Here is a 72,089-nt window from a genome sequence, read left to right on the forward strand (position 1 = left end):
TTTGGCCAGCTTGTTTTCTATGCATCACGCATGGCTGTAGCTGAATTCCTAGCAGCAGTCATGATTCATTTATCCTGCACCGTATGTGTCATCTTTGTTCCAACCTGCTTATTGGGTTATGGACTAGGTACTAGGCAATAAGGGTTATCACCATCATACTTGGCTCATGGCACCTGTCAAGAACTGGGAAGAGATGGCCTACAATGACAGCCATGCTATCATCAGAAGTACCACCACCTGGCAGCAAGAAGATGAGGAGGAAGAACAGGAAGCGGTGTCAACCACCAGTCCCTGTATCTGCCAGGGACCAGCTCATCCAAAACCACATGACGTGAACTATTCCTCCCATCCCCCAGTACGCCAACAATCCTGCAGCCCTTATCATCGCCATTTGTTTGCCCTTCTTCAGCCCAACCTAAGTGATCTTGCCCCCTCTTCACTACCAGTTTAATATTATAGAACACCAAATCCTGAAGAAGAAGCAAATTTAGCAAACAACTCAAAACAGCGAAGAGAAACCCCCTAATGCCAACCCTTAATGCCTATCTTGCTGTCTTGTTTACTTGCTTTATTACTCCTATGAAGTGTTTTCCAAGTCATTACAGCTTTGAAATTGGAGGCTACTGGACTGCTATTGAGTACACTTCACATGGCTGTGATGAATCACCTCGAGCAGCTTTGGGCCTTGAGGTCATGGCTACAGATTCCAGCATCTTGGCTTCAGTGTGGACAACCCATCTCAGCTTGCTGCATAGCACTAACGAGGGCTCTGTGGAGTGGGTGGTGGGGGAGCTAGTCCCTCTCGCTTGGAACCAAGCCTCCTCTCCTAGGACAATGCCACAGCACTCGTATGGCTGTGTATGTGAACAAAGTGAAGAGGCCTTGTGATGCTGTTGACATCCATGCCAAAACTGACTTCCAGGGCCAAGATGTCAGATCCATGAACTACTTCCATGGAATTTCACAACAAGGCACTCCATCATTGCTCGTGTTGGATAGAATAATTTTCATGGAGTGCACAAGTGTGAACTGAATTCCTCTGTTATAAGCAGCTCACTGGCTAGCTTTCCACTAGCATTTCCATATTTATGCCCATCAACAGAAGCCGGTAGTGAGAAGTGACTGAAGCATTCTGGGAGAAGTCAACGCAGTCACCGCCACTCAGAAGGGGATTGAGGATGACCCACTATCAAAGAATGGAATAGCCCCAAACAATAAATTGCTGTAGTGTTTCCATCCCTCCTCCTCAAGCCAAAAAAAAGAGAGAGAGGGAGAGGCAGTACCTTTAGGAGTTCACCAGACCTGCTAGGGACACACTCTTCTGAAAGTGGATTTTTTTTAAAAAAGCAGCTGATTGAGTAAATCCTGGTGAGTTTTTCAATCTATTAATGTAATTCATTGCTTAATACTGAGGTAGGAGCTTAAAAAGTATAATTAGTCAAGAAACAAGGTTCCTAGCTAACATAAATAAGGCTCCAAGCTAGCGTATTTTTTAAGGGAGTAACTAGCTTGATCGAGAGGGACATCATGGCAGGAGAACTCAGACCCGTGATATGCTCCCCCTGCAGGATGTGGGAAATGAGGGACCCTTCCAGCATCCCTGGTGACCATGTGTGTGGAAAGTGTATCCAAATGCTGCTTCTAGCTAACCGGATATCAGAGCTGGAGCTACCGGTGGACTCATTGTGGAGCATCTGCAATGCTGAGCAAGTTGTGGATAGCACGTTAAGTGAGCTGGTCACACCACAAGTGACGATTACACAGGCAGAAAGGGAATGGGTGACCATCAGAAACAGTAAAAGACTCAGGAAGGTAGTGCAGGAGTCACCTGTGGTCATCCCCCTCTCTAACAGATATACCGCTTTGGATACTGCTGGGGGGGGATGGCCTCTTAGGAAAGCAACAACAGCCAAGTTCATGGCATCGTGGGTAGGTCTGCTACTCAGATGGGCGGGAGGAAAACAAACGGCAGGGCGATAGTGATAGGGGATTCAACAGATAGGGGCACAGACAGATGCTTCTGCGGCTGCAAACATGAATCAAGGATGGTATGTTGCTTCCCCAGTGCCAGGGTCCAGGATGTCATGGAGTGGCTGCAGGACATTCTGGGGAGGGAAGGTGAATGGCCAGTGGTCGTGGTACACATTGGTACCAATGACATAGGTAAACTAAGGGATGAGGACTTGCAAGCTCAGTACAGGAAGTTGGAAGATAAATTAAAATGCAGGATCTCAAATGTAGTAATCTCAGGATTACTCCCAGTTCCATGTGCTAGTGAGAGCAGGAATAAGAGGATAGACCAAATGAACATGTGGCTAGAGAGATGGTGTAGCCGGGAGGGTTTCAGATTGAGGCACTGGGACTGGTTCTGGGGGAGGCGGGACCTGTACAAACTGGACGGGCTGCACCCAGGCAGAGCTGGGACCAGTGTCCTTGCGGGAGCTTTTGCTACTTCTGTTGGGGTATTTAAGCTAGTGTGGCAGGGGGATGGGATCCCAGGAGTAGGATCAGATAGGTCAGATTCAGATCAGAAAAATGGAGGTAGAACATTAGCTAGGGACGTCGTGATAGACATGGAGTTACAGGAGAAGCAAAGTTTAAAAAGTGTCCAGCAAGGGAAATTGATGGGGTTGAACTGTTTATACTTTAATGCAATAAGTGGGAATCACTAAAAAATGAGATCCTAATTTGTACAAAGTAGACATGTCCTCTACAAAAATAAGAGTGGGACCACCAAATCTAGACCTCCTTGTTTGTCTAGAGGAATACAGGGGGAGATCAAACGGAAAAAGAAAGCATACAATAGGCACAAAGAACTAAGCACTGCAGATAGCTTGGATGAATATAGGAAGTGCAGGGACGAAGTAAAAAAGGAAATAAGGAAATCAAAGAGAGGGCATGAAAAAAAAATTAGCAAGTAAAGTTAAAGATAACCCAAAGATGTTTTACCAATACATTAACACTAAAAGGTTAGTTAAGGAAAAAGTGGGACCTATCAGTGATGAAGATGGAAACTTGTGAGTAGATGCAGAGGCTGTGGGAAGGGTTTTGAATGAATATTTTGTCTCTGTATTTACAAAGGAAAGGGAGGATGTAGATACAGTAGTCCAGGAGGAACACTGCGAGATATTGAATGCGATAGTCATAAAGAGAGAGGAAGTACTCGGAGGGTTGAAATCCTTAAGTTAATAAATCACCAGGGCCAGATGGATTGTTTCTGAGGCTGCTGAAGGAAGTCAGGGAGGAGATAGCAGATGCTTTGAGGATGATTTTTCAATCCTCACCTAGATAGAGGGGAGGTACCGGAGGGCTGGAGAAATGCAAACGTAGCTCCATTGTTTAAAAAGGGATCAAAGGAAATGCCAAACAATTAAAGGCCAGTTAGTCTTACATCAGTGGTGAGCAAATTAGTAGCATCAATCCTGAGAGATAGGATTAACTGTCATGTGGAAAGGCATGGACTAGTCAGGGATGGTCAGCATGGATTTGTTAAAGCAAGGTCTTGCCACACAAATTTGATTGAATTCTTTGAAGAAGTGACAAGGGTTGATGAAGGTAGTGCAGTGGATGTTGTGTACATGGATTTTAGAAGGCATTTGACAAGGTCCCACACATGGCAGACTGGTCAGGAAAGTAAAAGCCCGTGGGATTTAGGGCAATGTGGCAAACTGGATAAGAGGTTGGCTTTGTGACAGGAAACAAAAGGTAATGGTCGATGGATGCCCTTGCAAATGGAAAGTTGTCTCAAGTGTTGTTCCACAGGGCTTGGTGTTGGGATCCTTGCTGTTTGTGTTATATATTAATGATTTGGATGTGAACGTGGGAGGCATGATTGGGAAATTTGCAGATGACACAAAGATTGGGTTGGAGCAGGTGGTAAAGCGGCAGATGGATTTTAACATAGAGAAGTGTGAGGTCGTACATTTAGGGAGGTCAAACAGTTACAGGGATTACACAATAAATGAGAATATACTAAGAGGGGTAGATGAATTGAGAGATCTTGGCGTACTAGTACATAGGTCCCTGAAGGCAGCAGTTCAAGTAGACAAGGTTGTAAAGAAGGCATAAGGAATGCTCTCCTTCATTGGCAGAGGTATAGAATATAAAAGTAAGCATATAATGTTGGAATTATATAAAACACTGGTGAGGCCACAACTGGAGTATTGTGTGCAGTTCTGATTACCACATTACAGGAAGGATGTAATAGCTCTGGAGAGAGTGCAGAGGAGGTTTACAAGGATGTTGCCAGGGTTAGAAAAGTGTTGCTATGAGGAAAGATTGGATAGGCTGGGGTTATTTTCCTTAGAACAAAGAAGGCTGAGAGGAGACTTGACTGAGGTGTACAAAATTGAGGGGAATAGATAGAATGGACAGGATAAAATTGTTTCCCTTGGTGGAGAATTCTAGAACCAGGGGACATAGATTCAAGATAAGTGGCAGACGGTGTAGGGGGGACATGAGGAAGAACTTTTTTACCAGAGGGTAGTGGGTGTCTGGAATTCGCTGCCCAAGTTGGTGGTAGAGGCAGAAACTCTAAATCTGCACCTTAAGTGCTGTAAGCTGCAGGGCTATCGGCCGGGTGCAGGAAGGTGGGATTAGAAAGAACACCTGGGTGTCCTCGGGCTGGCATGGACAAGCTGGGCTGAATGGCCTCCTTCTGTGCTGTAACTTTTCTATGGTTCTTTGGTAGTCTCGGGCCTTGATGAGCATCTGAGTCCTCTGCACAAGAGCTAAAATATGATCTCACCTCCTGATGAGCTGGCATTTGTCATCCCCCTGCCCTAGCACCAGCATACTTGAGGTTGGTAATTCACAATGTTAAGACCCCTCCCCTATCTCAGCCTTCAAATTATGTTTGAAACCACTTTCTGAAGTGGTACTTGCTAGGCTCAGAAAGAGTGATGATACATCTTCAGGAAGGCTGACCTTCTCTTCCTGAGGTGTCACAAGTATCTCAACATCATCAGTGTCCAAAATGAGAGAGAGAGGCAAGGGTTAGCATTTGGTCTCAAGGCAATGAAAAGGAAGAAGTGGCTGTTATGCAGTGTGTGTAGGGTTAGATAGCAGTCAGAAGGGAAAAAGAAAATAAAGTGTGAAGCAACCCTGCAAGATATCATCTCCAGCTATTAACTATGACCATGAATCTTCTCCATCAATGGTCAGTTTGTTCTCTTCCACAGGGGGAAGGTGAGCAGTCAGGCTCAACACCAGTGGAAACCTTTTGATACAGGGTGTGTGTGACATTCTCCTGCAAGAAAGAAGGTTGTTAGTGACAGTTCTGTAATATGTTTAGTGAATGTGCTTGTCATGTTGTTTGGTTGGTATGCAGTGTTCAAGCTGTAATTGGTGGGTGGTGAAGGAAATCAAGGGAAGGAAATATTTTCTTGTAAGGCTAGGGGCATGACCAAATAATAGGGGAGCAGCATTCTTACTTTGGCAACTCTGACGTCATTGAAATTCTATGCTCATTGTCCTTGGAGCTAAACTTCTGGCAGTCACTTCATCGACAACCTCTTTTCATTGTTGCTGTGCCTGGAAGGCTTTCTGCTCCCTCCTGAGGGTAACAGGATCTCTATCTCTGCCTACCACTTGGATTAAGACCTCTAACATGGTATTGGAGAACCTGTGTATAGCCACAGCGCATCCTCACTTTAAGAGAGATTGCCTACCTTAAGTGACATCAAAGAATCCTAATTTTTTTATTCCTGAACCTTGTACAGCTGGTGAATGGCACTGGTTGCACATCTGAATCATTTTGAGGCCCCAGCAGTCTTTACTTGTGCCTTTGGTATCCAGGGCACTGAACTTCATTTAAATGCTTAAACTTTTTTTTTCAAAAAAAGCTAGATTATTCTCTTATTAAAAATCTTCAATTGTAACAGCCAAGTTCTGGCTCTGTTTTGTCAAAGATATGAAGAAGGATAACGTTACCTGAAATGAATCATTCTTTATGTACCTCAGGGGCATATTGGGTAGCTGAGAGCTTAAATGGATGAATAATGGATTCTCAAACCAGTGCCCCAATTTAACAACTCAGCATGTGAATCTTGACTATGTTTTTATTGGATATGTGTTAATAGAATTAGCTCCAATTCTACATGAAGTGTTGTGTAAAACAAAGCATTTCCATGGCACCATTGTGTTCTTGATGTTCTGTTCCAAAGCACTTTGTAGTTGATGAGGTACTTTTGAAACTCTTGTAATATAGGGAAATTCAAAGCCAATTTACATACAAAAAAATTCCACAAACATGGTATTGAAGTTGAGAGATGAATGTTGGCCAAGACATATTCCCCTGCTCTACTTAAATGGCACCAAGGAATCTTTTGCATCCACCCATATTTACATCTCATTTTACTGAACTTGTAATCAATAGAGTGTCACTCTATTTAAAAAAAAAAATTTGATAAGATTTATGGGCAACTCCAGTTAAAATCTGTCACTTGGATGAAATAGGCAAATGTGGCACCTCTTTTCTAACCGTTGTGAAATTGGAAATTAAACCCAAGTCAATAACTGTCGTGGTTATTTCTGAGTAATGGTTTCCCTTATACATGCAAACTGGTTAAAATCATTTTAGGACTGCAGCTACAAAATATGATCCAATTATAATATTTTAATTTAAACTCAAAATACTCCTTATGGAAATGTTCTCTATGGTTGAATATATTTGATAAGAAGTAGACTATTTTAACTTTCATAACTGCACATCTAGAAAAGTGCCTTTCATGATTATATAACACGCTGTATATACTGAAATGGGTGTTTTAATATTCAAAGGTTTTTTATAATTAGCCAGTTAAAAGTAACTGTTACTTATCTGCGCCCCTTGAAGTAAGGTCTCTTGTGCATCCTCAATTTTAATTGTTCCACCATTGCAGCCTTGCTTTCTGTTGCCTAGGTCCCATGCTCTGGAGTTCCCTCCCTACTCCTTTCCAACTCTGCTTCTTCGCTTTCCTCCTTTAAGATGCTCCTTAAAATCTACCTCTTTGACCAAGATTTTTGTTATCTGACCCAAGATCTTCCTATGTGGCTCATGCCATAGTTGTTTTAAAATGCCCCCGTGAAGCACCTTGAAGTTTCATTACTTTTAAAGGTATTATATAAATATAAGTTATTTTAAAAGTACCCAGATGTTTAATACATGGATGTTTCTCTTTGTTCCATAGGTTGAATAATTGTATAGGATGAGATTGTGATTTTTTTTTGTAAAAAAAATCTGAATTTTTCAACTGACAATAGTCAATACTTAGAGTCATGAACATTACACACAGGATACTATTCAGCCCACTGTGCCTGCACTAGTACCTGCTCTTAAACAAAAGCTGTCTAACCTTAAACTTATTCCCTGTCTTTGTGCTGTATTTAAGTTTGTACTGTCCAGCTAAAATGTATATGATTTTTGATTACTTTTTCACATTTCCATATGCTTGAAAAATAATGAAATTTCAGCTACTGAGGCACTTGAAATGTTAGTGATATATGCAGGAAATTTATTGCATGTAAGCTACATCACTTCTGTTATACAATTGAATTTTCTGATCATTTATGAAGTGTAGGTGCAACACATGGAAGGCACAAGGGCAAATTAGTTAAGCATTTGGGGAAATAAACGGTGCACAACTGCATGTGCTACATGGATGTTACCAACTCTAGAACTTATTGAACCTTTTATCTAAGCTATTGAGTGCATTGAAAAATATCCTAAAGAAGAAAAACAATGTATATATATTGCAACTTTATCATAGCTAAATACCCCAAGTGGTTCACAGAAACATTATCAAACAAAATTTGAATCAACCAAAATTTGAATCAACCTGTTTACAACATTGGTGTCATTTTTGACCTCAAAGTGAGCCTCAATCTCCTACTGACTCCACCATCAAGACTGCCTACTTCCACCTCCGTAACATCACTTGACACTGCCCGTGCCTCAGCTCATCTGCTTCTGAGACCTCATCCATGCCTTTGCTACCTTTAGACATATTCCAGTGCATTCCTGACACTGAGCCACAGAAGGAGGTATCAGGTCAAATGACCAAAATCTTGGTCAAAGAGTTAAGTTTTAAGGAATGTCTTAAAGAAGCAAACTGGGAGAGAGGTATAGGGAGGGAGTTCCAAAGCTTACAGCCCAGGCAACTGAAGACATAGCCACCAATAGTGGAGCGATTAAAATTGGGAATGTTCATGAGGCCAGAATTGGATGGGTGCAGATATCTTGGAGGGTTGTGGGGCTAAAAGAGATGATAGGGAGGGGAAAGGCCATGGAGGAATTTGAAAGCAAAGATGATCATTTTAAATCAAGATGTTGCTTGCCTGGGAGCCAGTGTAGGCTTGCGAGCACAGGGGTGAGAGGTGAATGGGACTTAGTGTGATATGTGTGAGTTATGATATGGGCAGAAGAGTTTTGGATGACCTAAAGTCTATAGAGAGTAGAACATAGCCAGGAGGCCAGCCAGGTGTGCATCGGAATAATCAAGTCCAAGGTAACAAAGGCATGAATAAGGGCTTTAGCAATAGTTGAGCTGAGACAGGAACAAAGTCAGGCATTGTTAAGGATATAGAAATAGGTGGTCTTGGTGATGGTGCAAATATGTGCCACATGTGACACCAAGGTCACAAACAGCCTGGTTTAGTCTCAGATAGTTGCCAGGAAGAAGGATGGAGTCAGTATAGGGAACTAAGTTTGAAGTGAGGATCAAAAACAATGGCTTCAATCTTCCGAATATTTAATTGGAGGAAATTTATCCTCATCCAGTACTTAATGTCAGATGACCAGACCCATAATGTAGTCACAGTGGAGGAGTTGAGAGAGGTGGTGGTGGTGAGGTAGAGCTGGGTCATCAGCATACACTTGATGACTGATGCTGCATTCGGATGATGTCACTGAGGTACAGCATGTAGATGAGAAATAGGAGGGGGTCAAGGATAGATCTTTGGGAGCACCAGATGTAATGCTGCAAAGTGATATTGTTCAGGCTAGAACTAGTCGTATTGTTATACTAAAATTTATGATTAACGTAAGTAAAAGAAATTCAGCAATACAAATATATAGCTTATACATTTCTTAAACATTCTTAAAGTGTCTAAAATCTGTTGGCTAAGTCTCAGTTGGTAACACTTGTGCCTCAGGGTCAGAAGGCTGTGAATTCAGTTCCCACTCTAAAAATCTGAGCACAGATTCTAGGATTACACCCAGTGTAGGACTGAGGCAGTGCTGCAATGTCGGAGATGCCATCTTTTGGACAAGCTGTTAAATTGAGAGCGTGTCTGCATCTCTGCTGGATGTAAGAGATCGCATGGCACTATTTGAAGATGAACAGGGGAGACCAGTCTCAACCAACATTATTAAAACAGATTATCGTGTCATGATCACACTGCTGTTTGCTAAATTGGCTGCTGTGTTTCTTACGTTGCAACAGTGACTACAGTTAAAGTGTTTCATTTGATGTAAAGCCTGCAAAGGGATACGCTGAGGTTATGAAATCTGCATGTTCTTAGATTCAGAAATTGGCTTTATGGAACATCTAAGATGCATTTCAGCTGCACAGACTTTGATCTTGCTTCTGTGATATGGAACACATGCAGCTGGCCACAAGAAAACTGGGAATTAATGTATTGGCGCATAAGGGTAAATCCCCATTTGACTAGAGTAAATGTTTAATTTCACTGCCTGGGCTAATCTGAGGGAATAGATCAACTAGCTGCTCTGAAACCTGCCTGATTTTCATTCCACAAAAGGGTGAGTTTTATGCTGTGTGGGAAATCTCCCCCACCTGATTAAAGCCCAAACAGACAGTGGAAATGAAATTTTATCCCACCATTTCTGTGTGTCTCAAGCCAGAATACACTAAACTCCAGATTAAAGGAGTTCTTTCCCACTGGGCAGGCAATTAGTGCTAATCAATTTTCCTTTTCAGCCCTAAGTGACATTTGCAGCCTTTTAACTTTTGCTTGGGTTTAATGTTTGCTTTCAAGAAGTGACTTGCATATTTCTGTCCTATCTTGAGAAGAGGCCAAAGTGATTACTATGTCTTTTTCAAGTGTTGTGCATAACCAGCATCTCAAATCCAGGAGAGAATCCTTGATGCAATTAGCATGTATCCTCGGGTGAACAGATCAATCCCATGGATGTGCATGTCTCCCAAGACAGTATTTGTGTATTGCTTTAATTCGCCTTTCCTACACAAAGACACCAGCATTGCTTTCAAAAAGCAGCTAACAGTTTCAATTTAATTCCCAATATATTGGCCAGAAGTAGTGTAATATGAAGTAAGATTTGATTCTGCCCCATCAGTGGAGTTCAGTTTAAAAAAAAAGTTTTGTCCAGGTTTTTAATTCTCAAAATTAATAATGAAAACTGAATAGAAGAGAAATATTTTATTGGCAGTACAACAATCGAGGTATTTATTTTCACAGTGCTTGCCCTCTGATAACAGGATTTGTGACTCCTTTGGGCAGATCTCCTCTTGGAGCTTTCAAGACTGAGATCAATGGAGGTTTTTGTTAGTTAAGAACGATATGGAGCAAAGACGGGCAAATAGAGTTAAAGTGCAGATCGGAAAGTGGGAAGTGGTGGCAAAGTGGTATTGTCACTGGACTAGTATTCCAGAGATTTAGGGTAATGTTCTGGGGACTCAGGTTCGAATGGTGAAATCTAGAATTAAAAGTCTGATGACCATGAAACCATTGCTGATTGTTGTAAAATCCCATCTGGTTCACTAAGGTCCGTTTAGTGAAGGAAATCTGCTGTCCTTATATGTGACTCCAGATGCACAGCAATACTCTTAAATGCCCTCTGAAGAAGGGCAATTAGGAATGGGCAATAAATGCTGGCCTAGCCAGTGACACCAAAATCCCATGAACGAATAAAGAAAAATTGAATGGCGCTGCAGGCCCGGTGAGCTAAATGTCCTCCTTTCCTATGTTCTAAGCATAGAGAGAGAGGTGAGCGGTACTTCAGTATCCTGACTTCTGACATCAGCTTTGTCCAGATCCCAGGCTCCACCCACTGTGGGGAACTGGGACCCTGCCAGCAGAGGTCGCTGCTTCCAGAAGACACCAAGAAGGAGAAATTGGTCAGCCCTGAGAGCTGCCCCCTCCCCACCCCCCTCAAGAGGTGAAGTCCTCCAGCAGGCTGGGGGTGGAGTCTGAGTGCAGAGTGTGGGAAGAAGGAGGATGGGGCGGAAATTGGAACCTCAGGGAGAGAGAGGGAGCGCAAAACAACAGCAAGGAGCTGGAGCAGAAGTCTAGGACCAGTGAGCTGCAACATTGAGGAGCTTAGGCCATGAACAGGGCAGACCAAAGCCTCTCATGGTGGCGAGAAGAGAGGGGAGTGGAATTGGAGCTGATAGAGACTTAGGCAGACTACCTGGGCTGCACCCTTGAGTTCAAGAGGCCACGAGGAGTGGAAGATTCCCTTAATTTGGGGGAGGCAAGATAATCTGGGTCAAGTGGTAATGGGAAATTTGCGCTAGGAGTTCCACCAAATGAATACTGTTTCTGGGCAGATTAAAGATCAGAAGTTCAGCTCTCGGTGACATCCTGGGGGACCTGGAGCAGTAGCGCTGAATGTCATATGAATATACAATCTAGGAGCAGGGGTAGACCATTTGGCCTGTCGAGCCTGCTCTGCTATTCAATAGTATCATGGCTGATGTGATTGTGGCCTCAACTCCACATTCTGTCTAGCCCTGATAACCTTTGTTAATCAAGAATCTAACTACCTCTGCCTTAACATTATTCATTGACCCTGCCTCCACCGCTCTCTGGGGAAGTGTTCCACCTATCAAACCCCCTCAGGATCTTATATGTTTCAATAAGATCACCTCTCAATCTTCAAAACTCCAATGGATACAGACATAGCCCGTCCAAACTTTCCTTATAAGATAATCCAACCCCCCCCAGCCCAGGTATCATGTCGAGTGAATGTCCATTGTGAATTTTTCGATTCTGAGTTAAGCTTTTCCATTAATGTTTATATGGATTTGATGCCAGTGAAATAAAGAATCCGTGTTTTATAATTTATGAGTAGACTGTGTGTTTAAATCTCAGATAACATTAAACCCAAAAATAAGGAATCAAAACGGGTTTTTTTATTCTTTCATGGGATGTGGGCGTCACGGGCTAGGCCAGCATTTATTGCCCATCCCTAATTGCCCCTGAGAAGGTGGTGGTGAGCTGCCTTCTTGAACCGCTGCAATCCATGTTGTGTAAATACACCCACAGTGCTGTTAGGGAGGGAGTTCCAGGATTTTGACCCAGTGACAGTGAAGGAATAGTGATATATTTCCAAGTCAGAATGGTGAGTGGCTTGGAGGGGAACTTGCAGATGGTGGTGTTCCCATTCATCTGCTGCCCTTGTCCCTCTAGATAGCAGATGTCGCGAGTTTGGAAGATTCTGTCAAAGGAGGCTTGGTGAGTTGCTGCAGTGCATCTTGTCGATGGTACACACTGCTGCCATTGTGTGTCAGTAGTGGAGGGGATGAATGTTTAAGGTGGTGGATTGGGTGCCAATCAAGCGGGCTGCTTTGTCATGGATGGTGTGAAGGTTCTTGAGTGTTTTTGGATCTGCACTCATCCAGGCAAGTGGGAAGTATTCCATCACACTGCTGGCTTGTATCTTGGAAATGGTGGACAGGCTTTGGGGAGTTGGGAAGTGAGTTCCCAGCCTCTGACTTGTTCTTGTAGCTGTAATATTTATTTGGCTGGTGTTCAGTTTCTGGTCAGTGATAACCCCCAAGAAGTTGATGGTGGGGAATTCACCAATGGTAATGCCATTGAATATCAAGGGGCATTGGTTAGATTCTCTTGTTGGAGATGGTCATTGCCTGGCACTTGTGTGCCATGAATGTTACTTGCCAATTATCAGCCCAAACCTGAATGTTGTCCAGGTTTTGCTGCATATAGATACTGACTGCTTCTGCATCTGAGGGGTCACAAATGCAGCCAAACATGCTGCAATCATCAACAAACATCCCCACTTCTGACCTTATGATAGCGAGAAAGTCATTGATTAAGCAGTTGAAGATGCTTGGGCCTAGGACACCTCCCTAAGGAACCCCTACAATGATGTCTCAGGACTGAGATTATTGACTTCCAGCAACCGCCACCATCTTACTTTGTGCTAGGTATGACTCCAACTAGTGGAGAGTTTTCCCCCGATTACCACTGACTGCAGTTTTTGCTGGGGCTCTTTGATGCCACACTTGGTCAAATGCTGCCTTGATGTCAAGGGCTGTCGCTCTCACCTCCCATCTTGAATTCAGCTCTTTTGTCCATGTTTGGACTTAGGCTGTAATGAGGCCAGGAGCTGAATGTCAATGAGCAAGTTATTGCTGAGTAAGTGCCACTTGATCGCACTGTCGACAACTCTTTTCGTCACTTTCTTAATGATTGAGAGTAGACTGATGGGGTGGCGATTGGCCAGGTTGGACTTGTCCTGCTTTTTGTGTACAGGACGTACCTGGGCAATTTTCCACATTGCCAGGTAGATGTCAGTGTTGTAGCTATACTGGAACAGCTTGGCTAGGGACACAGCTAGTTCTGGAGCATAAGACTTCAGTACTATTGTTGCTATATTGTCAGGGCCCATACCGTGTGCAAGTTCCAGTGCTTTCAGCTGTTTCTTAATATCACATGGAGTTGAATCGAGTTGGCTGAAGACTAGCATCTGTGATGCTGGGATCTCAGGAGGAGGCTGAGATGGATCATCTACTTGGCACTTTTGGCTGAAGATTGTTGCAAATGCCTTTTCTTTTTGCGCTGTTGTGCTGGGCTCCCCGATCAATGAGGCTGGGGACATTTGTGGAGCCTCCTTTACCAGTTAGTTGCTTAATTATCCACCACCTTTCACGACTGGCTGTGGCAGGACTTTAGAGCTTAAATTTGATCCTTTGGTTGTGGGATCACTTAGCTCTGTCTATCGCATGCTGCTTATGCTGTTTGGCATGCAAGTAGTCCTGTGTTGTAGCTTCACCGGGTTGACATCTCATAGTTAGGTACGCTTGGTGCTGCTCCTGGCATACCCTCCTGCACTCTTCATTGAATCAGGGTTAATCCCCTGTCCTGATGGTAATGGTAGAATGGGGTATATGCCTGGACATGAGGTTACAGATTGTGGTTGAATACAACTCTGCTGCTGTTGAAGTTGCACAGCACCTCATGGGTGTCTAGTCTTGAGTTGCTAGATCTATTCAAAATCTACCCCATTTCGCATGGTGGTAGTGCCTTACCAGGATGCCTCAATGTGAAGATGGGACTTTGTTTCCCCAAGGACTGTGCGGTGGTCATTCCTACTAATACTGTCATTGACAGATGTATCTATGACAAGTAGATGGATGAGGATGATGTCAAGCCAGTTTTGCCCTCTTGGTGGTTCCCTCATCACATGCCACGGACCCAGTCGAGCAGCCGTGTCCTTTAGGAGTCAGCCAGTTTGGTCAGTAGTGGTGCTGCTCAGCCACTCTTGGTGATGGACATTGTAGTTCCCGCACCCAGAATTCATCCCTGTGTCCTGGCCCCCCTCAGTGCTTCTTCCAAGTGGTGTTCAACATGGAGGAGCATTGATTCATTAACTAAGGGGGTAGCCGGCGGGTGGGGGGATTGGGTGGGTGAGGGGGTTGGCAGTGGTGGCAGCAGTCAGTTGTAATCAGCAGGAGGCTTCCTTGCCCATGTTTGACCTGATGCCTTGAGATGTCATGGAGTTCGGAGTCAATGTTGAGCACTCCCACGGCAACTCCCTCCTGACTGTGTACCATTGTTCCACCACCTCTGCTGGGTCTGTCCTGCTAGTGGGACAGGACAGTGGTAATGATAGTGTATGAGACATTGTGTCATGAAGCTATTTAATGTATATAATATTGTTGGAAATCATTTTTATAAAAATAGAGGTTTTGTCTGTGGGCGTGTCTTAATTTGATTAAAACCAGCTAGCCTGGGTGCTTTGATGTATACTAGTTTTGAGATGTAAGAGAGGTAGAGTGCATTTGCATTTTGTAGAATAGAGCATTCAAGAAGGGAATGAAATCAGGCACCTAGCTAGCAGAGACCATCAATGTTTATATTACTAATAAAATTGGTACTACAATAGGGGTTTTATTGTTAAGAGGTGGAGTTCAAAGGGGCTGATGATACAATGAGAATTTACATTCAAAGAGATGTGCTGGGTATAACAGACAGCAGTTTTGTGTGTGCAGAGCATAGGCATGTGACATCAAAGCAGCTTTAAGCCTACTACTCTCTGCGCAGGAACCAAAGTGAAAGGAACTTCATTTTGAATTTGTAAGGTGAAAATGCTTTGCCTGGTGTCTGCTTAAAATCTATGGGCTGCTGTTGCTTTAGTGGAGATTAGTTTGGGAACTTGTTAAAAGTTATGATAGTCGTAATTTGTAGCCATGTGTATAACTTGTGTAAATTAATAAATGTCTCATGTAATTTGATATAAAAACCTCTTGAGAACTGGTGGTTTTATGCCTGAATTCAGAGTTGCATCTCAAACATACCAAATATAGGTTATGACAGCTGTTTAAAGTTTCCCTCTGGGATTTTTAAATAACTCAGCTTTACCAACTGCTGTGTCATAACGATTGTAAGACAAGATGGTGACCAGGTGAGGACAGCAGGTTTGCTTCTCTAAAGGGCATATTGTGAGCCAGATTGATTTTTAATGACAATGGTTTCATGCTCAGCATTACTGAGGGTGGAATCATCTGTGCCCGCTGGCGTCGGGCGTGGTCGGTGGCCTGAGCGGACAATATGTCAGAAGGCCAAAAATCAGTTTCACGACATCGTGAAACCAGTTTGTGATTGTCCACTCTGCCCACCAATAGCTGGCCGCGTTCCCCATCATCAGATGTCGGGAACCTCATTGTAATGCATCTGCATATCATTATAAGCCCAGCCCGCTGGTATTGACCCCCACCCCCAACTGGATCGTCCGCCCAAACACGCCGACATCTTTTACGACAGCATATAAAGGGCATGCGCTTGGCGGGTTGCACTTTGAGGGGAACTCGGAGATGAGTGCACAGTAACGTTGCGGAGTGCTCACCTGGGTCACCTGTTGGAATTCAAGGTTGAGGTGCTTTGTAGGGTGGGGCAGGGGGGTAAGTGCTGCCCTGCATTTGAGGTGTGTTTGGGGGGGTGTCAGCAGCTGTCCTGCAATTGAGGTATGTTGAGGGGGGTAGTTCAAGGGCTGCCCTGTGGCTGAAGGTAGCACACAAGCACGTGCGAGTGGGGGAGTGTGGGTGAGGGAAGTGGCCACGCATTAGGGGCACCTTGTATAAAGTGACCATTCCTCTGCAGCTGATACGGTTTAGGTGCAGCCACATTGATGAGATTGGAGTTGGACCTCTAGCTTATCTGCCCACTCAAGCAACGCAGAGGCATCAAAGTGCCACCAAGTGCTCCAGAGCTTGTTACCCCTCGGCACAGACTGCAAAGTAATGAGTGTTTTCGTGGGCTGCAGAACAGTTGGATGACTGGGCATGTTGTACAATCTCCATGCTAAAACTGGCCATGGAGCAGTCACTGGTGGAGGCGCTCACAGCCCCTTGCAATGTCATCATCCCGGTTTGGACCAGTCTCCCCCATGGTTCAAGCTAACAGTGCGGCTTTACAGTGTGGGTTAGGAGAATGCCCGTGCCTGAGCTGAGAGCACAGCATGCAGCCCAATGGGCAAAGCTGCCACCAATCAGTCAGGTGGAGTGGGGCAGAGGTGGGTAGGGTTTCGGGCAGCCATGCAGTGCACTAATCTCTGGCCATCCAAGTGGTGGCCAGCACTCTCTGGGATGCGTTAAGGGGCCTTCAGACTTGACCAATACAGGTTCTTAGTATATGTATGCTAACCCACACGTCTCTCTCTTTCATCCTGCAGGAGGAATACATCAGGATCATGGAGCCTAGGTGTATGCCTCATGACGTACAAGGAGCAAAGAGAGCGACTGAGGTGTCTGGCTGTGCAGAGGGAGGAGCAGCACCCTCTGGAAGAAGGGGTGGCTGGGGCTCATGCACACGCTGCCGAAGAGTCATAATGAGCCATCGCCATTCGGTGCCTAGCTAGATCCAGGGTCTATAGACCCCGCCTTTCATTCCTACAGATGACCGAGAACCAGTATCGCCGGTAACTGCGAATGTCTAGGGAACTGGTCGGTCACATCTGCCAGCTACTGCAGGATTTGGCGACATGGAGGGCATCCAGTGGCGTTGAAAGTGACTGTGGTGCTCAATTTCTACACCAGTGGCCTCTTTTCAGGTCTCCACAGTGACCTCTGTGGGATATCACCATCCTCCACCCACAAATGTGTCTATGAGGCCACGGATGCCATCTTTGCGAGGGCACACAACTTAGTGCATTTCGCCCAGGACCAGGAGAGCCAGGATGCAAAAGTGATTGGATTTGCCCAGATCTCGGGTTTCCCACAGGTGTAGGGTGCCATCAACTGCACTCACATGGCGCTCCGATCTCTGTCGCAACTCGTGATCAACTGTGTCATTCCTTTCACTGAAAGTGCAGCTGGTGTGTGACTACCACAATTGCATCCTTCAGGTCTGCGCATGGTTTCCAGCGAGTGTCCACAACTCCTACATTCTCAGTCGGTCACAGATCCCTGACGTCTTCCAGGCTCCACAAGTGCTTCAGGGTTCGCTCCTCAGGGACAAGGGCTACCCACAGAGGACGTGGCTGATGATACCCTTGCGGTGGCCTCAGACTGTAGCAGAGAGAGGATATAATGAGACTTATGCTGCAACTCACAGCTTGGTGGAGCAGACCATCGGGATGCTGAACATGAGGTTCCAGTGCCTGGACTGGTCTGTTGGAACGCTTCAATGTAGTCCACAGAGTATGTCATGCATCGTCGTCGCCTGCTGCACCCTTTACAACCTGGTGCTGCAACTGGGAAGGAGCTGGCTGAGGAGGAGATGGAGGAGCTGGAGGTCTCCGTCAATGAAGAGCGCGCCAACAGGAATGAGAATGGGGAGGTCCTCGAAGGTGACGATATTGGGGATGAAGCCTTGCACTGGCCAGACGAGGCAGGCACGCTCAAGAGGCCTTCATAGCTTCTAGATTTGTGGAGGATGATGATGAAATGCTGTGAGGAAACACCATAGATTCTCACATTGCATCTATAAACATTTGACTCCAGCCTGGCTTATGGCAGCATGCATACCCTCTGTGATAATGCTCCTGTCAGTGGAGGCCCTAATAGTTGCTCAATTGCAGCAGAATGATGATGACATGAAGTGAGTACACTCCATGGATCTTCACAGCCTCTGACAATGTCTGACTCCAGTCTGGCTGAGGGCAGTTCGTCTGCTATGTGTGATCAGGGTCATATCACGGAGATGCAGCCCTGAAACTTTAGAACCACCTGATCCTTTGCCTTCAGCTCCCTTCAGGAGCATAACGTCAGTGTTCACAGATGCTGAAGAAATGGGGGCGAGACCCACCTTAAAACTGCTGAGGGCACACAGAGAATGATGGAACTCTGACACCTGCCCATGACATTTTATCAGTAATGACCAGCACCACCGAGGTGCAAACATTAGTAATGTATCCAGGGAGTGTGAGGCTGGACCACTGCTTTGGTCTGAAGGCTGCACAAAGCACAGGGAAGAGGCCCTGAACTGAGCCACCTGTCTTTATCTTGTGCAGAAAGGTTTCACATCTGAGTAACAATCTGAATAACACTGCTGATCAGAACAAGGAGCCATAGGCAGGGAGACATTCTTGGGAGTTTATTGACAATAGTGAACAGTATGTACAGATGATTAACACCCGTGCCCAGGCTGTGCAACTACAACTTAAACGGCGGAGGTATCCTCCCCCTTTCTATCGGGGACCTGGGTTGGAGGGTGCTGCATGCGGCAGTCCCTTATAATCGGAGAATGCATTGGTTCACGGACTCCCAGGACACGTGCCCTTTTTGCGGTCTTGTGGAGTCCGTGGACCATGCTTACACAGGGTGTGGTAGGTTGCACTCCCTTTTTAGTTATCTGAAAAACCTTTTATTAATGTTTTGTTTGCACTTCAGTCCCACGCTCCTGATCTATGGGCACCCAGTGCGGAAGGGGGTCGGGAAGGAGGAGGACCTCCTCGTGAACCTGCTCCTGGCCAAGTTGGCCATTAACAGGTCCAGGCAGCGGGCGATCGACGGGGGAGTCCCGCCCGATTGTTTGTCCCTCTTCCGCGGCTATGTTCGCGGCCGGATGTCCTTGGAGAGGGAGCACGCGGTGTCTGCTGGCACTCTCGAGGCCTTCCGTGCTCGGTGGGCACCGCGGGGACTGGGGTGCTTTATCGACCCCTTTTATCACATTTTGGTTTAAAGTTTGTAAGGTTCCTTTAAACTTTGTTCTTGGTTTTACAGCTGACCTGAATTAGGGGCTGTGCCTGATTTATCCTAATTTTGTTAATTTAGTTTGATTGTTTTAACTCAGAAAGAGTTACAACTTAAACGGGCATAGGTTCACTAACTCTCAGGACACATGCCCTTTTTGTGGTCTTGTGGAGTCCGTGGACCATGCTTATATAGGGTGTGGTAGGTTGCACTCCCTTTTTAGTTATCTGAAAAACCTATTATTAATGTTTTGTTTGCACTTCAGTCCCACGCTCCTGATCTCTGGGCACCCGGTGCGGAAGGGGGTCGGGAAGGAGGAGGACCTTCTCGTGAACCTGCTCCTGGGCCTGGCCAAGTTGGCCATTAACAGGTCCAGGCAGTGGGCGATCGACGGGGGAGTCCTGCCCGATTGTTTGTCCCTCTTCTGCGGCTATGTTTGCAACCGGGTGTCCTTGGAGAGGGAGCACGCGGTGTCTGCTGGCACTCTCGAGGCCTTCTGTGCTCGGTGGGCACCGTGGGGACTGGGGTGTTATATTGACCCCCCTTAATCACATTTTGGTTTAAAGTTTGTAAGGTTCCTTTAAACTTTGTCCTTAGTTTTACAGCTGACCTGACTTAGGGACTGTGCTAGATTTATCCTAATTTTGTTAATTTAGTTTGATTGTTTAACTCAAGAAAGAGTTACAACTTAAACGGACACCCGGTGCAGAAGGGGGTCGGGAAGGAGGAGGACCTCCTCGTGAACCTGCTCTTGGGCCTGGACAAGTTGGCCATTAACAGGTCCAAGCAGTGGGTACTTGATGGGGGAGTCCCGCCTGATTGTTTGTCCCTCTTCCGCGGCTACGTTTGCGACTGGGTGTCCCTGGAGAGGGAGCACGCGGTGTCTGCTGGTACACTCGAGGCCTTCCATGCTCGGTGGGCACCGCGGGGACTGGGGTGCTTTATTGACCCCCTTAAACACATTTTGGTTTAAAGTTTGTAAGTTTCCTTTAAACTTTGTCTTTAGTTTTACATCTGACCTGAATTAGGGGCTGTGCTTGATTTGTCCTTCATTTTGTTAATTTAGTTTAATTGTTTTAACTCCAAATGAGTTACAACTTAAACGGACACCCAGTGCAGAGGGGAGCTGGGAAGGAGGAGGACCTCCTCGTGAACCTGCTCCTGGGCTTGGCAAAGTTGGCCATTAACAGGTCCAGGCAGTGGGCGATCGAAGGGGTCGTCCCACCTGTTTATCCCTCTTCCGCGGCTACATTCGCGGCCGGGTGTACCTGGAGAGGCCTTCAGTGCCCGGTGGGCATCGCGGGGGCTGGCGTGCTCTATCCGACCCCCTTAATCACATTTTGATTTGATGTTTGTAAGTTTCCTTTAAACTTAGTGTTTGGTTTTACATCTGACCTGACTTAGGGGCTGTGTTTATTTTACCGCTCCTTTTGTTGATTTAGTTTATTAGGTTGGCTTTAAAAGAGCTACATCTTAACTTTCCTAATCCTGCCACTGCGTCTTGGGGCTCTCTGGACATCCACAGAGGAGATGAAGGCAGCCTGCTGACTGCAATGCCTTGTCTGTGATGACCTTGGCGGGTGTCCTCGGGGTCCTGCTATGTGGCAGTGGCAACATCCTCGGTCTGTGGAGCTGAAGCTGCTGAGGTCACAGGAAGAGGGGATTCAGATGGGCTAGGCACTCCCAGAGTCACCTGGATGGATGACCCCGGGTGGGGTGTACACCTGCTGACCCTCCTCCCTGTGGATGCCCAAGGCCCCCTGGCTGACTCCTTGAGGAGAAGGGGTAGCTGGAGTGAGATTGGGCTGCATGCATCCCTCTCGCGTACACATTGTTGTAGGCCAACTATGGCATCAGAGATGGAGTTGAGCCCACGCAGCAGTGCAGGAGCGAAGTCCTGGACCAAGCTCTCCATGGAGGCCACCATCCTACCAGTGTTGACCTCAGTGATTGGCATGCTAGCGTTATCATCTCAGCCTGAAGGCAGACAGACTCCTCCGTTGTGCCTTGCAATCTGAGGAGTACAGCAGACATCCCTTCCTGATATTCCCGAGCTTGCCTTTGCAACTTCAGGAACTGTGATATGATCGAGTCCAGAGGCTCGTCATCTGACTCAGACTCAGCAAATTTCTGGCCTCCAGCAGTCCTCCGAGTGACGGGGACTTGGGAAGTCCCTGCCACCGCCTGCTGTAGAACGGAAAGTGCAATGTGCTCACCAGATTGTGATCCCAAGGCTATTCTAAAGCTAGGTCCCACCGAGGTGTGTGTCTCTGCGCTGGTGGGGGGAGTGGGCGAGTGCTGTGATGGGACTTCAGGGAGGGTACCTCCAGATTCCTCTTCAGAGGTTTCTTCAGGGTTTGACTGGAGGCCCTGGATCATGAACTCTGTCGGCTGTTCCTCTGATGTTCCTGCGGAAGCAAAGAGGGATAATTAGTATATAGCAGTGGCCTTTGAAACAGGATGCATCAGTCACAGAATAGTTGTCTGATCAACGTTACAATGCTGGGTCCTCACTTGATAGAGCACCGCTGACCTCACCGTCAGCACAGGACTGGTCCCCGTCATCACCGACCAGTTGAATGGCTCTGTTTGCACAGTCCGTGAGGACCATGATTTCAGGCATTCCTCCACCCGTCAGTGACCTCTGTCTCTTGTTGTGTGCCAGCTTGTCCGGCTTGAATAGAGATGGAGAAAGTGTAACCAGGCCAGCTGCCAGGTCAGATGATAAGTATGCCTGGCATGTGTGGGTGGTGAGTGGTCCCAATGGTTGGGATGAAGACACTGAAGCTGTGTGAGAGACTGAATGATGATGCCCCTTGAACCGTCAGCGAGTAAGGACCCTGTGGCTGCGTGATGGGTTTGTGAGTGAGTGAGTTGAGCGTGATGAGAAGAGTGACTTATCCTGGCGGAACGGAAGGGATCATTCATCCTCTTGGGCCACTGAGTGGCCGTCCTCTTTTGAAAGGCGTTGGCGCTGACCACCGCTGCCACTGCCTCCCAAGCTGGATTAGTGAGGTTGCTGCCCAATCCTGGGGCCAGAACGGGGGTAGAAGTCATCACAATGAGCTATTTGTGTCCAAAAGGCGCTTGAGGGACGTGTCATTGAACCTGGGGGCGGCAGTCTTTTTGCCTTTCAGGGACATGTCATCTTCGTAGCAGTCGAGGTCTGGAAGCGCGGAGAGGTGGCACGTGGCAGAATTTAAATATGGCTCCCGGGGTGCTGAAGTGGCGAGATGATGGCGTGGCCGGTGAATGAGAGCCTCCCTGCCATGACAAAGGGGTGTTTCCTGGGAATGCATAATTAATGCAGTGGGTTTGGGACGATGCGGCGTGAAAAGCTGCCATTGTGGCCGGCAGGTAAAATTTCTTTTTACCTGCCTGCTACCGCACTTAGTGCAAAATCTGGGACGATTCCACCTGAGCTTTTAATTCCCAAGTTTTATTAATTGAATTTAATATTCTATTAGCTGCCATGGTGGGATTTGAAGCCTTGTCCCCAGAGCACTGGCCTGTGTCTCTGGATTGCTCATCCAGTGACATTGCCATTCTGCCACCATCTTGCCCTTGCAAGGACAGGGACTGATTTCTAGAATTTTAAATCTAGCTAATTTATTTTTTCAGTATCCACAGGGATGTTAATAGGTAGTGGTAAATTCACTCGAGAGTGCAGTCTGTTGAATGGATACAGGTAAGGAGGGTAATTTGGAATTTAATACTTCTGTTTCTCACCACTAGTCTCAGGTTATACAGTAAAGATGACAACAAACTCTTACTTGGACTCAAGTTTCATATGGTGTTAAAAGCTACTTGGTGACTTGGTTAAACTCTTCTATTGAAAGCACAAAGGGGTAAAATTGGCCCTCATTGCACCCAAAGAGATCTCATGTCCCTGAACAGTGACTGAAATGCATCTAATGCCATTTTGGTTAGGGAGAGGTAGAGCTGTCCCTGGAAGTCATCCAGAACATGCATTAGACCTTCTGCATATGTTAAAAAGGGCCTAATGTCTCATTTGGGACCAAAACCAAAAATTGGTTCATTCTGAACTCTTTCGGATTGCCTGCTCTACATGCAGCCTGACCAATAGTCATAGAGGACTACCATCAAAAAGGTATTTTGAAGAGGTTTATAATCTTAACCCCTTATGGGGCTATTCCAGATCGGGAGGACTTACTCTCACTCAAGTTTAAGTTAGCCGGATCTCAAATACACTTGTTTGGGTCTGAAGAACTGATCTACCTCTCCCTTAAGGAAATAAATCAGCAAAGAATATTACCTTCTTCCAGAAAACCGTCTTTATAAGCTTCAGCTAGGTTATAAATATCCTGGAAATTATAAGGGCCTAGAGGGGTCTCTTCAATAATATATCTCCCAATTAGGAGCATACAGATAGGGGTTCTTAGTTTTATATAGAACTTATTTTAAAAGTTTACTAAAGAACCGGGCATGAAGTGGCTAAGTATATCATAACATTAAAGATTATTAAAAAGATGAAAAACATAATTTTACTTCTAATATGAATCCAAAAGTACAGCCTCTACAATATTACAGAAGAATATCTTAGAATATTCATCAAAACCTAAAGTGTTACCTTAAATTCCCCGAATAGCACACTGCCTGTTCAGCAAGAGATATCTCCTCAATTAAGAGTAAAAATATCTGCTGCACTTGGCACCTTTTAACCATGAGAAGCATTGGTGAGAATGAGATTACTTTTTATTGGTAAAGTTTCAAATTTTATACTCTTTCTAACCTGATTAGCTCATCTGCAAATGTGGATGTTACCTCTCTATAGATTCATCCCTTTTTCATTATCCTTATAAGGCTATATCATTCACAATTATTAGTAAAATTCTAAATTACTTAATTGTTGAGAATTCTCGTATGAAGTTGTAAGCTTTATCCTGTTAGTAATTGTTAGTAATTGTTATGTAAGACATTACAATAACTTGTATTTATTTGTTTCTTAAAATTAGAATTGTATCTTATGCTTAAAGCTTTAAACTTTACAAAGAAGGTCAGTTTTCTTTTTCTCTTGATTCAACCAGAGGCTATATTCCCATTGCACCTTTTTTTCCCCCTTAAAGATTGTGTGTAATGTTCCATTTCTGTGATTGATCATTTTTAGTGAATTGACAATGGTTCACAAGACATCTGCCACATATGCTTCTACCTTGAACCAGTTTCTTAACTAATTTCTTTCTCAACCTACACCATTAGAGTCTCCAGGTCACAGATGAACTGGACATGGTTTATATCACAAAGAGATGTTAATGACTTTTAACGTTCCTTTTGCTAAAAGCTATATTATCAGGATAGACAGGATGTGTAGTCTCATAATAGTGTGTATCATGTAACTTGTGTTCAAAGAGCTTTAAAAAAACATTCCAATGTCATAAATTCTAGGTAATGGACATATGTTTTAAGGCAGTATTGTGTGTAGCAGAGATAAAAACAAAAAAACTGCGGATGCTGGAAATCCAAAACAAAAACAGAATTACCTGGAAAAACTCAGCAGGTCTGGCAGCATCGGCGGAGAAGAAAAGAGTTGACGAAACGTCAACTCTTTTCTTCTCCGCCGATGCTGCCAGACCTGCTGAGTTTTTCCAGGTAATTCTGTTTTTGTTTTGTGTGTAGCAGAGATATCTTGATGAAAACTTTAACCTTTCTCTGCTCTTATAAAAAGAGTGACAATTCATTTGTATTAAGGGATTCATTATTTCTAAAATGTAATGACCTAATTATCCAAATTCCACCAAATGATATCCATATTCCTTCACAATTTTGTTTTAAAAGCAAATTACCTGAATGTGAAGCCATGGGAAGCAGAAGTGGTCCTCCAGGCTCCACATAAAAATAATGGGCTGCTACGAGAGCTGTTTGCCATGTTCAAAAATTGCATCTTCCCTCTGGGGCCTGCAGCTAACAGGTACTATCGTATTGAAGCTGATGGGCCAGTTTCCTATGGCTCTACCACTGGTCTCATTAGGCACATTTATTTGCCTAATTTGGTCACAGTCTACATTCCAAGCACATCCAGCTGGTTTGGCTGTAAAATACTATGGGGCAGCCTGAGGTCCTGAAAGGTGTATTTTTTTATAAATGTGTGTCTTTCTCTTTTTGACAGTGGAGGACCATCAGCTCTGTGTGAATATGCTTTGATAGAATATTGTTGCCACTTGAGCAAGAATCTGAAAATATTTTTCATATTAAATGTTAAAAAAATTAAGTAGTGCAGACCCCTTTTAATGGAGAAATGAGAATACAATACACAGAATCTTTTAACCAGAATTCACTGCAAACTTGTGTAGAAATGTTTTCCACTGGAGTATTGCCAAATATTGAATTTTAAAAATCTTTTGTTCCATTTGTCAGTAAATAGTAAGAATTACTCCATATTAAAACAGTTTAAATCAGTTGCTTCTCTAAGCTGTCTATCTGAAACTTCCTTTGTTTCATGGCAGAGTTACTAAATGACTGGCCAATCAATGTGCCAGGTTACTGTGCAAATAGCTGTCACCGCTATTTGATTTAAGGATACTTTGTGTTAAATATTTATAGGAGTCATCTGTTAAGTGAAGGCGAAACCGTTACATCTCCAAATTTATTCACCGAGGAAGTTGGACCAAAAGTGCCTTGTTTGTTGTTTTATATTCATGTATATCGATCAAAGACCAAGCTTATTATTTTTTTTTCCATGGGAGCCCTCCCACAGGCCTTCCTGACATGGATCCAGGTAATGGCAGTATAAATGTGTGGGACACATTACCCCACCCGAGAAAATTGGGTAATCTAGATCTGAGGAAAATAGGCAATAAGGGTGGGGAATGATGGAAGGGTGATGAGGAGGCACATGAGCTTAACAAAGTCCTGCATTCATCAATGTACATGTTGCAAAATTGGGCAGGAGTGTGATCCTGTCAGCCCAATCTTTCTGTACTCAAAAGACCCAATATCCCCAGGGACATTTGTCCCTCTTTGTTTAAACATATTGTTGTGAAACCATGCTTTATATTTAAGAAAGTGATTTTTGAATTTACTGACTGCAAACCCCTCATTGTTTTCTTTTTAAAAACGAGACCAAAGCCACATTCCAATGACTATCTCCATCAGGACTCGTGCCTAACATTCCTTTGCTACACTGCACCCTCCCATACGTAGCACTGCTCCGAACCTCACGGCCGCATTTCGCTTGCATATACTACTCAACCATGACAGTCCCGTCAGCCAAATAGGGTCCACTCACTGACTCACTTCACTCTGTCTTGCAGGACAAGATGGCACACAACCAGGGCAGGAGCTAAACGGAGGGGGAAGAGGTGTGCCTGCATATCCTGACCCCGATGGGGGTGATGGTGTTGACAATTATTGGGTCTGAGGTTGTAGCCCACAGCGGTGCTGAAACCATAGATGATGTTGCCCCTCATACCTAATCCACATCCTAACATCGCACCTGCACCTCCTCATCCCACACACCCTTCTGATTTGCAAGCTGCAAATGGCACAAGCATGCAGCTCTTACTATTGTCTGCTTCACTCACCACAATATTAGCCTTGTGCCTTTCTCCTTTCAGATTTCCAAGTAGTGCAACCTGGCCAGGCAGTGCAGGAACAGCAAGAAGGGAGGGAAGATGAAGACACCACACTGTCACTTGTTTTCACACCTGCAACAACCAGCTTGAATATTGACACTGTGTGTAATTCAGAGGATAGCATAGGGACAGGAACTGCACATGGTGAGACACTGGTTTGTTGCCAGGGCAGAGTCAAGGATAGTGCAGATGCCAACCCAACAGATGACAGGGTCCCACATGAGTTCTGCTACAGAGGATTCAAATGAGGACTTCAATGGGTTGGCGTACAGACAAATATTCGGTGCGCTGGGAAGCCTGTCAGAAAGCCTGCAGTCACTATCGAGGAGCATGGAGGAGTCCAGCACCAATGTGCTACAGAGCTATGCACAAAGCATGGAGCCCATTCTCTCTAGTCACTGGGGTAATATTGCACAGAAACTCAAGGACAGGTAAAGACACGTGGCAAACAATACACAGGTAATTATTTGACTTTTGTATGCAATATGCAATGATTTAATTTATAAATTTGATTTGGGATATATGTTTTGTGCTGGCTTTTATTTTTGCTTCCTGGCCTAACAGGTGTTATGATAATCAGTAACAGAGGAAAAGTAAGGAGTGGTACTGTTGGTGAATGGGGAATTGGGGTTGCAGTCACTGGCACAGCAAAAAAACCTATTAGCACCTGCCACACCATCTCCCTGTAGACTTTAGTAACTTTAAACAGCCTGTAGAAAGCATCCAACAGTTGTAGAATTGCAGCAGCAGCCAGAACAAATCAGCCAGCAGCTAGCATGTAAGTAGTTGATGATCCTGGGAGAGTTCTTGCTGCTGCAGAATGTGTGTTCAGCTGTGCAAGTTTCAGCTGTGCAAGGTTAATCGAGGACTTTGGCTAGAGCATTGAGCTCCAAATCAGCAGCACTGGTGTCAAATCATCATTGCACGCCAATTGATTTCATGATCTGCCTGTTCTGCTACTTCTGATGACCATTGAATTGCATGCATTAATGCCCTCACCAATATGGCAACCAGTGCAATTCATCCCAAAAGTGTGTACGTGCATAACGGATGCTATTCTGAACACTCAAATGGCACTTGTAGTGCCCAAAGAATGGGGCATTATTGATCCAAATTTTATATCATTGATAGTCATGGTGGCATAGTATCACTGGACTAGTATTCCAGAAACCCAGGGTAATGTTCTGGGAACCTGGGTTCGAATCCCACCAATTCAGATGGTGAAATTTGAATTCAATAAAAATCTAAAATTAAGAGTCTGATGATGACCATGAAACCATTGCTGATTTTTCATAAAAACCCATCTGGTTCACTAATGTCCTTTAGGGAAGGAAGTTTGGCATCCTCACCTGGTCTGGCCTACATGTGACTCCAGACCCATAGCAATGTGGTTGACTCTTAAATGCCCTCTGAACAAGGGCAGTTAGGGATGGGCAATAAATGCTGGCCTAGCCAGCAATGCCCACAACCCATGAACGAATAAAAAAAAATTCTTAAACGTGTTAGGACAAGGAGAGGTGGTGAATAAAAACATGTGGGTGACATGGGTTCATAAATAGTCATAGAATATAAAAGCAGAGATCATGCTAGAACTTTATAAACCAACGATTAAGACCTCAACACACTTTAGGAAAGATGTAAAGGCCTTAGAAAGGGTACAGAGGAGATTTATCAGGATGTTATCAGAGATGAGGGACTTAATTAGTGAGGAGAATCAGAAAAGTTAGGATTGCTCTCCTTGGAACAGAGAAGGTGAAAAGGTGACCCAGTAGAGAGCTTCAAGATGATGGCCTAGACTTTGGAGTTGAAATGATGGTGACACTGTTTACCTTTTGAAAGAGTTTTTGGAAGAAAGATTCCAAAAAGGGCTGTCTGCCCAGGTGAAGTTGTTAAACTTTATCTGTAGAGTTCCACAGATAACTCTGAAGCAAATACAACTGAACCCACCAGATTAATTGCTGAGCTGAATGAAAGATCCATAAGCTTAAAAAAGGAGTGAAAACTAAGAGAGTAAACAAACGTTTGGCTGAAATTGTGAAATAAGTGGAAATAAAGGTTCCATTTTTGAAATGTCAACTTCCAGGAAGAACAAGGCGGACCCCACGGAAAAAGAGAACCTGAGTCCACTCTAGGAATGAATCATTACAACTGTGAAATTGATGCCAACTGCTGATGCCTGCACATGTGCCGTTAAATGCAGAAAATTGGAAGTTGTTCTCCGTGATTTCCCGCTCCTTCACAAGGTGCACTGGGGACAACCCACAGACGACAATCTTTAGAAATCAGTTGATCTGGCGTGAACTTTCTCTTTTATGCTGTAAAAAAAAAGCCAGTAAAGATCAGACCTTGTTAATGAAGTATATCGGGGTTTTTAATGCCATACTATGTCATTACTGCTGATGTACAACCTCTCTGGACCTAAAAAAACGACTTTTATGTTTGCAGAATGTCAGATTTCTATAGATTTCTGTAGGTTTTTAATATAATATTTTATTTCATGATATTTCAGCTTCTATCTACATTATTCACGTGTATTTTCCAATCTTTATTTCACACTATATAAAGTTAAAAAGCGACTGATAATCGGTACATTTTATTTCCTAGTTTGTTTTCTGAGAATTCCTCAACATGATTGGCTATTTAGGGTGACTTGACTAATCTGACTTGAGCTGTTGGAGGGAGTGACCAGAATAGTGCATGGAGATAGGCATGTTACTGTTGTATACCTTGGTTTCCAGACCATATTTCAAAAAGTTAATGGGCATTAGAAAAGATATATAAGGTGTTATAGGATAGCTTCTGCTTTGAACATGTAACCCGCTGAAATAAAATACGCAAAAGGTTATTATTCATAGGATAAGTTTGAATGACACCTGGTCATGAATAGAATCCTATGTCATTCACAATTTTTATTGATGATGTGGAGGAAGTGAAATCATCCTTAAATTCAATAATGATACAAAGTTATATGTAGTGGCTAGTAATTTAGGATAGTTTCAAACAAATTAGATGAATGGAATGCTTTGTGGCAGATTTATGAAAAGGAGAACAAGTCAAGAATGAGATCTGGACTAATAGCTGCTCAGTTTTTTTAAAGATGCACAGCATGTGCAAAGTAGCCATTGGACTAGATAAGGCTCCGGTTTCCTTACATTGTGACCAGTTTGGTCCTTGCACATGGAGGTGAATAGGAAGTCTTTGGAGTTAAGGGTTAACGTTATAAGGTTCTTTGGTGTCTCACTAAGAGGTCTGGAGGCTTGTATGGTTGAACATAAACCCTTTATTGGTAACATGTAACAATATACATCTCCAAGGATACAGCCCTACATGAGTGCTGTCTCCATGCTGACTCTTTCCAGACTCTACTACATACAGTCCACCATCATGTGACTCTTGACATTGTACTGTGGGCAGTCTTGTTTTCCCGATCCCATATTAACACTGCTCTGGCTGAACACCCTTTTATACTACACCCAAGTCTGTACCCAAATATATTGACAATACAATCTTTACTTTATTGCTACACTTCTCTGTCCTCCCCCTCAAATCTCTGACTTTATAAATTCAGATGTTCTGGAGGCTTGACAATTCTTCCAGATCTCATTCCCATCACATTTGGAAGGATGGTATTCTAAATTGTTTTGGGTTGACTTTGTCAGTTTGGCATTGAAATTGTAGTACTCTGTGTTTCTGGCACTTGGTTGTCTCCACTTGATTCGCTTTTTGCACCCCTTCGAGTTGCGTTTCTCTTTATTGACAACCCATCGGCTTTGTTCGGACACCATGGGTTTGACCCGTTCCTTCCGAAAGGAATGTTCACTCCATTCATTCTTAGAGTGGACTCGGATTCTCTTTTTCCGTGGGGTCCGCCTTGTTCTTCCCGGGAGTTGACATTTCAAAAATAGAACCTTCATTTCCGCTTATTTCACAATTTCAGCCAAATATTTATTTACTCTTATTTTTCAATCTCTTTTCAAGCTTATGAATCTTGCATTCAGATTAGCAACTAAGCTGGTGAGTTCAGTCGTCTTTGTTTCAGAGTTATCTGTGGAACTCTCACAGAAACTTTAACAACCTCACCTGGCATATAGTTCTTTTTGGAATCTTTCTTCCATGGTCACTGACTGCTCCTTAGACTCTTAATATTTACTCATTAGATTCGCAGTCTGTTTCTTAGAATTTTCCTTTTCTTCTTTTGAAGTCTGGATTTGCTCTTCCATACTGCACATCTCATCCTTCATGTTCTTCAGGTTGGACTGAAGTTCAAAAATTTAATCAGTTTTGGCTGTTAATTCCATATTCAACCAACTGTTCTGATTCATCAGCAATTCCTTTTCCTTTTCCAGGCATTTTTCATGATCCTTAATCAATACTTTGATACTTGAAGTTCATCAAGTTGTAATTTTTCATTAGCATTTTCATTGAAAGTTGGTTCTCCACACAAACAGTTTTTCCTTAGAGCCCAATTCCTCTGTGCTGTCCTTCAAGCTCACATTTTCAAATTTTCCTTCTCTTAGTTTCTGAGACACTTCACGATCCTTTGTGAGAGCTTCTATTTTCTCCTGTAACAGGCATTCTCTTGGCTTCTAGGCTCCTGATTTTCAATTCAACCATGTCATTTTTTAAACCACTCAATGGTTCTCAGTAGGTTTGAAGCATCCAGTGCTTTTTCTTGTAGTTCCTTGAGCTTCAACGTCAGATTTGCATTTTCCGATCTTATTTCTGTCTTTTCTTTCTCTGTCTGCAGCAGAGCTTTGTCATTGTCCTTCACTTTGGTTTCATTGTTAGCCAGGCCTGTCTCTGGTGAAGTTGTAACTTGTCTCAGTTTTGTAACAGTGCCATTCTTGGCTTCATTATCCGCTCATAGCTTGGAAAGTTCTACGGTTTTTTCTTCAATGCCTTCTCTTTTCCATTCAGCTGGTTCTTCAGCTCTTCAGTCTCTTTCGTGTACCTCGTGGCTATCCTGGATTATTGAACATAGTTCAGTTTTCTCTTCCAACTGGTTCTTCACTTCATTCAGTGACATTAAATTAATTTTGCTTCTCTCCGTAAATTTTCAGAGGAACATAATTTAACCTGAGGGATCTTTGTAGTGTGTGCATTTCCTTCAATGGGTTTTCCTCTTCTTTGTGAAGCTCAATTGCTTTGAATTGAGCTTTTCAAAAATTCAACAGAGTCTCTTCAACTTTGTTTTACTGTTCTTCCTTTCTGCTGTTCAAGACCGTCTTCATTTCTCCATGCTGTTGAAGGGTTATGTACCCCTTTTGCATTTGACCTTGAAGGACAACACTGTTCTTTCAACTGTTTATTTTCTTGTTGATCTCTTGCCAACTCACATTGCACTTCAGTGCATTGCTCTGACGCACAGTTTCAACTCAGCTTTTTCTGAAGTAGTATACAGCAACTTCTTTAATGTCTCATGTTTTTATAGGGCTATGCATTGATTCTACAAAGAATCTTTCGAAACAGCAAATTCTTTGAGTACCTTTTCTGCCTGCTGCTGTGCCTTGTTGTACTTCTGCTTGAATTCTTCCAACTCAGCTTTGATATGAACATTTTCCTGTGGAGTAGCTTCATTTTCTTTTTACAGGTTTTGTTTCTTTGGGGTTACCTCAAATAGTTTTCCTTCATTCCCAGCTAGCTGCTCGCTCTGCACTCCCACCTGCTGTTGCAATCCGGGTAATGTGATGGCATTTTCAAAAAGCTCTATTTTCAAGCCATTTGGCTGCTTCTTAGCCTCTTCTTTCTTCCGCACTAAACTCTTCGGTTCGTGCACTTCATTTCACTGACATGGACTGTGACCATCTTTTGGTTTGCTTGGGTATTGTCTCCCTTGGCCTGGGGTATTCCTGTCTCCCTCACCCTGGAGTCTCCTTGCCCTTTAAGTGCTTTACTGGGGCATTAGAGACCTTTTTATAAGGTCTGTGCACTTCACACCTTGAAGTTTAAAATATTTGTCAAAGGCTTTTAATATATCCTCAAATGTGGTTGAAGATTAACCTACACCTTGTTTTAGGATTACTTCATCTGCAAATATACCAAACAAGTATAAAAAAGTATTAACTTGTACTTTTGATTTCTTGCTTAATCCTGCTGTACTCCTGTAATCTAAAAATTTTCTTCTCGAAGACACCCAATTTTGGGTCTGATTTGGTCCTTGCCTCAGCCTAAATTGGTCTGGTAGTTTAAATTTACCTCATTGTTTTTTTTCTTCATGGCGGCTCTGCAGCTGCCTATTTTTTTCTTCTTTGTTCTTCCCGCACTTGTCATGTTTCGACAGGCCCCCTTAATGCTGATGGAGTGTTTTTTTTCAACTTATTCTCTCTGCAGGAAACCTTTAAACCAAGTCGTTTGGACCAGCTACTTGGTTTTTTTAAACCTGAGTATCGATGGAAGGCGATTTTTCAGCTCTGCCTGCCATTTTAAAAATGTTGTTTTTCGTTCAGTTGAGCTCGGCCACCACGTGTAATGGTGCAGGCTGTGGACCCGTTGCTGCAGCTTTCTTGCAGCTGCAATCTGGAATGCTAGCACTGATTGTGATTGCTGCCGATCTTTAAAGAGGTAATCTCCGCCTTTTTACTGTATTTTTCTCAGCCTTGTTGGGATTTGGCTAGGTCTCTTGACTCTGCATTCTCTCAGGTTCTTCTTTTTATATACACAGTGAATTATTCTTCTGCCTTTCGGCCTTTTTACCTTTATTGAATTTTGCTCAGCCTTTTTGTGATCTAGCTAGGTCCCTTGACTCTGCATTTGATCAGGTCCAGCAACATGCCCTGGTGGAATCCTTCAGCCTCCACAGTTGCAACAGTGCTTCCTTTTAGGCGATCTCTAACCGTGTCTTCAATTTAAGCACACTTCTTCATTCAGGTCAGGCTTCAGTTTCTTTAGCTTTTCATGCTTTGAGATTCTGGGTTCCTTCTCCAGCTTCTCTGAGATTTTAGAGTCCATCCTTCACTGCCATCGTGTTGTAAGGTTGTTTGGTGCCTCACTAAGAGGTCTGGAGGCTTGTGTGGTTGAACATAAATCGTTTATTGATAACACATAACTATATACATCTCCAAGGTACAGCCCTACATGAGTGCTGGCTCTACTGCACACTACCCTACCCCAGACTCTACTATACACAAGCTACCATCATATGACTCTCTACAGCATACTATGGGTGGTACACACATTAACCCTTGCTCTGGCCAGCACCCTTTACTACATTACTAACATATCTATACTTACAGAACTTAATTATAAGCTTACGCTTCAAGAGATTGGATTGTTTACTTTGGAGAATTGTATATCTGGAGTGAATTGAAGGTTTTTTAAAATGATGATTCGATTGCGCTTACGTTATCTGATCATTTGAATGTTAAATACATCACTTGAGAAAAAAAGCGATGTTAAAACTTGAGGCCTGTATATAAAACCTTTGGCAAGAAATGAGGTTAGATGATGGGAAATATTATTTTCACAGCGTTACTGGGAGAGGCTTCTCAGCTAGCAGAAATGGGGCAGTGACATGCTGAAAATGGTAGTGTATTGCTGCTACAGTGTGACTGATGCTATTTTCCCAGGGGGCTACTGTGGATCTGGAAAGGATAGCTCATGCCCAATGAACCTGATTGAATTTTTTGAAGAGGTGTCTAAAGTAGTGGATAAGGGAATGTCTATGGATGTTATTTGTTTGAGCTTTCAGAAGGTTATTTGATAAAGTCCCTTGTCACGATAATAGCTGCTTGTGTATGGACTCAAGTACTAGATACTATACGGTACTTGGATAAGATACTGTAAGGAACACTCTGTACCACATACTTGACCTGGGAATGGAAGGTCAGATAGCACATATTGTAGGGTTGCATTGGGAGAACAATGATAGCTGAATTGTGGGAGAGACTGGAACTAGTGGACATAATTTAAAATAAGGGGCCTCCCATTTAAGACAGAGACGAGGAGAATTTTTTTCTTGTGTTGTGAGTCTTTGGAACTCTCTTCTCCCAAAAGTGGTGGAGGCAGGGTCATTGAGTATTTTAAAGCAGAGGTAGATAGATTCTTGACTAACAAGGGAGTCAAAGGATATCAAGAGTAGGCAGGAAAGTGGCGTTGAGGCCTCAATCAGATCTTGTCGAATGGTGGAGCAGGCTCGAGGGCTGAATGGTCTACTCCTCCTGCTCCTAATTTGTATATTCATATGTATAAAGTCTCTGAAGCAAGTTAAATGCAGTCTCGTTAAGAGTCACTATTGGAGGATCCAACCACATTGGTGATGAGAATTAAAATATTGGATTAGGTTGCTGTGATGTTTGTGTTTAATGTTTATGCTTTTTTTGTAAAAGGACATTTTAGTTAAAAAGAATTGTTATATAAAACCTGCCAGTAGGGTGTGCTAAGTCCTGGATGTATTGCCCTCTGGTGGAGAATAAGGAATAAAGGAATCTTCTGTTTTTCATACAGGAAGTTGGAGTTCAGAAGCAGATAGCTGTGTGTGTATTTTTAATTGTTAAGAAGTGTCAAAACACTTAAGTTGCTGAATGTTTTGAATTTGATATGGCTTTTGGTGGATCAGTATTTGCTGGGATTAGAGGTGTAAATCCCAATGATCCCAATGGTGAAGTCAGCATAGTGAGTGCATGATGGTTTGCATAGCTGGAGGAGTTTGGTGCAGACAGCCAAGGCCTGTTTCTTAAAGGGGTGATGTCAGTGCAGTGGAGGGCTTTGTTGCTTTACAATGCTGAGACATTGGAGAGAGAGACATTCAGAACACTCGATGGAACTGGAGAACAGGATGATCTTGACAAGGTCAGAGATGCGTTAGACAATCATCATGTGGTGAAGACAAGTGTTACATTCTAGTGCCATGTTCGTCACCAGATGAAGCAGATGGATGGGGAAATGGATGCATATTTGTCTCTAGGTCATGCCTTGCATCTAAGGCATAGGAGTATGGAAATGATCTGAATAAGCAGTTCAGGGATCAAGTCAAACAAAGTTGCCAATCAAACTAGTTGAGGCGCAAGTTGCTTGAAAAAGATGTATTAATCTAGACAGAAACATTGAAGGTAAACGGCTTCGTCTGAAGCAGTGGAGGCTGCATTCCAGTCGGTGAGATTGAATGCAGACAGTTCAGTTTCAGGGCATTCTGGATCAAACTTGAGCCAAGTTTTCAAGCTTAGATCCTCCAAAGGGCAAGGCTGGAATAGCCCAAGTAATATTGCGAAAGAGGGCTTAAAATGTGGTACTTTGGGAAGGATTCTTGCTGTCCTACTAAAAGCAAGACCTGCAGAAAATGTGGGGAAAAGGAGCAATTTGCTAGGAAATATAGAAGAACTGAGAAGAGAAGAAAGCCTGGATAGGGAATTACAGGACAGAGGAATGAACAAGGCAGAAATATATGCCGAGTAAAGGATGATGAGAATGGTGGTGAATGTGATGGGGCATATGTGTTTGCAGTCACTGATGAGAAACATGGGAAAGTTCCTGTTCTGATTGGTGAGGTAAAGGTGGCGATCATTGTGGATACCGGAAGTAATAGCAATGTGATTGATAGAGCATTGTGAGAAGAACTGAAGAAGAGAATCGAGTGCATGTCACGGAAACGTGTGAAGAACTTGGCCCTATACATACACACTTCAAACTGAAGTCTTTCTGAAGCAAGTAGGTGCAAAGTTTCAAAGAGAAAAGGGAACCACTCATAAGCAGAGGAACAACTCAAGCCTTAGGGGTTTTACATATTGGATTGAGGGCGAAGTCGATCAACTCATATGCTGAACGAAAAAGAGTCCAAACCTGTTTTCCAAGAATAGGAAAGCTTTATGATCATCAGGTGAAGCTGACCATTGACGATAACATCAACTCAGTTGCTCAGCCTGGATGAAGGATACCCATTGGATTGATTAGCAAGGCTAAAGCCAATGATCCAGAAGCTTATCGATCAAGATATCATGGATCTGTCCTGGTTGAAGAACCAACATTTTGGGTGAATCCTGTGGTGGTAGTGTCTAAGCCAAATGGAGACATAGGGTGGAATTTTGCAGGCCCATCGTGGTGGAGTCCGGGCTGTAAAATGTGGCGAGCCATTCAAAAGTCCATTGACTTTGACAGGACCATAAAATTCCATCCATCATTTCCATCCATCAACAGGAAAATGAGGCAGCAGTTAGAGAACAAAAACTGTATATACTAACCATAGCTGAAGTACTCCAGGAGCTGTCAACAAACAGGGTGTTTTCCAAGTTGGACTTAAAGTGGGGCTAGATTTGCACCCAGACTCTAGGGAATGTGACAATTTTTGTCACAAACTGTAGACTTTACCAATACAAAAGGCTGCTATTTGGCATAAATGCTGAAGTTTACCAGCAAGAGATCCATAAGGTAATTCAAGGTATCCCAGAACAGTCAATGGCTGGGATTTTCCATTCCGGGCCTAAGTCCTGTGGCGGGGGCAAGAAGTCAGAGCTGCAGAGCCAGCTGGGAAAACCCGCCAAATCGCACAATGATAGGCTGATTTATTTTGCAGCTGAGGTGGGCAGGAAGTCGTACGCCCCACCATCATATTTGGGTGCCATGTTTTAAAAGTGCCCGGACAGCTACACATTCAACACGTTGGAGTTTGGAGCAGGACATGGCAAGCAGGAGTCAACCAGCACTGGTCCCAAGGTTAAGCAATGCCTCGCTGGACACACTTCTGAATGTGATGAAGGATAGGGGGGATGCACTTTTTCTGAGGGATGGAGGAAGAGGCCCACCTGTCTCACTACACCTTCATGGGAGGAGTTCACCAGGGTGGTGGATGCCACCTCAATGCAGAGAAGGACTGCCCTGCAGTGCAGGAAACAAATGAATAATCCCCATTGCCAGGGTAAATGAACCCTCTACTCCCCATACCCACCTCACTGAATGCGAACTGGGAAATTGCCTCAATGGCAAGGCCACCATCTGTGCTGCCCATGCATAAATGCCCTTTGCAAGGTGTTGGGTTGCTTCCTCATACCCCCCACTGCAGTTCATGCAGTCATGTAGGCAGAGAGGCAACTCTGGGTCACTGACACAGCCACAGTGAAGGTGCAAATTTTGGGGGTGGGGGAGAGGGCAAGTGCAGATGCTGGTCCCACTGCTATTCCTGTTGTCCATGTCCTTCTAGGTGCTGGAGCTCATGGGTCTGGAGGGTGTTGCTGAAGTATCCTTTGGGACTAGCAACAGTGCATCTTTCATATAGCGCACAGTTGCTATTGGGTTGGTGGTGGAGATTGGCAGCATGCAGACATCACCTGAATCAGAAGTGCTCACCAACCACCTTCTATCTTACACAGAAGAAGTCCATGCACAACAGACGTGAGAGAGAGAGAAGACGGTGGGGGTTTCTGGGGAACAGGTCCAATCTGTACCCCCTCACACAGTATGAGGAATGGGCAACAGAGCTGGCTGGGGAGGACCATGATGGTTCCTGTGGCGATGGTGAAGCCAGCCTCCCCCAGTCACCCAGTGAGGAAGCATGCTTAATCTCTGCACTTACTCCATGCAATGTAGGCAGCTGCCCATGCAGTCATTCTCTCTCTCTCATGCACTCCCTCTCTTGCACTCTCTCTCTCTCGCTCTCTCTCTGTCGTGCTCTCTCTCTCTCTGTCGTGCTCTCTCTCTCTGTCACTTGCTCTCTCTCTCTGTCGCTTGCTCTCTCTGTCGCTTGCTCGCTCTCTCTGTCGCTCACTCTCTCTCACTCTCTGTCGCTCACTCTCTCTCACTCTCTCTGTCGCTCTCCCTCTCTCCCATCACAGGTGCCAGCAAGAAGAGGGTGAGGCCTGAGCCCAGTCCGCAGAGCACCACGAAGAATGACGATGACGACGAAGTCTCACCTGTAGAGCCGTCACAGCAGTTACCTGCACCAGCCCAGAGACACTCATCTCGGTGGGTCATATATCTAGCTAAGGCTGGACCTCACACTCTGTTGTTACCACACGGACATATGTCCACAGCAGGAGCAGGCAGGGAAAGGCAAAGTCACCAGCACTCGGAAGACTGCTGGGGAAGAGACCTATGCTAAGTCTGAGCCAGATGACGAGCCTCTGGGAGCACTTCTGGACAAGATACTGAAGGTGTTCTCCCGCCTCTCGGTGCAGCAGGTGGCAGCGGCAAGAGAACCACAAAATGCCAGTGAGATGAGACGTTTTTGGCCTAGTAAACCCTTGTGCAAAATTTATACCAAACTTTCTACAATGTCTGATACATTGAGGAGGCTGACGAGGAAGAATGAATGATTTGTGTTTGGCCAAAAGCAGGAGGATGCATTCAGAGCAATAAAGGAAAGCTTTGAGTGCTCACACTCTGGGATAGGACAATCTACAAGCACCAGTGAAGGTCGTTGTGAACACCAGTCCTTCGGGACTAGGAGAAGTGATAGTGCAGACACATGCTGGAGGACAAAGAGTCATTGCTTACACAAGCCGGTCTTTGACAGATGTGGATAGGTCTGGACATGTGAAAGCTTTCAAGTGTACCTGATTGGCATTGATTTTTTGAATTGCTGTCAAGACCATAAACCACTGGAGTTGATATATTCTCTAAGGTCAAAACCACATGTTAGAATTGAGAGATGGGTACTTAGACTTCAGCTGTGCAAGTACAAGGTTGTTCATCTTGCTGGGAAGGTGAATACTGCTGATTCATTATCAAGTCTATGAAGGTGGACAAGGTGCAAGGGTCAACTCTAGGCGTGTGACTCGTGGTGTCCCACAGTATTCTGCGTTGGGGCCTTAATTATTCACAATATTTATTAACAACTTTGATACAATAGATACTCACGTACCCAAGTTTGCCAGTGACCCTGAGATGAACTGGATTGTGAGAAGTGTAGAAGAAAGCATAAATTTACAGAAATCTTAATAGAGAATAGGCAAAATTCTGTCAACTTGATTTCAATACAGGCAAGTGTGATGTCATTCACCCTGGATGTATTAAGGATAGATCAGAGTACTTTCTAAATTGTGAAAAGCTAGAAATTGTGGAGCTCCAAAAGGACCTAGAGGTCCATATGCATAGATTGTTAATGTTATAGGCAGGTACAGAAATAATCAAAAAGGCTAGTGGAATGCTGGCCTTTATATCTACAGGACTACAATCTAAGGGTGTAGAAGTAATGCTACTGCTATACAAAGCCCTAGTTAAATCACACCTTGGGTACTGTGTTTGGTTGTGGGCACCACACTGTAGGAAGAACATGTTGGCTTTCAAGGGAGTGCAGCATACATTTACCAGAATGATACCTAGACTCTAAGGGTTAAATTACAAGGAGAGATTACACAAATTGGAGTTGTGTTCGCTTGGATTTAAAAGGTTATGGGGTAATTTGATCGAGATTTTCAAGATGTTAAGGGGAACTGAAAGCATAGATGGAGAGAAACTATTTCTATTGGTTGTGGAGTTCAGGACTAGTGGACCTAACCTAAAAGTTAGAACCAGGCATTTTAGGAGTGAATCACATCTAAATGCAAAGGATGATAGAAGGCTGGAACTCGCAAATGTAAATTGTTAATTTTAAATCCAAAATTAATAACTTTGTCATTGCTGGAAAAAGAGACATGTCTAAGCTTTTCATCTTGCACTCATCAGGACACTCGCAAGAATACCAACATAAGGGGAAAACAACAATTGATACTGTATGTGGGGAGAGTGTGCTGATTGGTTGGAAGTGGGGTTGCCATTAAGAACGCACCAGTGATGGTGACTGACAGCTGCCAAGCATTGTTAGAAATTTAAACCAGGCAGCTTGACCATGATTGGTCAAGGCATTGCTCTGAGGAATAAGCCAGTGAATGGCTGTCACCATATTTTGTTTAGCTGAAACAAATGCAATGTATGTACATGTTATTTCTGTCTGTGAAGGTTTTATGGGTTTTCAGGCAAGGTTGTATATGGAGTTAAATCACAGATCAACCATGATCTCATTGAATGGCAGAACAGGCTCAAGGGGCTAAATGGCCAAGTCCTGTTCCTATATTCTTACCATCAGGCAACTGATTCACTAGCCTGAGTAAAGCAGTAAGCCTTTTTAATTTAAAAATGGTCTTACAATGTACATAGTACCTGGATTGTCATTTAAGACTCATATGCATGAAACATGCACTATATACACTCCACACAGTAGTTCAGTCGAAGAAAAACCCAGAAACTGTCTTTCACGTTTTGTGTGTGTGACTAGGAAGAGCAGTAATGTTCCTCAGGAATTCACAAAGGCAAACGGCACCATCGACACCCTGTTTCCCCCACGTGTTAGGAAATGGAGATAGTTTAAGTAAGTTAGATTTGTAATTGTGGATGTTAGGAATGATTTTTAGCTTTGAAGTTTGTCTGATTTGTATTTCTGTATTTGTGTGTTAAGAAAGGGTCAAGTTGAGTTTTAGTTTCTCTTTAAAATGTACCTGCATTTCTAATGAGAGTTTTACAATTGTTGCAGCTAAGTTAAACAAACAAGAGTAGAAAAACTGGGCTGTTGCCTAGCAACAGGGGTCCAGAGAGGCAGATCCCTCCCACAAACACACACAGAAGAAACTAGAAACAGCAGTATGATTTGGAAGCTGTTGGAATTCAGTTGGTTTTGAAGACAACTGCAAGGAGAGATGGGAGCAAAGGGGACAGATAGCAAGTTCCAAGCTAAAGAAAAGATCCCAAAATCCAGGGGAGTGGAACAGGAGAAAGTCCCAAGCAGACTTAGTCAAAGGAAGGACAGGAATCAGGAAAAAGCCCGGTTCTGTGGAAGTGAAAGTCAGGAACAGAAAGGAAGGCTCCAAACTTCAAGCTTAAAGGAAGCAGATTTAGGTCCAAAGAGATGGCTGAAGGTCTGCAACTCTTTGCTATGGGCATGTGAAGCAGTGGTGTACTGTTATTGGCTGAGTCAGTAAGAGAGAGACTGTGTGGAAGACTGCTTGAATGCATGTAGTGACCCAGGGAGAGGAACATCGGAAGAGGAGTTTGAATCCCTGGAGGTGAACCCTTGTCGAAGGCATCTGAGAGAAAGCGTCAGTTTGGGAGAAGATTCCAAAGTGAATTCTTGGAGAACGGAGATTGGAAACCCTCGTGTGAAAGACTGAGTTCAGTGAGACTGGTTGGCTCATGGTGTGACAAGCGTCTGGGGGGAGTTGGAGAGACCCATAGCATCTGTTTGAGGTGACATCTGTCACTTTGTTTCAGAGTGTGGTGTGTCTGACCACAGGTTGCCTATTGGTTTACATGTACTGTACTTACTGTGAACATTAGAGTATATGATAGCTTTTGTAACTCATGTTATCCTTACAAATCTGTGTATATCTGTAAAGATATAGTTGTGGATGAAGGAGTATTGTAATACAGTTAATCTTTTCTTGTTTAATAAATGTTTTATGCTTTTGTCAAAAGTTCATTAGCTGACTCCGTTCAGTAGCCCCTCTCCACGTATCTCAACAAACAAAAAAGTTAGGATCTATCCAGCTGGGTTTCACCCTGGGATCAGGCTTGTCCAGCAGTATCCTCAGCTGAGGGTCATAACGGGGGAGAATAAAATAGCCAGATTTTCATTATTCTGAGGCCAGGTGTTGCCTAATAGTGTGGCAACCCAGAGCCAGCAGGTTACCCTGAGGTGGTCATTTATTGCCTGCAGCACATCAGTAGGATGGTAATAAGTTTCCTCCCTCAAAACATACCAGGCTCCCATTGGCTGTATCACCCTATAACCACAAAGAGGGGAAAATCTAGCCCACCTTCACCTACAAATCAAAAGTAAGCCATTGATTCTAAAATGCTTTGTGATATTCTGAGGATGTGAAAGGCACTATATAAACGCAAGTTCATTATTTCTCTTGGACACAGCTATTGCCTTTTGGAACATATTGCCAAGACATGCAATTGGGATGGAGATCCGATCCATAACTAGAGGGATTCATGTCCAGGCCTTCAAGGTAAGAGACAATTTCTTCGAACCAGGAAAAACACCGATAAAGATTTGGCATAACTAAATACTGTATTTAATCTTATTTACCATATATTCATCTCTTCAATAGCCCAAGATTAGTAACAGGAGAAATGTGTATGTAAAGTGACATGTAAAATATGCTTATGATATTATAAATCTGCCATGTGCCTATCTTAGGAAAGGTGAATTCCCTGCTCTAATCCATGCGCTTCTTAACATTCAACATATTTTTCTACGGTTCCTTGTTGCAATATTTCTAGGTTGTTTCTCACAACTGAATTAATACATTATTTTAATGTACCCTGATAATCAACCATCACGACTGATGCAACACACAAGCAACACAACTTTTTGTAAAGTCAGAGGCACTGAGCTGAAAAAAATGCAGTTGAAGACAAAAAAAATACGGAATATTAGGCAACGTCTTTTCAAACAGCAATTGACATTGGTTGCATTTTCAAAACATCATCCTGCTTTCTCCAGGGAGCAATGGCTGGCAGTTTTGCATGCCACATCGCTGTCCCTGAAATAGCTTATTTCCCAGCAGATTACAATAACTCAGAATTTATCCAATCATCGTCAGTACAGTTTAAATCATTTAATTACAAAGTCTCAAACAGCTGTAGTTACAGGAAAAAAAGACTTGCATTTATCTAACATATTGCACATCCACAGCATGTCTCAAAGTGCATTACAGCCAATGACGTACTTTTGAGGTTCAGTCACTGTTGCTATGTAGGAAATACACATGCCAATTCAAACACAGCAAGGTCCCACGAAAAGCAATGTGATAATAACTAGTTAATTTGTTTTTGTGATGTTCACTCATGGATAAATATTGGCCAGGACACGGGATAACTCCGCTGATCCTCTTTGAAATAGTGCTATCAGCTCTTTTACATCAACTTGAGAGGGTAGACATTAACATCTCATCTGAAATATGGCACCTCCGACCTTGCAGCACTCCCTCCGTACTGCAATGGAATGTCAGCTTAGATTTTTATGCTCAAGCCCTGAAGTGGGACTTGAAAGCATAACCTTCTGACTCGAGAGGGTGAGAGTGCCAGGGCTGAGAACAATCAAACCAAATAAATAAATAGAAATCAAATAAAGTATTGTTATTGACATCGCCAATGCTCAGGTTGTAGTGTTTCTTTAGACAATGAAATGTTTTTACTGCCAATTTAGGGTAGTTGGGAGAACAGTCATCAGCATAACTAAGTACAGCTGTTAAATGTGGATGAAACTCCTTTTGTAACGACAAATGAAGAATGGCTGTTTCTCTTCAAAAACTAAACACGTGATAACTAAGGCCAGAATTTTCACATTGGTGTGCAGGGGTGGGTCCCGCATGCCTGCGCATAAAATGATGCGTGGTGATGTCGAGCGAGCGCCCCGACATCACCGCACGCATCGCGATATTTTGTGGGGTGGGGGGGTTGATCTCCGATGTGCGCCCGCCATTAATTAACGGGCCACTTAAGGCTTGAGGCGCCAAGTGACGGCAATTTTTTGGCACCAGTGCGATCTTCAGGACATCGCACGGGCGCAACAGGCAGGCAGGTAGCAGACATTTGTATAAACCTCATCCACGGGCAGGATAAGAGGGCTCAGTAGGGTCGTGAGTGTGCTCTGACAAATATTGTTTTTTCAAAGTTACTGATACTTGCCTGTGTGATCTACAATACTTCAAAACACATACCAGCTGCTTGGTCTGTACTCACAACCTTCAGGTCAGCACTCTGCAGTGAGGCATCTTTTCTGGGCCTGCAGGTTTCAGGAAGCCTTCCCTTAGCCTGGGAATGGGAGCTGAACTGTCCACTGGAAGCACCTCCCCTGAGGAGGAAAGGAGGGCTAAAAGGGGGAGGAGGCCAGGAGTGCACATTCAGCCTCCAGGGGAACCACCTTTGGGAGGACAGGTGCAGGCACAAGGGGCGCAGGGCCAAGAGGTAGTCCAAGGTGGAAGGGGCCGCAGAAGATGCCACTATCCTGCTGCCAGGGTATACAGGTGGTGAAGCAGTTACCTCAATATGTCTGAAGTGCATTGCTGAAGGGGTCTCTGTCTCTCAAGGGAGACAGCAAGTATATCTGTCAGATGATTGGCCCTGAGATCTCCCCTAACTGTGTGGGTGAACACCCCATGCCAGTGGCTCTAAAAGTCACAGCTGCCCTCAACTTCTATGCCTCTGGCTCCTTCCAGGGCTCGGTGGGTGATCTTTGCGGTGTCTCCCAATCAGCTGTCCACACTTGTGCCAAGCAGGTTACAGACGCTCTGTTCAGATGTGCATTGACCTTCATCCTCTACCGTTAGGACCAGACAAGCTACACAGTGAGCCAGAGGTTTCGCGGCTATTGCTGGCTTCCCCTGCATCCAGGGTGCAATAGGCTGTACACATGTGGCCATCAAGGCGCCAGCAGGTGAGCCCGGTGCCTTCGTCAACAGGAAGGGCTTCCACTCCATGAACGTGCAGATAGTGTGTGATCACAGGATGCTGATTCTGCAAGTCTGTGCAAGGTACCCAGGCAGCTCCCACGACACCTATATCCTCAGACACTCCCAGGTGCCGGGGCTCTTCAGTGCTCCAGCCCTGCTGGATGGATGGCTGCTGGGTGACAAGGGCTATCCCCTCGAAAGGTGGCTCATGACGCCTCTCCGCCAAGAACAGAAGCTGAGGAGTGCTACAATAGGAGCCACGCCTCCACAAGGGCTGTGGTCTTCTCAAGATGTGCTTCTGATGCCTGGACCGCTCGGGGTGCACTCCAGTACCCCCCAGATCATGTGTTGCTGATAGTGGTTGCATGCTGCACTCTGCACAATCTTGCACTGGAAAGTGGGGACACAGTGGATGATGAAGATGTAGAAGCATTGGCTGCCGCTGCACTTGATGAGTCCAGTAGTGAGTCCGAGGATGCGCAGGCACACGGAAATGCTGAGGGGGTAGACGCTGACCTGGGCATACTCCAGAGAGGCAGGGACACCCGTGAGGCTTTAATACAACGAACCTTCAGCTAGCACACCACATATGGATCTTCAGGACAAGCCTGGGCTGCAGGCTCCATACTCGATACCTAAGTGCAAAATCTGCCTGGACAGGAACATTAACTAAGGGCCTTGTTAATAAAGCTGAATGCCCCAAAAATCACTCATAACATTTTTGGAAACCATCCACCTGCAGAATAAAAGTGGCACCCTCAGCCATGGTGACATGTCCGAATTTAATATTACAACCAAAGGAACTTAAGAAAACAAAATGACACCAACTCAAAAAGACCTCATTGCGGGCCAACACAAAAGCACCAGTGATAAATCCGTGGTGTGTCTAAGGTGCCTTAGGTTTACATTTTCGGGGGAGTAGCATCTGAGACAGCCTGCTGACTCTGCTGTCCTGTTGGCCTCGATGATCCTGGCAGCCGTCCTCTGGCCTGTGGAGCCTGTGCTGGCCCTGCCTGGGAGGGAGCTGCCAGTTTCACAGCTGGCATCTCCCCAGTTGTTGCAACCTCACCAGATGCAACGGTCATTGGCAGAGGGGCAGAGGAGCTGCCGCACTCATCTGGAGCGCCCTGAGAGGAGCCCGCAGAGACGACAGGCAGCTGCTGCGCCAATGTGAGGTCAGTTCAGACCCCTCTGCTCACCGTGGATGGATAGGCACCGAGCTGGAAAACTTGGTGCCCAGACCATCTCTCACATTGGTTCTGACCAGCTGATGTCAATGCTGATGTGAGGGCTTGCTGGTCCGAGCACATCCCCAGGAAGCCCTGATTGTCTCCTGGAGGAGCCTCTCCATAAGAGTCACAACTCTCTCTATGGAGTACGCATGGCACTCGGCAATGAGACTCATTGCTTCAGCTATAGTCCAAGTAAACTCCTCCACTACAGGCACCAAGCAAAGCATAGCCTCATGTATCTCCACCAGATGCTCCTGCACACCCAGCCACATTTCCTGCACCTACTAGATCACCGATGACTCCAGAGTTACATCATCAGGCACCGAGTGAGCATGTGCCTGGTCACCTGCAGTCCTTTGACTGCTGGCACCATGGGCATCCTGTTTTGGCCAGCTTCTCCAGCGACTGTGAAGTGCCCTCACCGCTGTGCCCCGGGACACTAGCCGATGTTTTAATTCCCACCGAGGTGCTAGTATCTGCGCTGGTGCCTGCCTGACAGATATGGTGTGACGGAAGTGAGTCTTCAGGTGTGAGAGGGGGCCCTCGGCTGCTTCTCCTCCCGGCCCTGCTCCACCGATGATGAAAGGAAGCCATTGTCTCCACGTTAACTGATCCAATGTGTATCCCTGTCCCCCGGATCATTAAGCGCTCATCCTTCCATAAACAATGGTCAAGCCATGTTGCAAACTCCAATCACTGAACATTCAGCACTGCCATGGCTGCTGAGAGAACAATGGTGACCTCACTGCTGGGCAAACATACCTGCCCAGGGCACCCCAGCCTCACCAATACCAGTGGACCTGGGCACATGGCGCCTCTCCAGATTGAGGGCCCCCTGCTCATAGCGGCTGAGAATTGCTACCTGTGCTGGCCAGCCGCCAGTCCTCAGCCGCTCGGCTGCATTATGAGCATTCTTCTCCTGAAAAGGAGAGAAGAGCATTGATCAGTGCTACTGGTACTTGGACTCTCTTCACGGATGACCCACCCCAACCAGTGTGGGACATTGCAGGGCTCCGGTGTCTCCTCACCCCGCTGCTGCCAAACACTCACACAAATATGCTACACCTGTTCCCCCCACCCCCATGGTCAAATGCTGCCTACATCACATTAAGCATGGTCTAACATTCCATAGCAAGGAGGTGCAAGCACGTGGAGTGCTTTGTGGAGAGGAGAGCAGATAGATTGGTGTCCTACCACCTTGAAGCTCCCCTCCCAGCATGTCATCACCCTGATTTTGACATGTCCTGGAGTTCCAGCACTGCGCCTAGGTGCAGCTCCTCCAAGTTGCCCCCAAAACAGTAATGTGGGTCTCAGTGTACCACATGCTGCGGGTGCAGAACCCATCTCATCACCACCCTCTCAGGGTGACCTAGGCATGGGCAATATCTGCTGGCCCACCCAGCGAAGGACACATGTCATCAATGATTCAATGCAGTCACTACGCTCAGACTTGGGGCGGGCAGGGGCGGTGCCAGGGGGAAAGCCTATCTGCTGGGTTAAATGACCAATGCCAACAGTGTCCTCACCCTTCTTGAGTGCAACAGGTCGTTGAAGCGTTTGCGACACTGGATCCAGGTGCGCTGCACCATGTGGCGGGAGCTCACCACCTCCACCACCTCCTCCCAGGTACGTTTGGTCGTGTCCATGCCCGTTCCCGCATCGCCCGCCCGACAGGCAGAAAATTCTGCCCTAAATCACCCTCTCAAACACTTCAAAACCACATATTCTTGTGGTTTTACCAATAGGTTGTTTATCATAAAGATATTCTCATTATGGAATTTTGTTTAAGAAAAAATAGACAATATAATAGGCAAATATCAAGATGCCTTAAGTCTATAAAATAACACTAAAAATCACACTGCAATATAAAACTGAAGTGTACTGGTACAATATGGACTGTGCTTTCCCTTGCTCATAAGGAATCAGAACTTGAGATCAATATATACGTTGTGCAAAATGTTGATCATCATCTTGCAAGAAGGGAAACTCTGAGAGGTCACAAGTTCATTGATTTCCTTAAAATAAGTCCATGTATCAAATTGCTGTAGTCTCCAGGTCAGGGCAGCATCTGTGCAGAGAAACAGAGTTAACCTCTCAGGACAAGATGATATTTTGGAAGGTCACTCAAGCTGAAAGTTTAACTCTGTGTTTCTCTCCACAGATGCTGCCTGACTGCTGAGTATTTTCAGCATTGGTTGTTTTTTTGTCAGGTTCGCACCATCCGCAGTATTTTTCCTTTGCTATAATCAACCCTGTGTGTACACTAAATCAATTTCTCTCCAGATTTTATTCCTTCTCAATGCTTAGAATACATTTTTCCATTTTTCAAAATAATTCATGACAACATTTCAATGATGAAAAGTAGTGGTTCAAATTAACCATATATCACTAAAACAGACCACACAATACTTAATATGCCTTGGCCCCATCAGTGAATCTGCTCCAGGCTAAACTAAGTGCCTGCAAAATGCACAACAACACCCATTTGTTTTATTGTATGATGTATTAATATGCAACATTACCTATACTTAGGAAGAAATAACACAAGGATATCACGGTAAACATTTAACAAAATCTTTTCAGTGTCATCTCTTTTGTCAAGGTATCAAGCACACCCATCCTGTGTCAAGGGAGAAACTGCTAAATTAACAGACGAGCCTATCCCTAGGTTAGCAATTAGCAACGAGGCCCTTTTCTTTTCTGGATTACCAGCTGCCGAAAATAAGAGCAAAAGAACTTCCCGTGGGCCAGAAACATGACTAAAAATGTGAACAAAATAACCAGGGATTGGAATGGGCAAATTTGGTTTTAAAATAGTTCTTGCGGCTGTAGCTAATGCTGAGAAAGAATATAGTCTTAGGTGATTGGCAAGGGACGCTGAAGCTGGTGAAAGTGGTCAAGTCTGATGCTGGAGATACAGATAATTGGTAATAGCCGCCTGCAGTAAAATTGCGCAGACAGGCAGTCCTCACAAATCATCTGGGTTGGGGCCTGAAAATGGTCCTGGCCTTTGTTTAAACTGTAAGGTAGTAAGATGCCGCCCATTGATTCCAGTTTTACAAATAAAATAGAAATAGGTTGAGGTTGGTCCTTAAATGAGTGCATTAAGTGCTCTGGGATGTGTTGATGTCATGAAAATTGAAATATAAATGCAAGTATTTCTTTAAGTTGAAGTATCCTAACTTGAATAGCTAATTAAGTATTGGGGGTAATTATCGATCCATAAAAATATTTGGAAAAATTATTCTGCAACTGTTCTCCTATTGTATTAGTGTCTGTAGGATTCATATTATGTCTAAAAGTTACATTGTTATGATCTTAGTAGACTGATACTTTAAAAAAGAAACTCCAGCTTCCAATTAGCAGCTGAAAGAATGACATGACAAGATGTCATGTTTTCAAAAATTTTACTGTAACTAAAGACTAAAAACACAGATATAAGTTACATGGTTCTTTAAGTGGACATTACATTCTCATGGAACCAGTCCAATGTGATTCTTAGCTCTTAAGGGTTCACTTCTGTTGTTTTCCTTTTTCAGCCTGGGAACTTGTAATCTCATATCTGCCCTTCACAGCAAAGATTTTTCCCTGGAGTTTCTTCCTCCAGCACAAGCTATGCAAATCTTCCAGCCTTGTTTTACCTCCTCATGAATTTAGTCTTTTCAATCCAAGTGCGATTTCCTCCCTGCATTCCTGAGTGGTGAACCATAGCATCTTGCTGCATTTCGCTTGTCTACCTCGCCTAGATCCTGGCAGACTAACCTTGCCTTTGAATTCCAAGAAAATCTTTCCCCTCTCAAAGCATATCTCAAAACCAACATGAAGCACTTGGGCCTTATATCCAGGTAGAAGTGCTGCTTAACCATCCTTGAGACCCCAACTCTCTTTATCTTGGAAGTAAAAGGACAGTTTAAAGCACAACTGTTTACGACCAAGCATTCTCAACACTTTTTTTTTTGGGACTTTGGAGACCCACAGCTAGCACACAGGCTGCTATCATTGTCTCCAAGTGTAAACACCTTGCACCTTTTTCCAGTAAAACAGTCTGGGCCTCCTTTAATCTCTAAGAATCAAACCACCCAGGCTTGCTGTCAGGCAGATTTCAGAACAGCTTACATGACACTGATCATTTTACCCTAAATTTAAAGACAACAAGGCAGGATTTTCTGACCCCACCTGTTGCCAGGATTGTCTGGTCCTGCCAAAAGTCAAAGGACTTTTGGCTGGGCTGCCGAATCTCCAGCAGGGAGTCCTGCCACAATGGGGCTGGAAAATCCTACCACAGTGCCAAAACATCATAATTCAATAAACCACATAATTGTAACAATATACAATTCACATACTGACCTATTTCCAAAAAAGACTATTTTCTATAATGTGTCAGTCTCAATTTTCAGAGGCAGTATACAAACAACAGCCAAGTGGTTATGGTACTGGGTTTGTAACCCCAAGATCAAGAGTTCAAATCTCACAATGGCAAACTATGAAACAATGTAACTTCATCTGAAACAGATGGAAACGTGTTTATACTCGAAAGAGTTACAAACAATCTGTAGCTACTTCATCAATGGCCTCAACTATACCTTAAGGTCAGCAGTTGACTGCTTGCTTATAATATTACAGTGTTTAGCTTCATATGCAACTTCTCTGAGAATACAGCAGCCCAAGCCAGCATAAAGCAGTGCCTGGACAACATCCAGATTCGGGCTGACAAATGGCCACTACAACTAATGCCACATATGTGATAGGCAATTGCTATCTACATGGAAAGGTCCCTGATCACCACTCCCTGACGTTCAATGGCACCAGCATTGTTGAATCCTTAGAATAGAAGCTTAACTTGAGCAGCCATATAATTCTGTGGATACAAGAGCAGGGTGGAGGTTAAGTACTTTGCAATGAATAACAACTCCTATTCCTCAATGCTTCTGCACCATTTATCAACCAAATGTTGGAATACTCAGCACTCACTTGCATAAGTGCAGCTTCAACACTCAAGAAGCTCAACACAATTTAGGACAAAAATAAGCTTCATTGGTGCCCCTGCAACTGGACTTGATATCCTTTCAACCACTCGTGCCCTGTGATTGCAGTACGCCCAATCTACAGAATACATGGCTCACCACAATTATTTGGACAGCATCTCCCATTATCCAGTGACCACTTGAGAAGTACAAAAGCAGCAATGAGCAATGTCATGGGAATAACATATGCAAATTATTCTCCAGCACACACTACTGATTGGGACCTATAACCACTGGGTCAAAATCCTGGATTTCCCTACCGAACATCACTGTAGGAGGACTATCACCGCAAGGACCACAGTGGTTTAATGGGCCAGCTTCTCAGATATGATGCTTGCCCATATTCCAAGAACAATTACCACAAGGAAGTTTTTTTAAAAAGAGCTTTCTTTAGAGTTTCAATGTATGTCACGCTACAGGCTCCAGTTCAGTCCCTCATCTTCATATTGAAAAAGTTGCATCCATGCATATTTTGTGATTATCTTATAGTTCTGTCATATGGTATTTATAAAATAATACATAAGTGCATTTCGGGATTGTTTATGGGATTCTGTACACACTGGGGTCAATGCACATGAATGCATTTTGGGTGCAATTCATGATGACATAAAACTGGTGCCCATGCAACTATGAACAATTGTTAATTTATTTTTCTTTCCTCCATTGGTCAGTTTCACTCCATCCAGTTTTTAATTAAACTGTGGTGTATAGAATGGGATCTTAAAAGTAATGATAGGAGAGAGCTAATTAGAGAGGAAGAAACAGGCTCCATTGCAAGATGTAGAAACCTTACAAAAACTCTATATTTAACGTGCAAATCAGTTAACCTCATGCAACATAAACTTATATGTCGCCTTTATGTAGAGTCATACAGTCATACAGCACAGAAACAGGCCCTTTGGCCCATTGTGTCCATTCTGGCAATCAAGCACCTATCTATTCTAATCCCATTTTCCAGCACTTGGACTGTAGCCCTATATGCTGTGGCGTTTCAAGTGCTTATCTAAATACTCTTTAAATGTTGTGAGGGTTCTTGCCTCTACCACCCCCTCAGACAGTGTGTTCCAGATTCCAACCACCCTCTGGGTGAAAAACCTTTTTCTCAATTCCCCTTTAAACGTCCTGCTCCTTATCTTAAATCTATGCCCCCTGGTCATTGACACCTGCACTAAGGAGAAAAGTTTCTTCCTATCTACCATATCTATGCCTCTCATAATTTTGTATACTTCTATCAGGTCCTTCCTCAGCCTTTTCTGCTCTAGGGAAAACAACCCTAGCCTATCCAGTCTCTCTTCATAGCTGAAACGCTCCAGCCCAGGCAACATCCTGGGTTAGAACCTTCAGCTCGGCGAGTGGGGGCAGGGTCCCGACGTCACTGCACATCATTTAGATTTTCAGCTTGGCGGACAGGCAGCCGAGTCAGCTGTGCGCCCGCCAAACTATCAAAGGTCTATTAAGGCCATTTAAAAAGCCACTTAAGCAATTACCTGAGCTGCCTGTCCAACCTTAAGGTTGTCAGGCAGGCGAAGAGCCCAGGTGGCCTTCACATTTTTCATGGAAGCTCATCCACGGGTGGGATGAGGTTCCATGAATGATTTAAAATTTTCACAAAAAATTTTATTAAAATTAATGCACATGTCCCAGCTCATGGGACAGTTTCACATGAGGGGATATGTCATAAAAAATTTTTCACCACTTTATTAAACTGTTTAACCTTCAAATTTCTGCACACTCCCAACTCAGGCACCACCCCACCCACACAGGGAGCGCACAGCGCTTCTGGGAGCGGGTCTCGCTGGGCGGGCCTTAATTGGCCCGCCCACATAAAATTGCTGCGCACCTGCCCCCTCACAACTCCCCCGATGGTAGATCTCCTCTGCACCCTCTCCAGTCCAATCACATCCTGTAGTGCGGCGACCAGAACTTCTCACAGTACTCCAGCTGTGGCTGAACTAGCATTTTATACAACTCCAACATAGCCTCTTATAATCTATGCCTTGACTAATAAAGGCAAGTATCCCATATGCCTTCTTAACGATCTTATCTACCACCTCCTACACCCAGAGAGTGGTGAGCTTGTGGAATTCACTACCACAGAAAGTAGTTGAGGCCAAAACATTGTATGTTTTCAAGAAGGAGTTAGATATAGCTCCTGTTGCGAAAGGGATCAAAGGATATGGGGAGAAAGCAGGAGCAGGCTATTGAGCTGGATGATCAGCCATGATCATAATGAATGGCAGAGCAGGCTCAAAGGGCTGAATGGCCTACTCCTGCTCCTGTTTTCTATGTTTCTACCTGTGCTGCTGCCTTCAGGGATCTATGACATGTACACCAAGGTCCCTCTGATCCTCTGTAATTCCTAGGGTCCTACCATTCATTGTGTATTCCCTTGCTGTGTTAGGGTTCCCAAAATGCACCACCTCACACTTCTGAGGATTAAATTCCATTTGCCACTGCTCTGCTCATCTTACCAGCCCATCTATATCGTCCTGTGATCTAAGGTTTTCCTCCTCACTATTTACGACACCACCAACTTTGGTGTCATCTGTGAACTTACTGATCATACCTCCTATATTCACATCCAAATCATTAATGTACACTACAAACAGCAAGGGTCCTAGCACCGATCCCTGCGGTACACCACTCGTCACAGGCTTCCAATCTTCGACCATCACCCTCTGCCTCCTGTCACTAAGCCAATTTTGTATTCAATTTGCCCAATTGACCTGGACCCCATGGGCTCTTAGCTTCTTGACCATTCTCCCATGCTGGACCTTGTCAAAAGCCTTATTGAAGTCCATGTAGGCTACATCAACTGCACTACCCTCATCTGCACAACTAGTCACCTCCTCGAAAAATTCAATCAGATTTGTTAGCCACATTATGTGATATCAGGGCAGCTGACTAAAAGCTTTGCCAAAAAAATAGCTTTAAGGAGCACAATGGAGGAGAGGCAGAGTGGTTTAAGTAAGTTATTCCAGAGGTTTGGGCTTAGGCAGCTGAAGGCACAATTGCAATGAAAATCAGGAATCTGTAAGAAGCCAGAATGGGATGGAGGCAGAGATCTCAGAGGGCTGTAGAGTTGGAGAAAGTGAAATAGGATGGGAGGAGCCCATGGAGGAATTTGAAAACAAGGACCAGAATTATAAAAATCGAGGTGTAGCCAAACCAAGAGCCAATGCAGGTCAGCGAGCACAGGGTTGATGGGCGAACAGGACTTGGAGCGAGTCAGGATACAGGTAGGAGCTTTGGATGAGTTTAAGTTTATGGAACAAAAACAGAAATACCTGGAAAAATTCAGCAGGTCTGACAGCATCTGCGGAGAGGAACACAGTTAATGTTTCGAGTCCGAATGACTCTTCATCAGAACTTCATCTTCATCTTTTGATGAAGAGTCATTCGGACTCGAAACGTTAACTGTGTTCCTCTCTGCAGATGCTGTCAGACCTGCTGAGTTTTTCCAGGTATTTTTGTTTTGGATTTCCAGCATCTGCAGTTTTTTGCTTTTATCTTAAGTTTATGGAAGATGGGCAGGCTGGCTAGGAGAGCACTGAATATAGCAGAGCAAACTGGAATGTGACGAAAAATAAACATAGCAAAAGGAAAGTGATTTAATTTATCTTTAACTTGCTGAACAAGAGTTATAACAAGAATTAACATTTCAGTATACCATCAAATGTGCGTGACTGAAAGTTGTGAGCAATTGATGGTAATGACTTACCCCGCCCCGTGTTAACGCCGCCCAGTTGAAATTGTTTAAGGAGTACAGACTACAACAAAGTCAAAAAGGGAACACGTGTGTATCTGTGTTCCAGCAAAGTATCTCAAGTATTATTGGCACAAACTAATGGTGTTAATTTTAACTCTGAAGGTATATAAACCCACAATAACGGGATGAACTTTGAGGCCACGTCTACCACTATTGTTTCCATCAAACGCCACTTAACGCCCTGTGATTGATCGTGAAAGGAGAGAGACTGGAAATACCAGGCGAGAAAACCGACTACACGAGTGCGCCGTCTGCTCTGGGCTTCGTTACAATTCCAAAACCAAACTTATTTCATTTTGCAACCTTCAGTATTCCCTCAAAGCAAGAACAGCAGGAGCCTATGTTGCAAAGGTTTGGTGCTTAAAAACCTGGGGACTAAACTGGTATCTTCTCATCTGAAGAAGGTTGAAGCTGCTGAACTGAATCATTGTTGGTGTCAAGAGAGCCACTTTTTTTTAATGTAACAAGCCTCCCTCAGGTGGTGAGACATGGCCACTCCTAAACCAGCTCTGCAGGCAGTGTTGGAGAGGAACTTTGAGACTGCTGGTTATGGCTGGCTCCCAGCTAATGCACAACCTCCCGACAGACTAACCACCCAGACCCGGTGTCAGGCACCAACCCGAACCAAAGGATCTTGGATGCTCCGAACTTCGCCTGTGAAAGTCCTGTTCGAGGACAGGGTGGACATGGACAGGGTTTGCGACTGGTTTATGCAAACCACAGAGACTCGCTCCCTGGCGATCACCAGGAGGTCCAAGTTTGGCAAGCAGCTGGGACCTGAAGGGTTCCGACTAGTCAGGAGGCAGTGCGGAGCTCAGCAGCGGAGGGGGGCAGCCAGAGGAGGAGGAGGAGGAGGAGGAGCTGCTAAACTGGTGGGAAAGTCCTGTCCGGGCAACCGCAAGGCTCGGGACAGGAGGAGAGCAGGTAGGGGCAGGGGGTGGAACCTGCACCAGGCCAACCTGAACAATTGGTGGAGTCGGAAGCTGCTTGAGCGCAAGTCGAGGAAGCGTCAAAGGGAGACGCCCACCGCCGCTCCTCAGGGTCACCAGGAGAGGAGGAAAGGAGATAAAAACTGTGAACAAACGGAGTATCTGACGGATTGGAGCGACTTTCCGAGCCCGGCCGTGCTGTATGTCACAGGGACCAACTATAAGTTGGTGCCGGTGGGGAACACGCTGCCTGCCATGAGGGAGTTGAGCGCTACAGGTGCGGGGCAGCCAGCAGCTGGGGGCTCCTGTCCCAGGCGAGGGCCACAGGAAAGTCTCCTGACGGAAGCCAAGCGGCAGCTCGGCTGCCTGAGAAAGTGCTGGGTGCTGCTGAGGAACATCGGGGACTCCAAGGCGCTGGATTCCAGCCAGAGCAGCCCCTGGGCCAGCGGCAAGTCTGCCCCTGTCAAGGTCGACCTTCGGAAGCGAAGGCGCTGGGTACCTGCTTATTGCAGACGGCGAGCTCCCGACCCCCAGAGCGGTGCAGAGGGCGCCACAGGTGAGCATGAGGGGGACAGCCGGCTTACCGAGAACTACCACCACCACCAGGTACACTCAGCTAACCGAGCCGAGAGCCAAGCTAACCCCACTACTGAGATACTCCCATATGTGGATTTACCTGCTTCCCCAGAAACTGGACCAGCCAGCTCTGACCAACTAGAAAATCCACTGAACAATCAAGAAGAACAAGGAGACTGTCCTTTTAAGGTTCAACAAGAAAATGTCCTAGCAGATGTGAAGTGGCAACTCGTCCACCTGAAAGAGTGTAGGGTAATTCTGAGAAAGATCAAGGCTGTGGACTCCAATCCACTAAGTGGTTTAGCAGCTTACCAACCCTCCAACTTGCCTTCACCATCGTCATGTCAACATTTGGACCAAGACTTGGAGAATAAGGAAGAAAGTGAAAAGGCTGAACACCACACTGAACCTTCTGGGACAGATTCTTTCTTCCGTGAAGACAACCAAGATACACGTTTAGCTGCAAATAACCAAGGTGCAGTTATATCTGCTTTTGCAAAAGGCTTCAACTCTTCAAATGAATTGGAGAATACAGTGAAACCTGTTGGAAAGGACATGAGAAACACTTTTACAGAGACTGATTGGAAATTAAGGGGTCTTAAAGAATGTCGTGTGGTGTTAAAGAAAATTGTACCTTTGGATGGCAATCATTTTATTAGTTTGGCAGATGGCCAGATTTTTAGGTTAGGTAGGGATGGTATTCATCCAATTGTAGTAAAGAAATGGTAACAATTTAAATCCTGCATTGGGTAGTCACTATAGCTAAACAATTAGCATTGCTCAATTTTCATATGGAATATCATTTCAAATAAAATAACATTGTTAAATTACAATCAGTCCCTCAGTGGACGGTTAAATATTATCACCAGGTAATAAGCTTTTCTTAAACATCTATTGAGAATTGTGTTATTGAATTTGTTCAATCCTTTTCATATAGTATTGTAAGCACGTTTATCGACGCACATTTGTGTGTAGTTGAGGAAACCCAATTAGGGCATTGTAGTGTAAGCTCAAGGGACTGAAGTCTAGACATGGGTGGGATTGTGGAAGGCTGTTATCAGTAGCTCAATTGGTGATAATTGATTACTGTGCAGAAAAATGAAAAGATGAGGGGAAAAATCCAAATCTGCTATGGACTGAATAGATAAATAAGTCCCCTGTTGCTCTTGAAGGCACTCTAATAGAAAAGGGGCAATCTTAACTCCTATAGGATATAGGTGGTGACCTAGTCTCCATTGCAAAATTGGAGGATAGTACAGAATGATGCTGTTTCATGGCTTGAGTTCTGATGTTTATGCTGCTAAAGAAAATTCATCTAAACTTGAATTTCAAGCTAATTCCATTTTATTTTGTGTAAAAAGTTTGGTTTACATAATTCTGGGCACAAGTGCAAAACCAAACTAGTAATTAACTGGAATTGTATATGTTAGATAAAACACTTCGGTTCTAAACAATTTTACAAATGTAAATTTTTCTGCTTACCTAGTTTTACTTAGTTGGTTGTCTTTGAAATTTTAACACTATTATAGACATTGTGGTTCAACCAATGCAGTCTCAACGTAAACATTTTCTCTGTTTTAGCAAGATTTGAGGCTGTTCTTCCAGAATTATCAAATGGAAGAAAGTATAGTCTATTTCTCATCTAGCATATTTCATTAGTTTGATTCTCCACATTCTATGCAATTATCTCTTGAAAGCTTGTGAAATGTGCTTGTGTAATAAATGTTGCATATTTAATAGGATATTGTGGTGAGCAGAATGCTGAATTTCTCTAGAGATGATAAATGTAGTTTAGAAGTAAATTAATGTGCATTGTCTCCATGTTTTATATATTTACACTCATATATGTTAAGGATTTGGTTTACAACAGATTTAAATGTCAATTGATTAAAAGCAAAATACTGCAGATGCTGAAAATACAAAATAAAAACAATGCTGGAAAAATTCAGATCTGACAGCATCTGTGAAGAGTGTTGACTTTGAGTCCTTATGACCCTCCTTCAGAGCTCTGAAGAAAAGTCATGCTGACTCGAATGTTAACTCTATTTATTTCTGTTTCCACAGATGCTGTCAAACCTGTTGAGTTTTTCCAGCATTTTCTGTTTATATTAAGTATCAATTTTTTGCAAACCATGGAATAAATGTGCAATAATACTCTTGTACTGTTCTGTTAAATAGTATTTGTTTAAAACCTCCTCACCCATTTTAATAAAAAAAAAATAATTTCCTGTCATGACAGGTTTTGCGACATTAGTTTCGCCTAATAGCATTTTATTTACTGGTATTTTCAGATACTTTTCAACGAAAAGCTCAAGTCCACATAGATAATGACTTTATTTTAAAGTTGGAAAATTAGATAGCAACTTTTACTTCACTAAATTGATTAGAAAAGATTGGCTAAAGGATATTTGAGGTTGGATCCAAATGTTGCTATCCTAGCAGAATAACGGGAGGCAATATGAATGCCTTCAAATAACTGCCTGAAAGGTCATAAGTTTCTACATTGCATTTAACAGTTGTGTTGCTCATTTTAATTCAGAAAAGCAGCAATGTGATCACATTAGAAATGTTGTATAAATGTTGGGGAGCTGCAATTCTTATTGAATCTACTGTGTGACCACTCTGCTGCATTGACAACTGGGATCAAAAGTTGAACAAAATCTTTTCCACTTATGTTCAGAACTTAAGAAAATTAAGAGCCCAGCAGTGGACAGTTTTATTGTTTTGGTGTATATTATGCTCACAGGTTAAAGATAATGGCTTGGGCTGTGCTTGCTATCCAGAGGAATTTTCCACCATTTGAATGAATAGATGGAAAATCACAGACCAGAAGCCAAGCCAATGGTTCAATCAGTAGCACTGGGTATATTGCTAGACAAACATTTGAGGAAGAAGGGAATGATAATTATGGGGGAACATTTCAGATGAGGAAAATATGGAAGGAGGCTGAAGTGGAGCATAAACAACGGAATTGACTGGTTGGGCCAAATGGCCTATGTAATTCTATATCTTCCTTGGGCATGGTTATTCTATGTTAATATTTGCCAACCGCAATGGTAGTTGGGGATAGAAAATCTGCTGGCCTACATGTGACTCCAGATCACATGGTTGACTCTTAACTGCCCTCTGACTTGCTAGGGCCACTTCTGTCAGTTCAAGGGCAATTAGGAATGGGCAACAAATGCTGGCCTTGTCAGTGACACCCACATACCATGAAAATTGTTTTTTTTAAAGAAGCTAAATGGAATAGGTGGGGACTGTTTTTGTATGATTTTCAGAAGCTATACTTTTGGTGACAGGAGTCCATTGTTGATGAAGAATATAGCAAAAGGGAGGACTAGGGAATGAAGGGATGCTTTTCAGATTGGTAGACATAAGCCATGGACCTGTGCTCAAATCTCATTATTTAAAGGATTTTGTCATGAGGCAGTGCAGACTGTTGATGAGACTGAATATAAAGTGGGAGTTTGAGTGAGGAAGGTGCTCATTTTTCTACCTCTTTCAGCTTCCAGTAGTTGGCTCTTTCTTCGATACAGGAGAAGCTGATTGGTGAGTAACTGGCCTAATTGCAATAATAACACTGGGCTTCAGAACTTGAGCGGCGGCTGGAGTCACTGTTGGACCTCTGTGAGGCTGAGAACTATATAGATAGCGCACTTAGGGAAGTGGTCACACCGAAGGTTAAGGATGTGTGGGCAGAGGGGGAATGAGTGGCCACCAGGCAGCTTGAGAGTCAGGTGGGTAGTGCAGGAATCCCCTGACCCCATCTGCTTGCTAATTGGTTTTCCATTTTTGGATACTGACGAGGGCAATGGCCCCTTGGGCGTGCAGCCAAAGCAAATTCTATGGCACGACGGGTGGCTCAGCTGCACAGGAGGGGAGGAAGAAGAGTAGAAGAGCAATAAGGGATTTTATAGCTGTTTCTGCAGTAAATGTGACTCCAGGATGAAGTGTTGCCCCCCCCCCCCCCCACCTTGTGCCAGGGCCAAGGATGTCACTTGAGTGGCTGCAGGACATCCTCCTGGGGGGGGAGGGTGAATAATCAAGAGGTCGTGGCAAACATTGGTACCAACAACACAAGTAGGAAGAGGGATGATATCCTGAAAACTGTTTTGTTTTCTCTTGGAGGTAGGAAGGAAACGAAAAAGCAGAGCCTGAAGAGCAGTAATCTCCAGATTACTCTGTGCCACATGCTCATAAGCATAGGAATAGGAAGATTGAACTTGTGGCTGGAGAATTGGTGTAGGAGGGAGGGCTTTAGATTTCTGAGACATTGGGATCGGTTCTGGGGCAGATGGGACCGGTACAAGCTGGACGGGTTACACCTTAACAGGACCGGCACTTTTAAAATTCATTTACTGGATGTGGGAGTCGCTGGCTAGGCCAGTATTTATTGCCCATCCCTAACTGCCCTTGAGAAGGTGATGGTGAACTTCTGCCTTGAACTGCTGCAGTTCATGTGTAGGTACACCCACAGTGCAGTTAGGAAGGGAGTTTCAGGATTTTGACCCAGTGGTTGTGAAGGAATTGCGATATATTTTCAAGTCAGGATGGTGAGTGACTTGGAGACTTTCAGGTGGTGTTCCCATTTATCTGCTGCCCTTGTCATTCCTAGATGGTAATGGTCATGGGTTTGGAAGGTTCTGTCTAAGGAGCCTTGGTGAGTTTCTGCAGTGCATCTTGTGCTGTCACTGTGTTGGTGATGGAGGAAGTGAATGGCACCCCTTCCAAAAACAATCAAGTGGGCTGCTTTGTCCTGGATGGTAGTGTCAAGCTTCTTGAGGGTTGTTGGAGCAGCACTCAATCAGCTTGAGTGCCAGGTGGGTGGTGCAGGAATCTCCTGACCCCATCTGCTTGCTAATTGGTTTTCCATTTTTGGATACTGGTGAGGGCAATGGTCCCTTGGACATGCAGACAAAGCTTGACACCACCATCCAGGACAAAGCAGCCCACTTGTTTGGCACCACATTCACTCCCTCCACCACTGAAGCATAGTAGTTGTTGTGGTGGCAGGGGCAGGGTGGTATGTACCACCCACATGCTGCTGTGCAGGGGGCCCCCGAGCCAGCACCATCCACATCCACGGCCACCACCATCGAGACGGACGAGGGCAGTAGATAGCTGGGAATACCACCACCTGGAAGTTCCTGGAGTCACTCACCATCCTCACCATTTCACTGTCGCTGGGTCAAAATCCTGGAACTCCCTTCCCAACAGCACTGTGGTTGTACATACACCACATGAACTGCAGCGAATCAAGAAGGCAGCTCACCACCAACTTCTCAAGGCCAACTAGGGATGGGCAATAACTACTGGCCCAGCCAGCAAAGCCCACATCCCCTGAATGTATTTTTTTAAAAAGTACATGGGCAATAAATAGTCTTTAAAGAATTATGACATTTAGTTTACAGCAATTATATATTCCTTGAAGGCACAAAACCAAAAAGAAAAGTCAAGTCAACCATGCCTAACAAAGGAGTTTGAGGATTTTAAAAGATTAACAGTTGCCAGAAATAATAGTAAACCTGGGGATTGGGAGTATTTTGCAATGTAGCAAAGGAGGACCAAGAAATTGACAGGGCAATTTGCATGTAAACTAGCAAAAAAAACTTATCTGAAGCTTTTACAGTCCGTTATGTAAAATGAGAATGCTTGTTTGGCTAAAACAAATGGTCCATTACAGACAGAATCAGGAGAATTTATAATGGGGAATAGAAAAATGGTAAATCAGGTAAATGATTACTTTGGCCTCACTGAGGAAGATACACAATCTCCCAGAATTAGAGATCCAAGGGACTAGGAAGAATGAGGAACTGAAAGAAATATTAGTAAGAAGGTTGTATTGGTTAAATTAATGGGACTGGAACGTTCATCAGTCCCTGGGACCTGATATTCTACATCCAAATATTGAAAGAGGTAGCCATGGAGACAGTGGATGCATTGGTCATCTTCCAAAATTCTATAGATTAATGCTGAAAAATGAGATGTCAAGTTTTTGTTGTTTTGCACTCATCAGGATGCTCACAAGAATACCAACGTAAGGGGAAAACAACAATTTATACTGTATGTGAAGAGTGCAGATTGGTTGGCAAGTGGTGTTGTCATGCAGAATGCACCACTGGTGACTGACAGTTAACTGCCAAGCATTGGTTGAAATTTATACAAGGCAGCTTGACCCTGATTGGTCAAGGCATTGCCATGAGGAATGAATCAGTGAATGATTGTCACTTTGCGCCTGTTTCAAGCTAAACAAACTGTTATTTCCATCTGCAAAGAACGGCCCTGTGCAGTAATATATATCTTAAATTGGTTGTCAGTGTAATTCTTAGCACATTGGACAACATTTGCTAAATGATCTTCAATCACAGAATCCCATCCAATGTTGGACACTGTTTTGAGTTTTGTGAGCATGAGCTGGTTGGGTACAGTCTGTACCTTTTTCCATTGTGAACAGTGGCTGGGATATGCGGAAATGGTGCATTCTCCATGGCACCACACTACTTGCCAACCAATTAGCACTCTCTTCACATACAGTATAAATTGTTGATTTCCCCATATATTGGTATTCTTGCAAAAATGCCCTGAGTGCAAGATGAAAAGCTTAGAGATGTCTTTTTTCAGTAGCACTCTAAGTTCTGTACTACCAAATGACTGTTCTATAAATTCTGGAATGGTTTGTACAGGTTAGAAGGTATCAAATGTCACTTCACTATTTAAGAAAGGAGAGAGAAAATAGGGAACTAAACAACAATTAGCCTTACACCAGTAGTAGGTAAAATGATACAATCTATTCTAAAGGATGTGATAACTGGGCACTTGGATGATAATCTGGTTGGGCATAGTCAATATGGATTTATGAATGAGAAATCATGTTTGATTTTTTTTTTTTGAGGATGTTACTAACAATTGAGACATGGAGGTGTATGATCAGCCAAGATATTGAATCAGGCTCGACTCCTGCTCATGTTCCTAACATTAGACTAAAACCTCTCATAAGTACATTGTTTGTGGATATGAAAGGCTTTCATTCAGATGCAAACGTATAGAAGATCCTACAACCTTCAAAGAAAATAATCAACTCCAGTGGGAGTTGTGTCTAGAGGAAGTATAATTGCCCCTCAAAATAGAAGCTAAACTAAAAGCAGGCAAATTAAAAGGGGATTGTAAGCCTAAGCAAAGTTGTATGGGCTATCGGAGGTGACGTTAAGCAAAAGGAACAGTGGAAAAACCACAATGTCACCTTTTGTAAATAACTTTGAATTATTTTCAGAATAAAAGGCAGGCTGCAAATCAGGAGTGTTGGAAGTAACATTTGAGGTGGTAATCAAGAATTATTTCAACAGATTGGTTGGAGGGCAGGTAAATAATAGGATTGCAGAAAGCATTGTGGAGGCAGGCTGAAGGCAAGCAATAGGGTATGGACTCAAAAGTCAGACATAGATGAGAATTATGAAAGAGGGAAAGTCTCTAATATGATGCATGTATGTGAACTTTGGAAGCATTAAAAATTTAAAAGGAGGAAATGAAGGTGGCTGTATTCAAAAACATGACAAACTCAAGCCAGGGAATGAATATAACATGAATGGTAAAGCATCTTCAGAAAAGAGTTTGGACAGATAAGGAAGTCATATTAGATGTGTCATTAATACCTGGAAAGTAAATTAAGTTGATTCTATGGAATGTAGACATCTTTTCATGAAGAACATAAATCGGAGCAGGGGTAGGCCATTCAGCCCCTCAAGCCTGCCGTGCCATTCAATAAGACTGTGGCTGATCTGCCTCAAGCCTCAACTCCTCTTTTATGCCAGCTCCTCATAGCCCTCAACTCCCTGATATTTCAAAAATCTATCTACCCCCTCTTTAAATACTTTCAGTGATCTAGCCTCCACAACTCCTCTGGGGTAGAGTGTCTCCTTATTCTGTAACTATGGCCCCTAGTTCAAGATTCACCACTAGTGGAAACAGCTTCTCAACATCTACTCTATCAAGCCCCCTCAGAATCTTGTATGTTTCAATAAGATCTTCCCTCATTCTTCTAAACTGTAATGAATAAAGGCCTAACCTGTTTAGTCATTCTTGATAAGTCAACCCCTTCATTCCAGGAATTTGATTACATGATTACGATGATATTGAATAGTGTGGCAAGTTTGAAGGGCCGAATGGCCTACATCTACTGCTATTTCTCAATTAATGCAACGAAAAAAAAACTCGGCCTAAAAGTAAGAGTAAGTAGGAAACTACCAGGGCAGAATTAGAACAATTTGCTCTGTGAATTCTCCCGTTAGCAGAATTTTTGTTTCCATGTATCCTTAACTCTTCAATTGATTTAATGCAAGTTATGAAAGCCCCCAATGGGAACAGTCAGAGTTGGTAAATATAATGCAGGAATGTTCAAGATTCAATACACAAGGAAAATTTATGATGGGTCAGATTGATGCTGTGTGAGAGATACAATTTGACAATGTACAGAAACTGGTGTTCATAATACCCCAGGGGAAAAAGTAACTACAGCATGCTTAAATTCAATTTGGTCTGGTAATCAAATTCCACAGACAAGGGTCCAGCTCCATAATTTCACAAGCCAGCAAATAGTCAAAGCAAATTGACTAGGGGAGGTTATTCTACAACTCAGCAATAGAGGTTAAGTGGAAGACCTATAAAGAAATAATGCTGAGCATGCAGCACAAGAATCAGAAACTTGAGACCCTAAATAATTAAAATGAGAGGAAAAAAAAACCTCTTTAAATCCTGGTTGCACAAGAAACCAGAAATTCTTGTAGGGCTAGAGGAAATTATAAGGATTGGATGAGCAAGGCATTGGCTCCCAGTTCCTCAATGTAACTCCAGGATGGGCTGATGGCTGAGTAAGATAGAATAATCTATAGACAGCAGACTTTTAGCTGAGCTGAATTTAGAGGGCGAATAGAAGGTCTACCAGAAGAGCACTGGAAATAATTGAACCTCTAGTAGATGGACTGAGGAAGGTGCAAGAGCAGGTAATATTATAGAGTTGCAGTTAATGAGAAGGAGAGTATATGGAGTTGGAAGCTCTGCTCAAGTTCTCAAATAAGATGTCATGATTGCGAATGTTCTAGTTCAGCTTGTGAGATGGGAGAAGGATAGGATTGATGGTGAGGGTTTGATGATTGTGGCGGACGATAGAAAGACTGAAGCTACAGTCTTTAATGTTCAACTGAAGGAAATTGTGGCTCATCTTAAATTAGATACTGAAGAAGCAATTTGATAACACGAAAGCAGTGGAGGGGTCAAGAGAGATTGTGGAAAGTGTGTCACCTGCTTATATTGAAAATTGACAATGTCGTGATTATTTGACTGAGGCAGTGTGTAGTTGAGGGAGGGGACAAGAACAAATGTGAAGCGAGGCAATACTACTTTGGACAATGGAGGAAAAGCATTTGTGAAATGCTTATGACAAACATATACTTGTGTATATCATTTTACAATAACAAGTTGCATAAGATTGGGTTAAAGGTTGGCTGATATAGTAGAAATGCTTGGAAAAAATCTCTTAAAAAGGAATGAATAGTCAGACTGCTAATAAAGGAATGGGTCAATGCTAATTAAATCATGGAAGCTTATACAAACAAAACATTCCTTATCAAGGATAGAAGGTAAGCCATCAAGGGCACAGGCACTCAGATTGGTCGATGGAAATTAAAGATATACAAGATGGTGTTTTTGTCACTAAAGCCTTTAATCCTTAGTTTAATCCTAGTTATTAGGAAGTATAGAAGCAATTTGTCTAGTTTTTGTAAAAGTGTCTTTGTAAACTTGGAAGTGCATCTGAAACAGTGAAAGAACATGATGTAGGAGCAGGAGATGACCATACAGTTCCTCGAGCCTGCCATTCAATACGATCATGGCTTAGCTTCACTTTTCTGCCCAACCCCTATAAACCCTTGACTCCCTGAGTGACCAAAATGTTGTCTGTATCCAACCTTAACCATAATCAATGATGGAACATCCACAACCCTCTGGGGTAGGGAATTCCTAAAATTCACAACCTTTTTGAGTGAAGAAATTTCTTGTCATCTCACTCCCAAATGGTGGACCCTTTTTCCTTGGACCGTGGCCTGGATTCCCCAGGCAGCATAAACAACCTGTGTCTACCCCTTCAGAAAGGGTGGTGTGATTTAAGCCAATTAGTTTTGCATGCATTTATCAGAGCAGGAAGTATATTTCACCAGGAGTAGAAGACTGGAAAGCACTTACACAATTGGAGATTGCTCATGCTGATGTCTCCAAAGATGAACAGCAAACACCAGAGGAAGGCAAGGCAACCAGTTCACCACACCCACTTGTAAGAATTATGCCATTTAAATTCAGGAATCTTTGCCAACGACGTACACATATTATTCAATAAACCAACATTCCAATGCAGCTAGCTTGTCAAATATCAAAGTAGTCTAACCCAAATCTTCTCTTCCTTCAGGTACCGTGCTCTGAGGGCATTGGTGACCATCGACCTCTGTTAATCTTGCTGACCCAAATTAATCTCATCATTCATATCAATCACAACATTAAAATCTACATTTATAACGGGCAAGCAGTTAATGCCAAACCACTGTGACATAATTGAGCTTCCTTTGTTAGTTAATTTATTAAATAAACAAGGTCTATCAACTAATTATTTTCAATTCAATTTTTAAATGTAAATGCTGCTAACTATGGCCAGAATACAATGCCTTCTCCCTAGGCAAGTTTGGAGGCAGTAGGAGGTAGGAGTGGAGCAATTTAATTGGCTGGGAGGGTGATGCGTGGGGATCCTGCTGCCTTCTTGCCTCAGACTCCGTTAAGTCTGGAGTGTGAAGGCTGTCCATGAGCCTTCCACCTCTGACACCAATTGAGGCCCTTAAGTGACAATTAATGTTCAATTAAGGGCCTCATCCCTCCACCACAGTGGCAGGTGGGGCAGTTGCCACACATGGAGCCCGAAAAACAAACCCTATCATGTTTGCTTTCTCTGGGGATGGGGTTAGCGATCCCTCATTGACAGACACTTTATGCCTGATTGAGGGACTTGACATCAAGAAAGGAGGGGCCCACTCAGATCCAACCCCTGCCCTTTCTTCTGACCCCGCCCCCAGCCAACCCCTTCCCATGACCTCCATCCTGCTCTTACTCACCTATGGCTTGGGTCCGTCACTGATTCTGAGGCTCTGGTGGGTGTATTGCCAGCAGCAGCCATCGGTTCCCGAATGGTGCTGATAATGAGAAGCTGCCGGCCTCTAATAGGCCAGCAGCTCTTGGGGGTGGGGGTGGGGTGGGTGGCAGGGGGTGTATAGGTGGCGGGATTGCTGCCCCCAGAATCCTTGATCCTGGAGCAGGCCCACTGCTTAAGTGCATGACTGACATTTAATACAGCGGCTCTTTCTGAAAGGAAGTGACACAGGGCTCCTGTTGGCTTTCTAGCCAGCTGGCAAGATCCCCGTCACCTGTATTAAATTCTACCCTGTGGTTCTAAGGTCATTAAACAATTGTCAATTCATTACTCTTGTCTAAAGGTTCTTTGGCAAGCAAGGGTTAACTAATTCATTGTACCTTCTGCAGATCCCAGTGGGAGTATGGTTTTCTATAGAATCAAAATTGGTTGCTGTTAAATTCAGGGATCATTAACTCCTCGCTATAGACTGGGTGGTTAATCCCAAATGATTTCTTAACAAGGAATTAAAATAAAGGGACCTTTGCGAATATTGTTGTCAAAGTATCAGCCTCAATATTATTATAATGACTTTTGTGATTTACAATTTTCGGATTTATAATCTCAAAGCAGGTAAGGCAAACAATGATGTATCTCAGCTAGTAGCAAATATTGTCCGTATAGAAGTATCATCATGAAGGAAGGATGATATAGAAATGTTTGTCATAATTAAGCAGCCTGCTTTTATTTCAATTTCAATAATGTGCAATGGTATATTACAAGTAAAGATTCTCAACAATTCAGAGTAATTTTTGGTATTCAACCCAGATTCTTTCCAACTGCCTCCTGATAACCCTGAAATACATTAACCTGTAGAAAGTGTGACCCAGGCGGATTCAGCAGCATGATGGTTACCGACACTGTAGCTTGGTAAACTGCAAAGCTAAAATCCAGCAATTCCCCTCTGCACACATAAGAGTTCTCAAGTCTTTGAGTATTGGCAGTTGTCTGGTCTTGGTGGCTGTACGCTGTGTTCAGCGAAACTGGAATGTCGTCACCAGGGCTTAAGTCTGGGCATAATTTATGGAGACCCAGGGCTGTACAAATGTCAGGATCGTCCTCTTGTTGGACCCAAAGAAATGCAGAGCATTATGTTTTGCACTGGCTTGGTTGTAGGAGTGACTGGAAAGATGACAGAGTTAGGCATTTGGGCTCCACTCCAGATTTTCTGTCAGGGTTTACTCTTTTGGCCTTCAACTCTCCCAAGGTATCCACAAGACAGTGGGGCTATTTATCAATAGCTGGGAGTTTGGTTCATGAGTGCCAGGACATGTCCACGTGCCAGTGGTCCATGCTGTGTCCAAACCTCTTCCAAGTTTCCCTGAAAGTTTAGCCCAGTTTATCTGTATTACCATGAGGAGGCACAACAGGGGACTTTCTGATGGAGAGGCTGTGTACTGACAGGGGGAGAGAGGCTTATGCATTTGGCTCTCCTTTCCGCATTGCCCCTAGCCAGCAGTGTAGGCTGAAAGTTCCCCTCCAAGCTACTCACCATCCTGACTTGGAAATATATCTCCGTTCCTTCACTGTCGCTTGGTCAAAATCCTGAAACTCCCTTCCCAATAGCACTGTGGCTGTTCCTACACCACATGGACTGAAGCAGTTTAAGAAGGCAGCTCAAGGGCAATTAGGGATAGGCAATAAATTCTGCCGATTCAGCAATGCCCACATCCCATGAATTAATAAAAAAAAAGTGAGAAGAACACTAGCACACAAAAAGCAAGAAGCACGCAAACTCTCTTCACCCTTAACAGTAGACACACTGCATTGATCTGTTGGTCTCATTGGCATTGCCAACCTACATCTAAACTCTCGAGGCAGAGGTAATGGGAAATGTCATCACAGGGAAAGAATTTGTATCCAATTCTGGGCTTTTTAATGATGTAGATTCCTTGCTGACTTAAAAAGCCTCCAATTGTTTTGTACTATTCAATCTTAAGTATGAGTAAAAATAGTAAAAATGGTTTAAGTTATAATACGTATGGAATTTGGAAATGATGTATTTAGGTAAAACCTGTCTTTTCAATTTCACAAGTCTCATAACCCATATGCTGGGAGTCTCCTTGGAGCTGTTCTGCTTCATCATTACAACTTCTAGAAACGTGGAGGAAAAAAGAAAGACAGACTTGGGGTGGAATTTTACTGGCAGGAGTAGGGCCATAAAATGTGGTGAGCCATTCAAAAACCATTGACTTTGGCAGGATTGGAAAATCCTGCCAGCAGGAGGGTCCATAAAATTCCATCCTTGCACTTATATAGCATCTTCCATGCTCACCGGGCGTCCCAAAACAAAGTATTTTTGAAGTGTTGTTGCTGTTGTGATGAAGGAAAAGTGGCAGCCAATTTGTGCACAGCATACTCCCACACACACTAATGTGATAATGACCAGACAATCTGTCCCTTTTTTAGATGGTGATTGAGGGATAAATATTGACCAGGATGTGATATTTCCCCTACTATTCTTCAAAATAATGCCATGGGATCTTTTATGTCCACCTGTGCAGGCACGCAGAGCCTCGATTTAATGTCTCATCCAAAAGACAGCACTTTTGACAGTGCAGCACTCGCTCAGTACCGCACTGGAGTCTCAGCCTAGATCACTGCGCTCAAGTGATGGAGTGGATTCGAACCCATAACCTTCTGACCCAGCAGCTAGTACGCTATAAACTGAGCCCCGGCTCACAGCTGTAACACCATTTACCTGTGCATAGAAACGCTACCAGCAAAGCTACAGCAGTTGTGTGAGGGCAACTTCAAAGAATTTCTAGCCCATAGCCTTTCAGCCTGCTAATTTTTCAAAATGGGTAAAACTGGGAAGGGACATCTACTTTCTACCATCACCGAAAAGTAAATTAATCAATTATTTGGCTAGGTTTACAGAATGGACTTATCTGAACTCAAACTCACACTGACTGGTTGGAGTTTTAAACTCCTTATCTTGGTAATGTGCTAAGGAATCTGGAGGGATCTGACTCCCTAAGCAGCACCAAAAGAAGTTGATATCAACACAAAATTGGCAGTGTAACTACACCCACATTGTGGAGGAAATTTTTTTTATTCATTCACTGGCTTCAGACATGGTTGGCTAGGCCAGCATTAATTGCCCATCCCTAATTGCCCTTGAGAAGGTGGTAGTGAGCTGCCTTCCTGAACTGTAGGCCTATGAGGATTACACTTTGTTGTGGCGGTTTGATACAACTATCTTTCAGGGCCATTTAGTTTAGAGTCAGCCTAATTGCTGTGGATCTGGAGTCACGTGTAGGCCAGGCTGGGTAAGGATGGCAGATTTCCTTCCCTAAAGGGCATTAGTGAAACATGCTTTTTACAACAGTCCAGTGATTTCATGGGTGCCACCGCTAATACTAGCTTTTTATTCCATTATTTGTTAAAACTTTTAATTAACTGAATTGAAATTGTTCAGATGCTGTGGCTGGATTTGAATTCATGTCTCTGGATTAGTAGTCTACACTTCCATATTAATCCAAGAAGATAACTACAATGCTACTGTGGCCTGTGTAACTATGATAAGCACAGTAGAGCTATCAGAAATATGGTAAGATTTTCGAAAAAGCTTCTTTCTTCTGCATAGATCAGCTCTGTTGCAACCTACAGACATTTTTCATTCATTTCACTGCATGGTGTTATTTTCAAGGCTCTTGTTGAAGTTAGACTGAAAGCTGATATTTTTGTTTCTTCATTATGCTTCCTGTGCGCCTACCAGCCCCTGACTTCTTCCAAGCATGTTTGGAAGTCATTTTTCTTTTGTTAATCTCAAAGAAACAACCTGTATTTATAGAGCATCTTTAGAACATCCAAAAGCACTTCACAGCTGATGACTTTTACAATGAGGTCACTTGTTATACAGGCAAAGATAACAGTCAATTTGCACACAGCAAATACAGAAAGCAGATGAGATGAATTACCAGTCAATCTGTTTTGGTCATGGTGACTGAAGTTTAAATCTTGGCCAGGACACTGGGAGAACTCCCCAGTTCCTCAGATAAAGGCATGGGATCTTATGTTAACCTGAAAAGGCAGCCAGGGCCTGAT

The sequence above is a fragment of the Carcharodon carcharias genome, chromosome 19 (assembly GCF_017639515.1).
Source record: "Carcharodon carcharias isolate sCarCar2 chromosome 19, sCarCar2.pri, whole genome shotgun sequence".
In the NCBI taxonomy this organism is placed as follows: Eukaryota; Metazoa; Chordata; class Chondrichthyes; order Lamniformes; family Lamnidae; genus Carcharodon; species Carcharodon carcharias.